The sequence below is a fragment of the Taurulus bubalis genome (genome assembly GCF_910589615.1).
Source record: "Taurulus bubalis genome assembly, chromosome: 18".
NCBI classification, from domain to species: Eukaryota; Metazoa; Chordata; class Actinopteri; order Perciformes; family Cottidae; genus Taurulus; species Taurulus bubalis.
This window is the reverse complement of record NC_136606.1, coordinates 14,446,483-14,517,267: the sequence shown is the minus strand read 5'-3', so window position 1 is coordinate 14,517,267 and position 70,785 is coordinate 14,446,483. Positions and strand designations below refer to the sequence as shown.

Sequence of the window (70,785 nt, the reverse complement as noted above, 5' to 3'; positions counted from 1 at the left end):
AATCTACTATACATAAATGTATTTATACATATATGAAAATATACTATATGTATATATATAGGCCCCTGCTGCCCATGCAAGTTTATAAATAATATAATAAAAACAACAATTTATCAATTATTTGCCACTATATCTGGTCTTTTTATAACGATAAATAGATATATATTTATGATTGTGGTTGTAATTTATTATTCCCAAATTCTTTGATCATATGCAACTACAAAGGAGTTTATTTTATTAATTTAAATAGAGCAATGTAATATAATACACAAGTAGAAATGATTGTAAAAGATAAACATGAAAATGAAATCTAAAAGGTTTGTTCCATGTGTTAGTACATTTATTGAAATTAGTAAATTACATTTCAAACTTCAAATTAGCAGTTAAACTTGAGTTTACTTTCCACCACTAGTTGTCCAATTAACTTTCATAAGATGTGTGACAGTGTTTGTATTCGGTCCCTAATTGGTGATAGTTAATCTAATGGCGTGGCCTAAAAGCTTTTCTAGTTTAAATCCTATGTATATTGGGTTAAAAATTGAGTTTCCAGTTCTCCACTATTCAACATAATCTTAAAAACAAATAATACACAATATCAAGAATGACCTCTGACCTTTAACTCCACAAATCAGCAAAACATATCAGATATTCTGGTGAAATTGATTAATCCTTTCAGATAAACTACATCTTTCCAGTAATAATTGACCTGGTCTGGTCCTGATTCTTATACTCAAACTGCTGAGCGATTTTAAGTATAGATGTGTTGTTTTTGGCTATGTTGCTTTTAGAAATGTTTATTGGCCAAAAAGGAAATTTGTTACAAGAACAACAGCTGAATGATCCCTCAAAGTGAGGTTGGTTCAAGCAAATAGAAAAAAAGGAAACATGAAAGCTAAATGTAGTTTTGTAGAAATGTAGCAAAAAGAGAACAATATTGAATCATTTAGTCTTGTTTCCTAATGAATTACTACAAAGCCTATTTGGGGGGGGGGGGGATCTATTTATTTCTCTACGTATTTATTTAGTCCATATTAGTTGTTGATTTTCTCATTAATAAATCATGTGTGAGGACAGAGAGGGGAGGAAAGACATCAGAATGAAGCACAGATACCCTGATACTCCGTGTTACGTGTGTTTGTGTTTCCGTCTGTTGAGACTCCGAAAAGCGTTTTTGATAAAGACTTGTCGGTTGAGGCGCGCACTCCATGTGTATTTGTATTAACTATAAAGTTGTAGTTGTAAAGGTATATAATACAATGAGTATAAAGGCGTGTCGGTTGAGGCACGCACTCAAGAAAATAAAACTAAAATCTGTTGATACGTCGTTCCCTTTGAGGCCTCAGTAGTTTTTACACACTGCGTATTTATATCAAATAAAAGACGCTGCAGGTTGTGTGTTTTACTTCCTGTCGTCAGCAGCAGGAATGATTGTTATGCGATCTGCAATGTTCTGATCATTAAGGCACAGCAGGACCTTTATTAATGGCCCTGAGCTTTCTAGAGGAAGCAAACCTCCCACTTGTTCTCCTTCAGTGATCAACATCAGCAGATCACTGCAGCAATGCACCGCTTTAATAACCCCATTAAAGTATAGAAGTGGCACCATGAACATGTTATTGTGAGAGCCAGTCAATCTGGAGGACATTTAAATAGTATTTCATTAATATGTCACTGTGTCAAAATCTAATTTGTTTAATGTTTAAAAAAATGGATTGAAATTGGATTTTATTCTGTTTGCTATAATATTGTGTGGTAAAATTTGTCACATCATTTATGCTGGACTCAAACCAAATAAATAATCTAAAATAAGGTTTTCCACTCAAAACCCACTGTGAATATTTATGTTTTTCTGTGTGGAACTGTGCTTTGATGCTATTTTAACTTGTTCATTTGAGCTTTGATGAGTTCAACCAGGTCATCCTGACTAATGTGACTAATGTTTTCCTTTTCTTGACTCTTCCTTCAGCTGCTCTGCCTAAGCCAGATTTACATCCTGGTATTTACCAACCTGAGGAACCGTCCTCTGAGCAGAGACAGCATCGACTCCATGAGGGACTCCATTATGAGTTTGTACCACAACCTCATCACAGGCTGCACAGATTATCCCGTATTCCTTTCAAAGGTCACTTCCACTCTCGGCTAATGGTCAAGGCCTTCGTGGAGCCTGAGCAGAGGGAGAACGCCACACCGTGTCCCCTGATGGAGGCCCCATCAGGTCTTATGGCGCCTCCTGCAGGCTCCAGCTCTACTCCACTTTTTCTATTTGTAGACTTTTAGCTTTAGTCCTCAGGGCCCCAGGTAGTGCCCTGCTCCGGGGCCCTTGTGGACATACTGCACCACATGAACCATACGCTGGTCTGAGGAGTAATTATGTGGATATAGTTCAGTCATCATGGATTCGGCACTCAGGTCAGCGTTTCTGGTGCGTCTTGCACCTTTCTGTATTTCTTGGAGCCGGCCTGTGGGTCCACTTGGTGAAACTAAAGGGAGCTGCGGGGAACTCACTTCCTGAAACAACTCCAAATTGATTTATTGTCGCTGACTCATCATCCGTTGAGATCAGGCTTCACATTTCAGTGAAGAAAGAGAATGACACAGGGGAACAACACAGCTGAGGGACAGAGTGACGCACCGATGAGGCAGGACGAGGAAGACCAGGCTGAGAGAAGACGAGGGAGAGGACAGACCGCTGCATGGAAAGCAGTGGTGTCACAGCTCCATGAGGCCGGTTCCACATGGTAGCAGCTCCGTCATCCTCAAGGAGTTCATTGAATCACCTGAAACCTGAATCAACAATGAAGGAATCCTTCCAGTGCATTTGATCTGTGTACTCACAGACTGAACATCCTTTATATTTGTGTTGAAGCTGCTTTCGTCTTTAATAAACTGGTTTTCACATGAAGTTAAAGTCTGTGTCTGGAGAAAACAGATGACTTCCTGTACATTTGAACCACAGTGTATTTATTGTGGATTAAGTATAAAATGTCAATGATACGACTCGGTGACTCATCTAAAGTTACATCACAGTGGTTAGGCTCAGTAGAATTGTGTTTTTAAAGGTTTCAGTGAGGAAGTTTACTCCATTAAATAAAACATCTCGTCCCCAGATGGACCTTGACCTCTCATTGTCCTGTGGCAGGTGCTTTATATTTGTAAAGGTCTCAGTGAACATAAATAAACACTTAAAGGCCACACAGCTAACCTTTAAAGGTAGTGTGTAAAAGGGTGCCAACCAAGAGTATATGAAAAAGATGGTTATTGTCAAAAAGCATTTATACCCGTTCATCAATACCAGTCAATAGCAATAAGCAAATGTGATATCCCATTAGCCACACTAACTCACTTATATAACACAGTATGGTGTATGGCTTTGCATCCCATCAAACTCCACATTACCAGCTCACATAATTCATACTTCATACAAAAGAATGCCCATGTCTTGTTTATTGAACCGGTTTTATTTTACATTAAATCAGGCTATATAGTTAATCATACTTGTCATTGAACAGCTCATGAGTGTTGCCAGACATAATACTACTCCAGCCAAGTGAATCATAATAACTATCAGTGTACAACTGTTAGGACTTGCTGAGTGCAACATACAGAGTGAAAAAACTACCAAAGGCTGACGGAGGAAGAAGCCGTCAGCAGAAGTGAGTGTCCTACGTCCTCAACGTCCAGAGTCCAAATTAAACACCTCCCGCTTCCTCTTAACATCACGCACCCATGAGAACACTGGATTCTTTTTCAAGCGCTGAAACCACCATGCTTTGGTAATTCTCCATCTTGATTTAACCATATGCCACAATAAAGAAGCCATGAAGAAAAGTCCTTCTTGAGTGCGTGGTTGAGGATTTGGGGGTTAATTTGGAGGGCCCACTTCAGCTCCCATTCAAACCTCAAGGAGCGTCATCACCGGGCCCGTTCTCCAGCATCGATACACATTCAGGCAAAACAACAGACAACCTCTTTCAAAACTTCCACATTTAAGTGCTGACAAAACATCTATATATGTATATGTGCCTGGGTAAACAAGTCACCATGTAAAGTTCTACTGTAGTCTGTTCGTACCCGTCTATTCTCTTACTGAGACTGGTCATCTAGAGGTATTATAATAGTAACGAGAAGCTTCTGAGCAAATACTGAAAGAAAACAAGCCCTTCAAACATGCAGATAGGAATGTTGACAGTTTACAGCTTCACTGTTGGATCAGAGAGTCAGATTCGTCTCAATGTGTCACAATATTTTGCGTAATACTTTAAAATGCGAGGCCTCTGGATAATTTATCGATTATGCTTAACAACAACATAAATAAGACATAAATATTGCTGGCTCCAGGCCAGATTCATTTACTGGATTTACACAGTTTGAACATGGACACCTTACTATTTGATGGCCTTTTTAAAAATGTTTTTAGCTTCCGATCCCAATATTGATATTAATTGATTCACGCTCCTAAAACTGTCTCTTAAGTTTTAAGATTTGGGTCAAATTACCCACCGTCATCTTTAATAAGAATGTTTCAAAGAGCTCTGCACCGCTTTGCCACTGCATTAGCGTACTGCACTGCATTAGCATACTGCACCGCATCAGCGTACTGCACCGCATTAGCGTACTGCACCGCATTAGCGTACTGCACTACATTAACGTACTGCACTACTGCACCGCATTAGCGTACTGCACTACATTAACGTACTGCACTACTGCACCGCATTAGCGTACTGCACTACATTAACGTACTGCACTGCATTAGCGTACTGCCCTACATTAACGTACTGCACTGCATTAGCGTACTGCACCGCATTAGCGTACTGCACTACATTAACGTACTGCACTGCATTAGCATACTGCCCTACATTAACGTACTGCACTGCATTAGCGTACTGCACCGCATTAGCGTACTGCACCGCATTAGCGTACTGCCCTACATTAACGTACTGCACTGCATTAGCGTACTGCCCTACATTAACGTACTGCACTGCATTAGCGTACTGCCCTACATTAACGTACTGCACTGCATTAGCGTACTGCACTACATTAACGTACTGCACTACATTAACGTACTGCACTGCATTAGCGTACTGCACTGCATTAGCGTACTGCACTGCATTAGGGTACTGCACTGCATTAACGTACTGCACTGCATTAGTGTACTGCACTGCATTAACGTACTGCACTACATTAGCGTACTGCACTGCATTAGGGTACTGCACTACATTAACGTACTGCACTGCATTAGTGTACTGCACTGCATTAGGGTACTGCACTGCATTAGGGTACTGCACTGCATTAGCATACTGCACCGTGTTAGCGTACTGCACCGCATTAGCGTACTGCACTACATTAACATACTGCACTGCATTAGGGTACTGCACTGCATTAGGGTACTGCACTGCATTAGCATACTGCACCGTGTTAGCGTACTGCACTGCATTGGCGTACTGCACCGCATTAGCGTACTGCACCGCGTTAGCGTACTGCACAGCATTAGTGTACTGCACAGCATTAGCGTACAGTACGCTAATGCAGTGCAGTATGCTAATGCAGTGCAGTATGCTATTGCGGCGTACTGCACCGCAATAGTATACTGCACTGCATTAGCGTACTGCACAGCATTAGCGTACTGCACTGCACAGTTTCCAGCCACAGGGTCTGCTTTAAAAAAACTCAAGATGGCCCCAGAAGTTAAAGAAACCAACGCTAGAGTATTTACAAGGCACCCGCACTCCGTCGAGTATCATTTGTGTTCGACAATTGGGGTCCATCCCTGTTAGGAGTGCCACATGGGAGACGTTTATCATGAGTCTCACAGAAAAGTACCCAAAACTGACATTGCTTTGATTTTTGCACACCTGTCGTACACAGCAAGCACGACAAAAAAAACCGCTCTATGCATGTTAAGACAAATGCTTGGAATAATCTGTGACTACTCTCAGAGCCACAACTGGTCTGGAGAGTTAGTTGAAAGCGGCAAACATCTCTACGACAGACGCACAGGGGTCAGCAGTATTCTGGTGTGTCACATGATGAGGGTCAGGAGGAGATGACGATGAATCTGTGAGCATCGTGTGTCAGATCTACAAACATCTCAACGGCAGGAAACAGAGAATGGTGGCGAGAAACGGGAGCTCGACCCAACCGCCCGCGTTTGGAATGATTAAAAGATGATTTGTTAAGAAGCTGAGGCTGTCTGATCACGTCCATCGCCGTCCTTCATCACCGTCCTTCGTCTTCGGTGCAGCCCTTTTCTCTGTCGCTCGGCCTTTCTCCTCCTCTGCATGTACGTGATGTATGTGAAGGTTCTGGCTGCAAAGTGGGTGACTTGAGCGGAGTCCATCTCACTCTTTCGGGGGTCTTTTAGGTCTCTGGGTTGGGGGTGGCCAGCAGCGGCACATTGTCCCTCCTCCTCCTGCCCAACGGGGGCCGTCTGTACTGCTCCCCGTCGGCCAGCGACTGGGGCAACGGCTTCCTCTTGCTCTCGGGCAGCAGGAGGATAGATAGCACGGCCAACAGCGCCAGGGAGGAGTAGACCACGTGGTGCAGGAAGTAGCCGTAGTGGTTCCTCAGGTCCATGAGCGGGGAGCTGAGGCGGCCCACGCAGCCCAGGGCCAGCACCGCGCCCACAGCAGTGCCCCTGGAGACACACACAACTTCAGATTTGGCACATACACACACATTTAAACACATATACGGTAGGATTTGATTTTTCATAGCATTCATGAAGTTTATCTCAATGGTTGAATTAAATTTGTATAATAAGTTTAAAAATGTGACTGTTGCCCTGTTATATCCATTTGTGTATTTCTATAAAGGAATAGTTCAACATTCTCGGAAATGCACTTATTTACTTCTTTTTTTGTTCTTATCAAGAGTAAGATGAGAAAAATGACCCCACTTGTTGGTTTGTTGAATATGAAGCCAAAGTCAGCAAGCTTAGCTGTGTGTTAGCTTAGCTTTGAACAAAGTCTGGAGACATTGATAAAACTACTACTTCTACGACTAAACATGTTACATCCAATTTGTTTAGCCAAACAAAACAAAAGCGTAAAAACGTTTTTACCTTTGGAAAATTCTTGGCTAGCTGTTTCCATTTTTCACATCGATGTGTAAAATGTTAAACTATTTAGCAATTGTCTGCATTTCTCATGTCCTAATTCATTTTGCCAACACTAATGGGCTGAGCAGGCTCATTTTGACAGAGACAAATATGAACACAAAACTAAATAAAGTGCGACTTCTACAACTTTTAAATCAGCGTCGCTGTGTTCATGCTACCTGATGATGGTGGGCATGATCTCTGCAGTGAAGAGGATGCAGAGGGAGGCGGTGGCCTGGGAGGAGAAGAGACCCATCACTGAGAAAACTGTGATGGCCGTCTCACTGAGATCTAAAGGGGAGGAGGAAGAACAAGCTTGATGGAGTGCAGCATTCCTGTTATTCATTGTCTAATGATATATATCATGATGCCCTGTGGATGTAAACTGATTTATAATGTAGAACTAGAATTACTAACAGACACACATGCAGTGATTCGCCTCTCAGAGGCCACCTGCAGCCTCAGCACCACCCAGTGCTGCTGCCCCCTCAGCCTTTGTTGCATGATTAAAGCACAGCACCTGACACAGTTTTGACTTTGCTGCCACTGCAGTGTCCTACATTAACTGAGTGTCATACTCATGTTCATCCACAAGGGGGAGACTGACACCAAAGCAACTGTGAGTGTGTTTCTACAGCAAGCTGTGGAAAGACAAAGGCACCTGGAATGTATTTTTCCATTAGCAGAACTGGCCGGTTTGCTTTTAATCTGTTTCATAATGCATGAAGCACGAGTCCAACATGAAGTCAGTGGTGTATAGATGATCTAATACGACCACAAAGCTGAGCTTAACATTGAGTAAACTAACTTTTTACTTTTATTCCAGTCAGGATTTATGGAAGCAAGGCCTTTGGTCCCCATACAAGGCTCACATAATGTCTCTACAACAATAGGGGGGACTTCTGGGAGATGAAGGGTGACTGTGTCCACCTTGTTGCCAAAGACTACGAATAGCTTTCTTCATCTGACACTCGATGACTTGAAGAAAAGGATATACTGCAACGAAAGCCTGCTTACACTCCATGAGTCCCAGGAGGATCAAAGAGGCCAGCCCCGTCATCGTCATGGAGAGGAGCAGGATGCCACGGCGGCCGCACCTGTTTACGGTCGCCCAGAGCAACAGCCAGGCCCCTCCCCCTGCACACACAGACAGCAGGTACGTCCAATAGAAGCTCGGGGCGGTGCCTCTGACGTCACCTCGGAAAGAGCTGTAGCAGTGACTAATGCCGTGAGAGATGAATCTGAAGGAGGAAGGACGGAAAAACAAAGATCAAGCAGTCATGTATTTATAAGAGGGCTGAAATAGAAAAGAGGCAGTCAAAACACGGAGGAGGAAATATGAGACCGGAGCAGCAACCAGTTCAATAGTGAGTCAAGAGACAACTTACGAGGTGAAGCCGAGCACACACATGTTCTTCCAGATGTTCCTGCTGTGGAAGAGCTCAGGGAAGGACAGGTGGGGGCGTGAAGACGGGGCCGGGTCTGAATCCAGCTCTGCAGCGGGCAAACAAGACAAAACAGGCTTTTTAATTTTCAGTTTAACAACACTTAGACCAGTGACATGACCTGGATTCTCTTTTAGACCAATAGCTCACAGTCAATTGAGGACACAAGTTAAATCAATGTTGTTGCAAATACAAATAGGGGTTGTTTAATACAGTAGACGCACCAGGCTGAATGTAAATTGATTCACAATTCAGCATTTATTAACAGTATATAAACAATGAATGCATTATGTATAACTCTATATACAAACTATACCACTATGTTATAGTTGTAGCAGATACATATGTATTTTAGCCATGTAGTTGTTTATTAATGTATACATCTTCAGTATATAACTACAAGTATCCGTAAACGACTTAATTAAATAAACATATTTGAAGAAAAGAATGGTTCATTTTGAAATTATTATCATTATTTTTACACATGCAGAGGACGTAAAGCCAAAGTCATTAAATGTGACTTCAGGTGGCACGATGTCATTAGACATGTTTACATAGAAGCTGTTTGCAGACCCAGTGAATATACAGCCCAGATGGTTTTGTAGGTGCAAGTCATTATACTTTATAATAATGCCGTGTGTATTTAATAAATCATTAACTTTAATTAGGCATCATGACCTACTCTTGTTAGTGGTGTGAGATAGCTACGCGTGTTTTCAAATGTGCTGAGCAACCTATAAATAATGCAGCCTTCATCAGCTAAAAATCCATTCAACCCGACAGTGATGCAGAGAAGCGTGAGGGAGAGAAGAGGGGCGCATTCACACTTGTAGTTGGGTTCATTCAATCAAGGAAAATAAATGATACATTGTGGCATTTTAGTTCTGATTTGGTCCCTGTTCACACTGACATTTTACACAATTACACGGATGTGTACATTTTTGATTATATAAATTAATAGTAGCCAATTATTAGAATGCAAATCGACTGCACGTTATGAAAAATGAGCAACAGGTAGAGACAAGATCCCTTTCACGTGTTTCCAGTCAACTGGTGCGAACGGCGTGGAATGTACGGACGCGTGCATGAGGCGTCTTGTACAGCACTGATTCAGGTTGTACTACTGTGTGACTGCTGTCGCACCTTTTTTATGGATTTAAGTAAATGACAGAGTATATACCAAGTCGGTTGCAAGCACAGTAGTTGTACAGCTTTTGACCTACTAACCGTTTGTCTGTTAATAACCGGAGGATCCGTCACACATCTGCAGTCTGAGTTTGGTGGCTTGGCTCCAGGGTTCAATTGACAGCTTTCACACCAGCGCAAATAAATTGTACTAACCAGGCAAAAAGATCTGTTTTCACTTTAACCGAACTAACGAGGTTTGGTGTGAAAGCACCCTCAGAATCTAAACTCTACACACACACACACACACACACACACACCTGTGAAGCTCTCGTCGTCCCTCAGATCTCTGTTGGAGTTTCTTCTCTCAGTGAAGGAGCTCATGTCTGCTGATCTCTCCGACAGAAGGAGCCAGCGGGGAGACTCTGGAAACAACCCGGGAATGCTGCAGAGGAGACAAAACATAAGTCCGGCTCACTCTTTGATCTCTGCTGACCTTCACTGAGCACCAAAACCCACATTTGGTCCTGCAGCATGGAAAATAACGCATGTGGTTCACAAAGCATTCTTTATTTCTTAATCCAGCTTCGCTTACAAAACCGCAATTCATTGCTAGCAATCAAACTTTAATCTCTGTTAATTTGGTTTTGAACCCAAAGGCTTAACTTCTAACAGAGGTCTTTAGAGGGACTGGGGACCTTAAAGGAAGTCGTCCAAATGCATTCTGACATGAACTCAAAGGCTCAGTGTGACGAGGGGATTGGAATCGATACGATCCAATAAAGCTTTCAGCAAGTCAGTTGGCATCAAGGCATTTACCAAAAGACTATCAGGTTCCTTCACTCTCTTGTCACTGCAGTTTCACAGGTAAATGAACACATGTCCATACTTTGTACAGGTAGACAGATAACACAAATATCTAAATACGAAAAGAAAATGCTGATGAACAAGATAAAGCTGAATATGTAATAAGAAAACAGAATCACGTGAAGCTTAGAAACAAATAACAAACACACACACACACACACACACACTCGTACCCATAACTGAGGAAAAGTGTTAGTGGTGCGGCGCCGGCTCCCAGCAGGCCCCTCCAGGACTGGCAGCCCAGAGCGACGGCCAGCAGAAGAAGTTCTCCGGCGACGGTCATCAGCCCGGCCATCATGGTCACCAGCAGCCTCAGAGAGGGTTCACACAGCTCCAGACCTGCCCCATCAAACACAACGTCAAAACAAATCTGCAGCCATGTTGGCCTGCGAGCGCACCGGACTTAGATGTGAAGCTGCTAAACAAAGCACGTCAGCGTCATCATTGTGGACATGTTGGGTTTTAGCTGAAAGCTTCACGACAGTCTCACACGGCTGCAGACTCTTTATCTTGTTTCGTGGATGTTTCTACTCAAACAAAACGTGGTGCGTGCTTCAAATGTTGTAATACTCACGAGTGATGTACAGGGTGAGGTAGACTCCCGCACTAGCTGCCGCCAGACAGAATCGCATGACGATGAAGATGGAGGGGTACGGAGAGACACACACCAACACCCCAAACACCACCGACAAGGTCAGAGAGGTCAGCAGAGTCTTGGACCTGCCCAGTCTGCAGGGAAACAGAGACATGCAGCGTTACTGAACACGCCCTGAACGACACATTACACCTGGATTATGTACAACAACAGCAATAGATGATGAAGTAAAAGCTCATTATTCAAGAGCAAAAACAAGTTTCACATGTTTAAATATTAACAGCAAGAGGGTTGAGAAGAGAAAATAGGACAACAGTCCACTGCGAATGTAAGAGATGAGATTTTACAGCATCATGAACCATTAATATTGTTAACACATTTCTAGTTTTATGTAATTTACAAATAATTCAGACAAAGCGACAATTAGATTAAATGTTTAACTAATTCATTTAACTTCACACAATTTTACGGACGGATTTTGGTCAAATTGAATTTACATTATAAGATCAATTCCATACGATATCACCTAAATGCATTAAACCTTTCAAAAAATAAATGTTGCAATCGCAAAGATAGAAATAGAAAATGGAAATGCATCTCAAGTATGAAGCATAACAGCTTACTAAATGTGATGACTAGCCAATTCTCAGCTGGATGCCAGCGCAGCACTTTTGTTTCCAACCGGCAGATTATCACTGTTCCCTTTTCTTCTGTGCACGTTCCCTGGAGGCAGCATTAACTCACTCGTCTTAACAAACAGATGCTACGCTCAATTGGTCAGCAAATTAATGAAGGCTGTTAGCTGATTAAACCATCCGCTCCCTCACAATTTCCCCCAAAACTACGGCTTCCCCCCGTGTGATCTTCAATCTGACAACACAGCAGGATGGATCCATTATGTCAATTATGGGATGTGCTTGGGTTGTGCCCAATGCAGACTGCCGAGCATGAGGTCCTAAGCTCCAGCAGAATAAAAACACGCTCATGCAAAGAGGCTGACACTCTGCAACAATGACCGTTATGCCGTTATCGCTGATAGAGCAGGAACAGTTTGGAGAAAAATATGAAATTATGATTATTGTAACTGCGATATGATTTGCGGTAAAAGAGGGAATGATGATTTTCACATCGTTATTCTCATCTTTATTGAAATACATTAGAAATAGAATCGTGTGATTTTTGCAGGCAAAGAAATATGTTTTCTTAAAAAGGAACCGCGTGTGATATTTAGGGTGTTTTATGGTCAGAAATGGAACATAATATTAAGAAATATGTTTTCATTAGTGTATAACCACCTGAAACAGAGAATAGACGTGTTTTCTAAAGCGTACAATGTTTATATCTACAAGTGGAGCAGGTCTTCATTACAGTTGCACCACCATGTTTCTATAGCAACCAGAACAAACACTCATGTGTAGAAAATTGGTTATTGTGATATATTCTTTCACCATCTGCTGTCTGAACTTTGTACTATGTGTGCGTAAGTGTTCATGACTATGTGTATTTTGGTCGCGAGGTAGTGAATCTGCACCGTAAAAAAGGACAAGAGACGGAAGATTGAGGAAGAAGCTTTCCTAATCGACACGGAGTAACCTTTGAACAGAACTTCTTGGCTAGGCTGCAAAAAACACTGGTGTGTGTGTGTGTGTGTGTGTGTGTGTGTGTGTGTGTGTGTGTGTGTGTGTGTGTGTGTGTGTGTGTGTGTGTGTATTACCTGTCTGCGGCAAAGCCCAGGCCGAGACAGCCAGTCAGGACGCCCAGGATGAAACACACCTCCTCCACGGGGACCAGCCAGTACTGACCACACACCAGATCCCACTGGACAGCGCCGAGCCGAGAGCGAGGGAGACAGATCTGTTAGTTATCATTCGTCCAGTCCAGTAGAACAACATACGGTGCATGTTCGGGAACAGGAAGTCACCAGGTAGGCCATCACCAAAGTAGTAACATCCAGATGTGCACACACTGGAATGATGTTTCATTAACATTCCAACAAAACAAAACTTAACACTAATTTTTCAACCCCAGTGCCCACCCAAACAGCACGGCAGATAAAAACTATATTTATTATGAAATATTCGGACAATAATTATTAGTTTAATACATTTTTCAAATAAAGAGGAGAACGGAGTGGCGGGTGATCTGCTTTACGAGGAGAGAGTTGCATTGGTGTATCCGACTATTTTAAAGCCCGAAGTTAAAATGAATAACGCCACAATAATCGTTAGCTTGACTAGCTCATGAAGAAACATGCCTTTGGCCAATTAAATTCCTTACTCAATAATTCATTGAATGATTCAAAAGGCAACCAGTTTTATTTATTCACAGAACAAATTCTTATTCAATTACTTCACAGAGATGGTGCAAGAAAATCCATATCTGGTCCTTCTTGGATGTGATAACATTTGTGCTTTTACTGTTGTGTTTTTTTAATGAAAAAATCAAAAGGAGATTACAGAATGAGAGAATGACGCATTTTAAAGCCTTCGGGATCCATGAAACTCCTCAGGTGATACCAATGTATTACTTTTATTAGCGGCAGCAATACTAGAAATAGTAGTAAATAGTGGTACCAGAAGTGTGACAGTCTAATGCATTTACTGTGGGACTATAATAGTGTAGCCACATGGAAAGTTAGCAAATGTATTTTTTCTGCAATTAGATCTGAGTTTTAATCACTTTAAACCAAAGCACTGATTTGCATTAACCGCTGAGCTCTGCTAACGCCGCTGTCTGCTGGAAGCTAAATTATTTTAATGATCTAGCGAGGGAGAGCAAAAAATAAATAAGGCCTTACATAATTAGAGCACAGAAACATAAAAGCCTGTCACATAATACCAGCTGTCCTATTGCTGAGGCACAGAGCCACGACAATGCACACCAGCCGGGTGAAGGCCAACAAACCATAGCGCTCATACGGGTGGAATGCTTCAGAGGACGGGAGGAGGGTGAGATGCAAACAAAAGACTTTGTAAACTCCCCAGACGGGTTTTTGGAATGAGCTCATGCATCAGTCAGGTATGTGTCTTTGGAATGGAGCGAGACCTGCAACCAGTTCCTCCTTTTTACGTTTCTGTCTGAAACACAGCCTCGCTGGTCCTCTGTGACGGAGGCCACCGACACAAAAGCATATTTTTGTTGTAATTTGCACTCGATTTTTTTCCAGTCAGACCGAGTACAAGAGATGTTACAGATGTTACAGGATCACTTTCCGGCTTTATAGCAACTAAATCTTTATATAATTTTACAAAGTAATGTAAATATGTATATACATATATATTATATATATATTATAGTGATATGGTACATTTAAATTAAAGAAATATTGAGAAACTGTTTAATCTGGTGCTGCACGGTGGTGCAGTTGTTAGCACTGACACCTCACACCCCGATCCCGGGTGATGCTTAATGGAGTTTACACGTTCTCCCCATGGCAGCGTGGGTTCCCTCTGGGTTCTCCGGCTTCCTCCCACAGTCCAAAGACATACAGTGTAGGTAAGTTGGAGACTCTAAACTATCCCGTAGGTGTGAATGTGAGCATCTGTTGTGTGTCTCTATATGTGTCCTGCGATAAACTGCCGACCTGACCAGGGTGAACCCTGCCTTCACCCAATGACAGCTGGGATCGGCTCCAGCGCCCGAGACCCTAAAATAGGGTAAGTGGGTTGGATAATGGAATGTTTCTTCCATCTGCGTGTCATTCCACGTCACTGGGTGTGTAAAATGAAGGGTGTGCAGCATTCTACCTACTTTAAGACTGCATTTGCATTCAAGATTGCATTTGCTCACATGCTCCTGCTGAATGCTTCCCTTGGCAGCGTTTACACATCCTCGGCTCTCTGCAGTGATGTGGGTGGATTACCAGCGAGCTGCCTTAATACTAAAAGCTTGGGTGTGGTTCCCACATCAGTGGACACCAGAAATGAAAGCAGACGCACAGGCCACACAGTGACCAACCCGACTGGGAAACTGTGAGCAGCTGGCGGAGCTCCGTTAAAGACATTAACAAGAACAATGTCATTTTTACTGTCAAATCCAGCTCTGAGAGGAAATGCATGTTTTTCCCCCACATGCAAGTCAAACAAGCAGCGTAGAAACCAACACGGCCTTTATCACATGGACTTCCTGTTATCACAATTCAAATACATGTATAAAACAGATGCCGGTTGCTTTCAAGAATATGAACAACAGATCCAGGAGCCGTTTTCTGCTACAGCTAGAAATACAATAAGGCATATTTCCTATGTTTGTTTATGATTTAACCCATTAAGTATTAATGTTTTAGATTAAGATAATTATATCTTGATGTCCCTTAATGTAAGTGCACTCTCCCACTGTCTATCTCAATGTCAACCTGGTTGTAAACAGGGATTGTTCTTCCTTAGTGACATATTTACAGTGACTTTGGTAAAAAAAAAAGGTCCCTGAGCATTATCCAACGAGGCCTCACGGCCCTCCTGCAATGGTTGAATGGGAGTCTGACGAACAACTTAAAAAAGAACTACAGGAAACTTGTATAATAGGTAATAATCAAAATGTATTCAGCAGACACCGTTATATTGTGTTGTTCCTTGTCAAAACCTGGTGCCTAAAATACCCACATTGCCACTCGACCACAGCAATTAGGCAGATGTGGCTTCGAGCCGCCAGCCTGAAGGTCTGGGACGCTCTTCTTGCTAAAACCACATAAAGACCCAGAGACTGAGTGGCTGAGAGTATCAGAGACACTTTCCCTCAAATGAACAGATCGTTGTTTGTTGTCCTTTCTACTCATGTGCAACGCCGTGGTTTGGAACAACAGCATCAGACTGTCCTGGGATTAATGTCAATGTCATCGGTCTCAGGTGACTTCCCCAAACAAAAAGGGACTACGCACATTCATTACCTGCATCAAAGTGGAGGAAAATGCTATAGGGGCTCTTCCAAATCTCTGACATTGGGAAGTTTCTTGAACGCACCAACAAGACGAGTTCTCACAACAACGCAAGTCCCCACACAACCGAAACAAAATGCAACTTTCAAAGTAAGTCAATCAAATGCCACGATACACCATAAACCTGCGCAACTATGTGCAGCTAAGGTTGAGCAAGGGACTGCAGAAGGGGAGACTGCATGCTCAGCAAGACCCTCCTGTGGATACATGCGGGATTAAAAAATGAAACGACTGTTTCAGCATTTCAAGGCCCTAAATCCAGACATAAACACAAAAAGGTAGCCCTCCCACAGAAAGCCCAAACAAAGAACCAGACTAGAACCATAATTAGAGCGCTAAGGAGGATCCCAGGCCGGAGCTCTACCTCGGTAACGATGTTGCTCCTCAGCCCTTCCGTGACGTTGTAGTCCCAGCCGGCCTCGCAGTCCGCCACAGCTGACTGGCTGCCGTTGACGTACTGCTTACACTGGGACCGGCCCCCGCTGTCCCCGGGCCTGCCGCCCTTCTCCCAGGGCAGGGAGGCGTTCAGCACCTCGGGTGACGGTGGGGGCCCCGGCAGGTGGCAGTGGTGGGGCGACGAGAGGGTGATGAGCGGGTCGGAGGAGAGCAGGAAGGCCAGGAAGAGGTTGGGCAGGATGGAGAGAGCGATCAGGACCCTCTGCTTCTTCCTGCCCAGAGCCAGCACCATCACCTCCCCCGTGGGAGGCAGCAAGGGCGGGGCGGGGAGGGAGGAGGACGAGGGGGCCGGGGAGGAGGGGGCCGGGGAGGAAGGGAGGGACGGAGGGGGAGCAGGACACGGGGAAGGCGAGACCAGAGGGGGGGAGTCCGGGGAGGTCATCGTTAGGGAAGGTTAAAGGGGGAGAGACGGGGGAGAGCTCTGTGGAAGAAACAAAGTACACAGAATTATTTTATAGTTTGAACACCCAAACATGTTGAGATAATGAAAACATAAATAACAAAAAACAACAAAATCAATGAGGGCTGAATCCCATTTAGCTGCTTCAGTGTCCTGGTAGTGTGGACGTCTGGATATAGTCAGATATTAGACGAACATGATGGCATTACGTGGCAAATTTTACTCAGACACTCAGTGTGTGTGTGTGTGTGTGTGTGTGTATGTGTGTGTGTGTGTGTGTGTGTGTGTGTGTGTGTGTGTGTGTGTGTGTGTGTGTGTGTGTGTGTGCGTGAGAGAGATTCGTGTGCCGAACAGGAGAATGCTGTTCCATGCCGGAGCAGATTATTTACATAATCCAATCCTGTCCACCCACAGAGAGTAAAAATCACTGCCAGGATTATGAAGTCATAACCTGTGGAACTAGAAAAATGGGACGCAAATCAAACAAGAGAAAGAGCGCGGAACTAACTATTCAATCACGGTTTTCTGACATTGTACAGGTCAAACAATGAATTCAATGAAGGGGATTATTATTAATTACTGTTTTTAATGCTGTTTATAAGAACACCGGTGGTTGTTATAGGCTTATAATATAACAAAGATGTGTTCATCATGATCCCCAGTTGTTACTCAGAGAATATAGTGACTAGTCAAAAGAGGAGTTGTTGTCAAGTGCTGCCAGTGGCCTTGATGAGGATATAATACCAGTACATGTGTATGTAACGGGGTTGCGGGTTAAACCCTATCAGATGGCAGAACCCCTTGAATGAGCTGTTTTCAGAGGCCTCCCCCCTCCGGACTGCAGGGCAGGAATGTGAACAACCTGTGCTTTTCCTCAGCTGCCTCCTCTGTCGGTGCACATGGTTTCTCCTCTAGCCGTGTTTTCTTTGCACGGGGCCAGGAAGTCTTGCACAACAACAAAAAAAAAAAAGAAGGAATCCCACATTACATAAGAGCTTTTACACGAGTGTGGGAGAGGGAATGAACACACCACCAGGCTGACTGGCCTCTCTGTGGGAGCACCAACACAACACAAGAGAGAGAGCGGCAGTGCGAGGGAATAACATTAGATATCACACCTGCCCGGCGCGCACGGCTGCTGTCGTAACGTCTGGCTTCAGAAACAGGCGCATGCGGTGACTTACCCTTTTTTTCTTTTCTTTTTTAAAACGCCGTCTGTCAAATGGCCGGCAAGAAATGCTACTGGCCGCTGTGTTCTCCAAACATCCACCACATTGCGGGGCTAAAGAGCCGCTTCACCGCGTCTCCTCCGCTGGGTGAAAAGACATGTCTGTCCCGGAGACGCGCTGTCGCCTCTGATCAACACCGGAGCTGCGGCGCAAGGACACTGGGCTCCTGTGCGCCACTTGGAGACGAGGGGGATGCCGGACTCCCCTTTAGCGCGACGGTTCAGTCCTGCTGTGTCGCCCTGCCGACATTACGAGACATAATTAAATGAGGCATCATTTGTGTCTGACATCATCTTAAAAAGGGAAACGCGTCGTCAGTCAGCCGGTCGCGGACAAAGAGCGGGTGGGAGACTGCATCGTTCAGAGAGGCGAGTTGTTCCGCCGCTCGCCGGCACACTTCGGTAATAGTCGGCTAAGATCGTCAAAGCGACGTCCCCTCGGCTCACAGCTGTCAAAGATCGTGTATGATGAGGCGATACGTCACTCTGCAACTCATTGTCTGCGTCCTTTATTCTTTTAATAATTTACTTGTATTGATTGTTTGGCCTGCATTGATCATTTTCATTTATATTATTGTATACAATTATTGTTAATTTGAACTATGACATTAGATAAAAACACTAAAAGGCAACATAACTCCACAAATCATGAAAACAACAAAGACTCCTCTGCTACTATACGACAGACTGAGGCAAAAATGTTGACGTGCATAAATTATTATTGAGAAAGGATAACTGAGAGTACACCAGACTCACATTCTTTAGGTCTTGCTATAACTTGATTTGCACAGAGCTCTTCATTGCTTGCCTTATGATCTGTAATCACGCCTTGTTGATTCTCCACGTGTTGCTTTAGGTTTTAGGCCATTTTTACTTTGGTCGAGCATTTGATTTTTAGATTAAAGACTTCAGTCAAATCTAAATAAGTGTTTGTTCAGAAATCTTCTAAGATCTAAGAATTAATGTGAATCAGGAGCAACAGCTATTTTTATCTCAGTATTTCAGGGAAGAGGTTTCGAAAGAAACATGTTTATTTAGGCATATTTGTGGTCTTGTTGGTATTTGAACAATGTATTTATTATCATGGCATCATCAAGGTACGGTACGGTGTCTTTTTTGTTGTGTATGCCTATTTGCTGCAGACACACAGAAATGTTACAGCAAATAATATACAGCAAACAAAGCGTTTGTTATTTGACTAGCAATTCAGATTCAAGGGTAGAGTGAGACATCTGTGTTTTGTTAAACATCTCTACAGGAGGCCTACGTGTAGTTTTCTGCCGCATGGTGGAGCCATAAATCACAGGTCACCACAAGAGACACAGGGCTAAAACACTACATGGTACAGGCTATAATGTGGCTGCTTGTTCTTTCTCATGAATATGCGATGATTAAAATAACATTATCATAGATAAGACATGTCACAAATTGTCAGCTTGGAAAACAGTGTTCCCTCTTTAATCTTCTGCCATATTTTTGAGTCTTCTACCCTCATATGTACGCTTGCCAGAGCCATCACTTCTAATTATGTCCAACAAACATTTGTTAGTATACTATGGTGTCCTGGGCATAACAAATACTTCCAACTTGTTTTTGGGTGAAACATAATGAGAGATATAATGGACCGAGAATGTACAGTAATAACATTATATATAGTATATATTATTATGTCCAAACACATGACCATTGCTTCCAGCCAACCGCTTGGTAATGACTGCTCAGCTTCACTTGATGGCACTGACAGTTTGTTCCACTGGCGTTGCAGCAGCCAGTACAGTGGAAGTCTGTGTCTGTGTCTGTTAGCCACACAGCATGACAACGCTGGCTGCCACTTCCAAAAATGCCCTCCAAATAACAAGATAACGTCTATTTATTACAGCCTATGAACATTTGTGTTAAATTAGTTATTGTATCAGAAAGTTGGATCCTCAAGATGCCCGCAAACAAAAAAATGAAAATAAAAAGTGATACACTTTTAAGTGATGAATCACTCTCACTTAGTCAAACAAGCGATGGAGACTCTGCAGGATTCATTCTCTCACCAAAAGGTGTTTGAAGGTGTGTTGGGAGCCTGAGGGTCAGAAAAACAGACATCTGACCACAGAGTTTTACTAGTCGTGAACATGTGTAGAGCGAAAGTGCTGAAATAGAAGTAAAAAAGTTTATGTTTCCCGTATTTTAACTACATTTTGTGCTGTTTGTATGTTGATATATTCAACTATTCTCTGCTCTTGAGACCAAAGTCCAAAAAACTCCTCGACTACTGTTGAAACAATGCGTCTAATGAACAGGAGCTAGAAGATGGAAGCGGCTTCACTGGGCTGTGGTGGGTCCATATGGTCTGCTGCTGTTGAGTAACTGGAAGGGATTAGGTGAAATACAGTCTTTCTTCACTCGGTGGAGATGTCGCAGTCCTGGGACCACAGATTGCCCCACACGACGCTGCGGGACATTTCAACAGACACGGTCACACAGGGACTTCTTGTGTGCCGCTTAACATGTTTTATGTTTATTAAGGAGGAGTACATTACCAAAAGTACACAAAACCTCCTAGAAATGGAAAAGGAGCCTTAGTTTGACTACTATTTTATAGTTTTTTCCCTTTATAAGTAACAAACAACTGAGAAAAAAAAGCATCTAAAAGACATAAGATGTACATGCATACATACATAAACATATATATATATATATATATATATATATATATATATATATATATATATAAGTATATATATATACATACATACATATATATGTGTGTGTGTGTGTGTGTGTGTGTGCATATAAATACACATAAATACATACATACACTTCTATAGCTCATATGATCAATTCCATTTATTATCATTGACTTAAATCATTGGTGTCTTTTGATCCGTCAAGTATAAGTGTGCAAAGTCTTAATCAAGATATTTCCCAGTCCCATGCATGTATTTATACAACACACACACTTCCATATACCAACTGCATGTATGTATATATTTGGCTGATTTTGATTGAGGCATCTTTTCATATGCAGCCGCTCTACCAGTCTCAACACATTCTCATGGGATTTAAGGCCAACTTTCTTTTCTTTTCGTACGAGTAGAGTGTGGTGTGTTATTTTAAGCAGTCATATTTGTAGCTTGTAGTATTACGGAAACTGATTGCCTGTGCAAAGCTGCGCCCTGTGTTAAAATCTAATGAAGCACTCAGTGACTGGATGGGATTGGTTTTAGTTCCAGTTAACTGTGCAAACAGCACAGTTAACAGTGTGCATGCGGAACAAAGTAGTGATGTAGTTATTTTGAGTTAAGTGAGTTGAAAAATTGAATACTAACATCATTTTACAACACGTATAGCTCTGAAATGGCATTAATATAATTTTGAATTGCTTTTATCTTTAATGTAAAACCAGGAAGTGTTGAATAGTTGGTCAGAAACTACAATGATGCGTAAAAAGCTATAAAGTTTGTATAAAAGAGGTGAATTGTGTATCCAGAAACTAGACATGGAAAGGGAACTGAGTGTGTGCTTTCTTTATTTTTAATATCACACCAAGACTAATGCTTTGTGTGATGTTTCATCGTGGGAACCAGATGCAAAGGAATCCCATACTGTTCATTGTTATCTAATAGTGTTGAAAATATTTGACCAGATATTAGAAGTATTGTTTTAGACCAAGACTATTTAAATTTTTTTAAAGAAAGAAAGAGACATATCCTCTCTGTCTCCTATCTCTAAATCCCTTCACTACCATCACAGCCACAGGAAGGCCCTGGCAGCCCGAAACACTGATACTATCTCTGCGCTCCTCATCTCCGTCCTCCACTGTGTTGAAATCTTGCCCATCCCACAAAGGGAAACCGCTGGTGCACAACGGTCCACGGCATGGCGTCCGTTTCTGTGGGTAGACTTATGGTAATAATGTGGCAGGTGCATGCCATGTCCTCTGATGCAGGATGGGAGTACTGGGGTTATATCACACCGTTTTCTGTGAGAAATATGTGTTGTTTAAAAGTGCAGTGCACCATAATCCAAGCTTACAATGGCTACTTTCGGAATCACAAATAAGTAAATAAATAAGGGATATTTTGATATGCTTTGTAGATATTTCAAAGTTATATTTATGTGAAATGTTAGGATTTAAACGGACATAAAAGACGTTTCATCAAAGTTCAAATAATTATTTGTTTATTTAAAGAAAACATGTAACAAAGTATACACATTATTATAAAATCATAAAACACATTCAACAACTGGCAAGATTACATGTTATTTAAAACAGCGTCAAACATTATTTCAAGTAATCCCCCACTCATTTAGTGACAAAAGAAGTAATATATACAGAGAGAGACACTTCGATTTCATTGAATCTCGTACTAACCACATGGTTGTGTAACTTTGTTGGGCAACAACACTTACAATCATATCTGACAATGACAAGAAGTGCGATGATTAGGCAATGTTTGTTCAATCAAAAACAAATCTGTTTAATGCACAGAATGGTCTTCTCCTGAGGATTATGCACGTATGTGAGGACGTTGTCTTCAGTGCCTTTGAAGAAAGTTATTTGGGAATTTGTTCAATTGTATGCAGCTTTTGATCTACAGCTTTTTTTGTTTCTGTACACATTTATCTTGTATTCAGGATTTCTAGAGCTGTGGTACAACCTTTCCCATCTCACATAGCTGGTTAAAAGAAATCTTGATATGCACAGACTCGCTTAAGGTTTCTGTGCACTCTCCAGTCTCCTCACTCACAGTTTTGGAAAATACAATTACATCTCCATTCAAACCCACCACACGTCTTTCTGCTTTGTATTCAGGTGCTTAATTCAATTATTCAAAGGTCTAGTGAGCAGGGCTGTAGCCATTATTTCAGAAACACTGAAGTCGTGAGGGACTTCCCACACACTCAGAGAATTCAGGCCAGACACCAAGCATTTTTTTTCACTCTGTTAATTAATACTGTGTATTGTCTGCTTTTTACCACCATGGAATGCTGTTTTAAAGCCTAATCCCCACTGTCAGGAACTGACTATTAGCAGAATAGACTTGCAACCTGTCAAGCGTTTCCACATGTTGAAGGTGTACATATGGGGCTGTAGTGATATATATATCTTTAGGATGGACAAAGAGTCAGCTGGAAACATTGAAAAGTCAGCTGCAGACAGGCGAATAGCTTCCAATGGCAAGTTACAACCGATCAAATGTGCCAGCGACTAAAGACTTTGCTTGTCTTCTACAAATGAGACGCTGCTTTGGACCCATTGCTTTTTTTAATTAGCTACATCTCAATGTAAAATGAATATGAAGCATATCGTAAAACCACTGAGAGCCCAACCGGAAAAGCAACCAACAGCAATTGTTTACAGGGCTTTTATCAAAGTCAAATGTAGAATGTAAATGTGTCTTAAAAACCCAAGAAAAAAAGTCATGATCTCAGTGTCCTCAATGGCAGTTATAGCCAGCGTGTTACGCTTTCTCTCCTCCCAACTGTACAATACAAAACTACAACTGAGCCCTTCCACACCTGGCATTACTCCCCAACTTCTTGGAGGCATTTGGAGGCCGACAGACACTTATAAGGAATCTGACGCCTGAAATGAGGTGCAAATGTGCTTCTAGATACTGGATGCCCCTGCTGCTCCCTCCTCAGCTCCCTGCAGGTGCCGCTGAGACAGAATGTGTTTGACAGAGTCCAGTTCCTGTGTCAGATGCCCTATCCTCATCTGCAGCTTCTGGTTTTCCTCCTGCAGCTGCATGGCCCTCTGCTGGGTCAGCTGGATCCTCCGGCGGGCCTTGTCCCGGCTCTTTCTCACAGCGACGTTGTTCCTCTCGCGCCGCAGGCGGTACTCCGCGCTGTCCTTGCTGATGCTCCTCTTGTTTACCGGGGCCCTCAGAGTTGGCAGGAGGAAGGACGAGAAGTCCTGGGGGTCAGAAACACAAGTTTGTTTTACGTTGTGGAGAAGCAGGATGCAGAGTGGTGTTTGATTGTTTTCACAATGAGGAAACCTGTAGGACATTTATCTATAAGCCACACATGAAAACATCTATCTCGCACATATTAACACACACACACACACCTGCTGAGTGTTGACGTGGCTGTGGTGGTGGTTTGTGCTCCCGGCACTCGAGTTGTTGCCGAGATTGGAAGTCGTGTACGGCAGGTAAGACAGTCCCATCATGTCATCACTGCCCCCTCTCACCAGTCCCTGCGACTGGCCGTAGGGTATCATGTCCATCTGAGCCAGCTGACTGCTGGGTGTGGCGTGGTTCAGGCTGTGGGCCTGACCCGAGTAAGAGCTGGCCCATTCCTGGATGACTGAGGATACTCTGGAATCAGACATCTGGAGGGGGAAGCAGAAAAAGATTAGCTTTATATTTTCTTTTAAGTTTAAATGTGTGTGTGTTTTTATTGGAAGCAATGTACATGCAATGTGCATGTACACAATAGAAACAGAGACGACTCTGACAGCTGCAAAAGTAATAAGATAAATAAACCAAGAACACGAGACATAAAGGCTGAGCTATTAAACAACCCGACAACACATATAATGTGGTTTATTTGCTCCAATTTGACAAACTACAACAATAAATGGCTGCACATGATATTGTCCTGGTAATGATAATCACAAATAATTACATAGTTCAACTCCTGAAAGGCCTTAATGTGCTGCATGTTGCATACTTTTACTTTTGATACTAAAGTTCATTACTCAATGAACAATGCAGGACTTGTAATGGAGTATTGTTAAAGATTATAAACGGCCGATGCAAGATTTCCGCAAATAATAATTTACAAGTAAAGAATACAGTTTCTTTTAAGACAGCTTATTAAAGATGATATAATTAGTGGATTCATTGTTTAGTTGATTGACATAAAGTTAGTCAACAACATTTGTGATGATTAATTCATTATTTGATTAATGTCTTAAGGTACAAAAAAGCAAAAAGCAAAACAACTAAAACTTTGTTCCCAGCTTCACAAATGTGGATTGTTGATGGTTTTATTTCTCTTCTATGAAAGTAAACTTTGGGCCTGGAGGCTTTTGACTGTTGGTGAGACAAAATAAACTCAAACAACTACACCTGGGCTGTGATGTGCATTTTTCATTACTTTCTGGCATTTTACCGACCAAACAGTCGATCAATTAAATGAGAAAATAATCAGCAGATACATTAACTATGAAGGAAATAGATTAATGAAACCCAACATTAACGGAAAACATACCTTGCACAGGACTGGACAAAAATAAACTGCAGGCACACACTAATAAAGTTCTGATGGGACTTACCATGACTTCGCTCTTCACAAACTCTCTGAATATGCTACAGGCTCCTCTGACAGTTTAACTGAAAATGGTCTGAAAGGAGGAGACAGAGAGGAGTTTGATACCTGTCTGATCTCAAATCAGTCCCCCTTCTTCCTCTCTCTCTCTCTCTCTCTCTCTCTCTCTCTCTCTCTCACGCACGCACGCGCACACACACACACACACACACACACACACACACACACACACACACACACACACACACACACACACACACACACAGAAATGACAGGAAAGAGAGCACAGAAAGTGAAGTAGAGGGATTGTCTTGACTCCCATATATATATATATATATATATATATATATATATATATATATATATATATATATATATTTTTTTTTTTTTTTTTTTTTTTTATTAAAACAAATTATGGGACAAGAATATTCCGTAACTTTTAATAGCAGGTCACAATAAATAATGAACTAATTGATGCATAATCTAATTCATTAATAGCTTTCCGTTATACCCCGTTTGGGTTGCCACTCACTCCTAAATTGTGACAGTCACAGTGGGCTACAGTCTGTGCACTCATACTGTATCACTGCATCGTGCAGAAAGCAAACCAAGTCCTGTGTACCTATTGTCCCTCTGCGGCCTCCATAGGGTACAGTGAAACAAAATGGCGGCCCCTGTTGACAACGTGAGTTGAGCTCAGCTAGCTGCGAGCTAATAAAACATGTATTTTAACGTCCTAAACGGCTTAATATTACTATAGATATTTACGAAAATATGACGTGTGCTCTGAAACTATTGGTTGTACTTGAGACTGATAAAAAAGGGTTACAGTTAGTGCTGATGGTTTTGTTTTCAATGACTTCAGCTAGCCACGAGCTAACTTAACTTTTAGTCGCGTTTCTACAACATTATCCGTGTTTTACTGACGGTACATTATGCTGTGGGCAGGTTTGCTTTGTATTTCTGACTTGTTTGCTTTCCGACAGGATTTAATTGAAAGCGATTTGCCTGCAGCTGTACAGCTGCTGAGAAATCTCACAGAGCAGGTAAGAACTGCGTGTCTGTGATATTACTGTAATACTAATGTGTATTAGTAGAGATAAGGTTCTTTTGAAATTACTGTACGAACACATTCATTAGGACCGTTAGATCCCATTGTGGCGTATGAATGCATAATAGTCTGATCATAAATATCCTGTTATTTCATTGTGTTTGTATTGGGGGTCTGTGTCTCTTTCACCATGATGATTTGAATGATTTGTCACTTCTCACAGAAAGCTTGCATAGTTACATCATATCTACAGTTTCACACTGTGTCCTTTCTCTCTAGGTGGTCTCGGTTACAAGTCATGTCCGTGATCTGATTACAAAAGTAAAAGATGGAGCTTTTAAGACATCAGAGGTGAGTGGACACGGTTACTACATGTCCTGGACCTTTTAATAAAGATGGATTAACAACTGGGCCAAAAGCCCCAGGCTCACTGCACGTCTGTCAGTTTTTCAGGCATGTGTTTCCAATGAATAAAAATGTCCACTCTGGTCCAGACGTACAGCCCTTTGTGACTCGTCTTCTGTCTTCTCTCCCTGCAGGGTTTGTCTTTCTTGGACCTTCGGTATCACCTGCTGCTCTTCTACCTTCAAGACCTCACTCACCTGATCAGCGTCAAAACGGAAGGAGGCAAAATAAAAGACAGTGACGCCCTGAACAGACTGGTCACAATCAGAACGGTGAGGTGATTGTTAATACACCTTCTTCTTTATTCTTGCACATCCAGCTAACTCAGCGTCTCATTGCTGTTCCCCTCCTGTTCTAAGGTCCTGGAGAAGATGCGACCGCTAGACCACAAACTTAAGTACCAGATTGATAAACTGGTGCGCACAGCCGTCACCGGCAGTTTAGGTAACCCTGATCTTTTGTTTGTTTGTTGAGGTTTTCAATTGTCTGATTTCCGTCCCTCCATTCTTCACAGGCTTTGTGTTTACAACATCTTTTTTACATTTTTTATATTTCAGCTGAAAATGACCCGTTGCAGCTGCGTCCCAATCCTGAGAATCTCCTCAGCAAAGTAAGAATTTAATATCGTGGTTGTTTTGACACCTATTTGGGCGGTCCAGTTAAATTCACATTATTGATTGCTTCAAGATAATCTGATTGCATCAAGTCAGGCTACCATTGATTTGATTAATTAAGGATAACAAAACAGCTAATTTCAAATTCTTATACAGACGATAAAGTAATGTAACTTTATTTATTTGCTTCATCAACCAGTTGAGTGAATCTGAGGAGTCTGAAGGCGATGCTGAGAATACGACGGAGAAGAAAGCAGCCCACTCTAGTGGCAGGAAATATGTACCGCCAAAGATTGCCCCAGTGCATTATGGTAATGTCATAAAAACACAAATCAGTTCCGCCTTTTTAAGGTTATACTTTTCCTTGTTTAAATACTTCTGTGGAAGTTAACTACACTGTTTGTAATGAAGCAAGCGGCTGCTCTGCTTCTTTTGGTACAGTTCGCCATGTTATTATGCCCTTCTGGCTCATATCCCTCGAAATAAAGATCAAAAATTCTCACCTCAACCCGTCTGCCCACAGACGGTGACATGACAGACGCAGACAAGAAGAAGGCTCAGTCAGAGCGCCAGCGGCGGGCTGCCCTCCGAAGCTCTGTGATCCAGGAGCTGCGACAGCAGTACAGCGACGCTCCAGAGGAGATCAGGGAAAGACGGGACTTCCAGAGCGACCGCGAGAGCCGCGAGGAGCTCCATAGGTGTTTAATTAGTTTGGTCACAATATAAAATACCGGATGAGATGCAGGATGAAACACAGTGGGACTATATCAGTTACTTGAATATTTGATAGGGACGTGAAGAAGTACGTCACACGCAAACATGGGATGAGCTTTACAGATGTCAGTTTCCATCAACAATAACTTTGTTCTTCTTCACAGGAAAAACTACGAGGAGTCGATGATGGTGCGTCTTAACATGCCGGACCGTCAGAAGAGCATCAGAAAGAGAAGCATGATGACCATGTCCGGCCAGCTGAGCGGCATCACACACTTTGGTGACATCTCGGCTCTGACAGGCGGCGAACGCGGGCAGGTGAGCTGGCATTGACATGCTTTACACCAACCCGTCAGAAAAGGGGTGGGGGTCATACCACACTGGAGAATCCATCACAAAATAATTAAGGTTGACAAAAACATCATGTGATGGATTCTTATTATTATTATTATTATTATTATTATTATTTTGTGATGGAACTCCCTATATTGTTCAATTTGGGCTGCCACCAGCACGTAATCAATGTCGGACAGAACTCTTGGTCCGGCGTGTTGTACCTGACCGCTCACACATTAGTATATCTTGGCAACTCAGTCGTCTGGTGCTGCGCCGGCGGCAACCGCTGCACTTAATGCCCACACAGGTTTGGCATGCCATCCCTCTCTGCTTCCTGTCACAATTCACTTTCTGCCATCATAAAAAGCACTAATGAGTTGGGATAATGACTGGCTGACCTCATGCTGCTTGCAGATGTGGAAAAATGTGTTCGGTTAAATGTATTAGGAAAGTCCATGTGCGCTACGTTTAGATTTAGTGCCGGACAACATGTGAAGGCCACAAAACGATGTTGACAGGCTTATCTCCATCCACAATGAATGGGAGCATTGTGGCTGGCTTTTATTTAGATCACATTCTTGATGCGACTGCTGCTTCTTACACTTTTGTCTTCAATGATGCAGGATGGAGAGAACTCTCGGCCCAAGAAAAAGAAGAAACTCATGAAGAAAAAAACCAAAAGAAGAGGTGAGGACATTCAAATACACCAGACGGCACAAATTAACTTAATTGTTCTCAAAAGAAAATGTCAGTAAACTGATTAGGGTCAAGTAACTTGACCTCCTACGTAATGTCCAGAGAAGTTTTCCAACATGGACTTTGTCCTAAATTTGCTTTGTGTCACACCAGAAGTGTGCGATTGGTGTAATTTTGTCAGTTTGCGAAAACCTTCCAATCTTAAAACAATATTTATCATTACATTTCAATTGTGTTTCATGTTAATAATCCTCCATGTCTTTCTCTGCAGCTTTTAAGAAGCACAAATAGACCTGAAACGTGAGATTCAGCGGTTGAAGACCAAATGACACGAAGACTTCTCAACAGCCATCATCACTTTAGTTTGGAGTTTACCATTAAAGTAAATTGTGCCAGTCATTAATTCCCCACTTTAGTGTTTTCAGTTTGTTGAATAAACATTTACTGCTGGATCTGTGTGTCATGTTATTCATCTCCATTAGAGGGCAGTCACATTGCCTCCTCGACAGATGAACAAAACGCTCCTTATGCCATCTAATCGCCCCCAGCTGGAGGGCCATGATAATGTAGGGGAAATATGCAACAGATGACATTTTGGGACACATTTACAAGTATCGGTACAGAAATACAGCCAGGCACCGATTCAAGACCTTATCGCAGCAGGCACACCAGCCTCTGACAACTCAATTTAATTGTGCATTTATATTAAATGTGCACATCACAGTAGGGAAACAAGTGTTGTATTTAGCTAGTAACCCAAGTGAGTGTGCAGTTTGATCATGTCAAATGATGCACCTTCAAGTGACAAACCTTAAAGTGTACCTCTCAGTATGAGGTTGTCTTGGGACTTAACATTAAGATATTTAAGGTTTGGCCTGTGACGTCAGTAATGACCACTTTGCTGATACTTAGGATTCCTTTGGAAATAAAACCCAACCACCTAATATTGCTCATTAGGGAACCAGTAAAGTGTGTGCATGCAATTAAACCATCTCTTAGCAGACCTGTCAAAACAAACTTAGACACAGTCTCATTTTTACACAATGTCTTTATTTTTTTATTTTTTTTTCCCCCTAATACAGACTCATGGGTTAAAAATAAAAATAAAAAAGCAGAACATTTGTTCAAACCCACTCCCCTTTTCAAAAAAGAAAAAAGGGTCTCCACACAAACCCCACCCCTACTGTCCCCACCCTAACATAACAGCTCCGGCCCACTCCATTTATTAACTTAATCAATGCCGCTAGCTCAAACTTCCTCAGACAAGCCGTGACTGCACTGCGCGTAGTCAGAGAAGGGGGCGCATTAAGGTCCGCACTGTACACCCCAAAAAACACCCTCGTCTCTGGTCCTGCCTTCCTCACTCACGCAAACTTGCCGTCCTGCCACTCAGCTATTTCGCCTTCAGCTCTCTGTATATAAATCATGTGTTGGATTGGCTGCCTGTTAAGTTCTGTGTGTGCTGCAGTGTGTTTAACAGGTGTGTGTGTGCATGTTGTCCGTGTGTGTGAGTGTGTGAAAGGGACTAAAAGCATCATCAGCGTTTGCTGTTGTAGTAAATGCCCCCCGCAGCGGGCCTGTGGTCACCCTGCCCCCCTCCCCCCCACACGGACAGGATGGGGTGAGTGTGCATAGCGGGAGCAGAGAGAGAGAGAGACGCTGCGGGGGGGGCCTGCGCCACCTGGGGAGGGGTCGTCAGCCTCCACTGGTCTTGAAACCTGAAACGACAAGAAGTGGTCTAATATACAGAGAGAGGACGGGGGGAGGGGAAGGAGGAGAGACAGGAGACAAGGAACACAGGAGAGGGAGGGGAAAACAGGTGGGGAGGGATGGAAGGGTTGCACGAAATAAAAACATTGATGCCCGTCAAAAGAATAAAACGAAGCTGTTGCCATGCCTGAGTTGGAGGTGACAGGTATGAACGAGCCGCAGGAAGGAGGCAGCAGGAGGACCACCGCTCCCACGAGTGGAAAAAAAAAAAAGATTCTATGCATGTATAATCCCACTGAACACTGACGGGCCATCACTGTCCAGAGAACAACAATCCATGGTGTGATGAGCCAAAGCAGGTGGGAGGGGGGCAAGGGAAAAAAGCATGAGTTATAAAAATGCAGCGAGGGTAGGGGTGAGAGAACGGAGAACACAAAAGGGGTTAAGGGAGGAGGGATGGGGAGGTGATGATATACTCCAAACCACAAACTTAAACACAACAAATACTCTGGCTAGTGGAAGTTTCACATATGTACGGTACATTAAAAACAAAAATAAACAGTATATCTTCTTGTTGCAGTTTCCCCCCCCCCCCCACGTTTTTTTTTTCTTTTCTTTTCTTGTTTTGGTGGTGGTGGAGGGTGAGTGGGCTGTGTTGGTGATGGTGTGAAAGCAGGAAGTCACAGCCAGACCAAAGGAGACACATCTGCAGCCTGAGATACCACCATCTTCTCCTACCTCCCCCTCCTCATTCCCACCCCTCAAAACCAACAAAAAAAAAAAGAAATCAGCCACCTTATTCTTTCCCCAAATGGCCAACTGATACCTTACCAGGGGTGACCGCATCAACCTCCGCACACGCACGCTCACACACAATCGCACACTGCGGCCAGTCAGTCTCTCTGTCCAGGAGAGTTTTTTTTTTTTTTTTTTTTCTTTTGTCTTTTTTTCTCTCTTCTGGATTCTCTTCTTTTATTGTTGGGGATGGGGCAGGGGGGATTTTTTCATTGCGTGTGCATGTATGCGTGTGTGTTTGTTTTCTCTAAATGGAAAAGAGGGGAGAGGGTTGATAGTAAGGGAATGTTGGAGGGAGGGGGGTGTTTAGTAAGGGGAATACCACGATGTTGTTCGCCCTCGGCCCCTGGAAAAGAGAGAGAAAAAGAGGGTGAGTTTTTTTTCTGGTTGGCTTAAGAAGACTGACACCAATTTCCTGGTGTGATAAAATATAGATATAAATATACGTGTGAGATTGTGGCCAGAGAAAGGGTCTGCAAACGGAAGGGGGAAAGAATATATTGATGTATTTCAAAATGAATGACAGAATGTCTTAGGACAGTGTTCACAATCCCTTAATCGTCATTCCATCTTAACGGTATTGGGCCTTGGATCTCATGTGTTGCGTTACAACAAATCAATCTGGAAGAATAGACTACAGTGCTGAAAGAAGCTGAAAGCAGCTTGTCAAGAGAGGAAAAGTGTTTAATTTCCAGATGTTGGAATAAGGATTTGTGTTTGGGTGTGAGGGGACAGCAACGGCACTCTCTCCCTCTTTCTCTCTCTCTCCGTCTCTCTCTGCGAGAGCTGCCATCTGGGGTCACTGTGGGGAAAGACCTTGACAAACAGCACCACACATATACCCCCAGCAAGACAGTGCACATACACACACACTGGGGACAGGACAACTGCACCATTATTAGACACTCAAAACACTGCCACACACACACACACACACACACAGCAGCAAACCTTCCACACATCATCTGCTCTGTCTCTCATACACAAATAATTCAGTGGCAACAAACACAAAAAATGTCACACTGGGACTGAAGCCAGTGGTTGTCCGGCTAGATGCTGAAGTCAGGCTGCAGTAATGAACCCTCGTTTCTGGGCGTGAACGCTGTAAAGGTGAATCTGGGTTGGAGTATGTGTGTATGCGTCTGTGTGTGTGGAGGGGGTGGCGGTCATGTACATGCAAGGATAATACACTCTACATAAAGCACCAACAATGTAATTCCACATCATGAGTACAGTATGCAAGTCCTATGGCTCACATCAAAATCTTGGCTTTTCACCATGCCAACTTGGGAAGATGACAAAATGATGTTAATGGATGCAAAACACGAAAAAAAAACACTTTTGCAGCCAGGCACCAGTTGTTTTTAAGAGCATGTAAACATGAATGACTCTTTGTTCTCAGTCAGGGTGCAAGGATTTGAGGTGCTAGACAAATGCCACTATTTGGCTGCGTTGTCATTTAATACAATTAAATCCTGGCAGCCAACGCTCTGCTTTAGAAAAATAAAATAAACACTTGCCGTGGCCTTGTTGAAGCTTAACTTCTTATAAAACAAAGCCAAGCGTATCTCTTGGACTGCGACTGCACGGCCACAGCCGAGCGCTGTGAAACCTTCCCAAGCACACAATGGGTCAATGCAAAGTTTTTGTGTTTTCTTCACCATGGATGTGTTCCAAACACAAGACACAAGTGAAAAGTGTTACTTAGTTCAAATCTGCGCTTCAATTCTGTTAAACTGCAACACAGACTTAATTAGACTAGTGACGAATCCCTCATGTAGCAACCAGGCGGCCCTTCTGCTCTCCTCTGCAAAAGGTGATCAAGGCCATTTCAAGTGGACTTCACGCTCTGCACGCTGTAGAGTGATGCAGGAATGAGTCCCTAAAGCCACAGCAGAGTTGGCGTTTCTCACTTTCGGTTCCATTGGCTCCAAGGTCAATGGGGTTTTAGTTAGATGCCTAAAATAAGGTATGTGGGCAACACATTCAGTAGATGCCCCTCGTGCATTTTAAAGATTTTTAGTGTCTTAACTTGTCGTCAACAAGTGTCTAAAGGAGATTACCAAGCGACAGACTAGTCCGCCTTCACAGCATAGTTGTGTATCCTCGTTCCACTGCGGCGTAGTTTTGTTCCCATTGGCTTTTTGTCAAGGGAACTAGTGCCACTATTCTGTGGTGATCAGAACATATTAACCAATGCTGGTGCATGATACGGGAAGCTGTGTTTTCTATGATTACGAGTGCAGCCATTACAGTCAAATCACTATTGGCAACAAAAATAATTTCATCTTGAAACTGCTCGGGTCAACCTAGTTTACTGCAAAACACAGACCGTCAACTGTTCATTTTGTTTGCAGTATCTTTTGCACAGCCATTTAAATGATTTATTTCTATTGGATGTCAACCCGTACTTTAATTTTATTCACCCAACTGCAAATTAGTCAGACAGAACGTAAAAGTTCAACAATCACAGCAAGTCTTGGCTATGTTTACAACCCAACAACTTAAAGTCTTTAAAGTAAAAACTCCAATTATGCATCTTGTTTTTAAGCTACCAAATTATACATTACTATCAGTACTTTTAGCTCCTGGAGACTTGATGTAATAGCACCAACCCCATGGCTTTTCCCCTAGTCTTTGTGTGCCTTGTCCTGCAGCTCGACCAAATCCCAGTGAGCAAACTGGCAGGGTTATGGTTTCTTGGTATGTGTGGGAGTGGCTGGGGTAAGTGCACAGAGAGATTAGAGAGATTCTGACCTTGAGGTTCAGACACTTTCTCACACAAAGGAATGAATAGATATGTAACCCTTTCTTGTAGTTATTTAAAAAGGCAACCTTGCTGAAATGGGAAGTCTTTGCACAAACACTTCAGTGTAAAAAGCAAGGGCAAAAATGAAAGGAGAAATACACAAGATAAAATGGAATACGTAGGAGCCTGTCAGAAGAATTTGGCAACCCGTTTAGTCGCTAAAATGAAAGGACTCTGTATGAAGGTTTTGAAGGCTCTTTCCAAAATAACTGCTGCATCATCTTTATTCTGGAAAATGTTCTTTGTTGAACATTAAGTATTAAGCAACAGCCGAGGCCTGAAGGCTCCAGATGCTTGTCAGGGATGATCAGTCAGAATATCTCAGTCTCAAAGCTCAGTGCATGTGGGGAAGTTGGCATGCTGATCAGTAGGTTTGGCACCACACCTTTCGCACTCACAAAACAATACGGCTCCACAAGGCTTTTATGGAGCAACCGGTGAGATACCATAGCCTTGATTTCTCACTACCCATAGGGGTTTAGCCATAATTTATATAAAAAGGGGACAGTTCATTTGTTGTTCAAATCAATGTTTTATACGCATGTTTAATCATGCTCAAAACAATGTGGTTGTTGTAGGTATCTTCTTTATAGGAACTGTGCAGCTCTAGTTAATAGTTAACTGCCAGGTGTTTTTAATCGCATACTGTAAAATTGTTCTAATTAGCATTGGTGTTGCAGTAGAAACTAGACTGCAAAAGACTCACAGGGCGCCACTGCAGAGCTCTGAATTAAAGCCAAATCAAAACACTGCATGTAGAAAGCCACCAGAATCCCAGTGCACAAAAGTCTGATCAACACCAGGCTTATTGGTGTCATTTAATATGGATCACAGTAATGAGGCAGGTTTGAACATAGTATTGATGTACTGGAGCATTAAATGCAACTTCCACAATGGTGCATTAGAGTGAGGCAATGCTACAGGTCACTGTACTGATGGCCACACAGTATTAAATAAGCTATAGTGATGCAAAATGATTTGCACTTTCCCCTGACATATGGTCCAATCACAGACGACATCCTGAGCTTTTGAAAATAAAGTCAATAAAGTGCAATCTTTGACACTCCAGTACTTTCCTGTTATTATAGAACAGGGATTGCATTGGCATTGACCCAAACATGGTTCTAACTAATGCAGAATCCATGTACAGCCTGGGAAGAACAAAATGATGTGCACCGAGTCGTTTGCCTCCGTTAGAATGGTGATATGTGATGTGGCATGCAATGAGTCCCTCAGTCCCACCACTGGCGTGACGTGATGTCTAACCTGACTACACGGCATATATCCCCGCTTCTATCACAATCTCGAATACAATCTATAAATCGCAATTAAAGCAGTTAACATAATGAAATATGATTTAATTGAGCAAATCTTAGACTCTATAATCTATAATCAAATATCAGGGATTGCATGCAGTATTTACACTGCACACACAATATAGAGGTAAAAAGTAATTTTTGAAAATAGTTATTTTTTACCTCAGACAAAAATTGGCAAGGCTCAGATTGCCCCACTGTACTTATCTCGTCAGCAGGGCTATGTTTCCATGGGTGTTTTCCCATCAAAGATACATCATGGAGATGATCAGGGTGTCGTCCAACTAGAAATTAGCTTTGTGGTCCTGTTCTTTGTGTGTTAAAATACGAGGACAGAGTTAACCCTCACTTTATCTGAAGGCCAAAACAAGCCATATTCTAACATGCTGTGGAATAGTTTATCAACAGTCCAATTCTTGTTTCCTCCCTAGCTGAATGCCTCGTCTGTACAACAACCGATAACATTAATCCTAATTGCTGGTCTATTTAAATCGGTAAGAACGGCTGCCAATTCTGGCTGGCCATCATAGTCTGCCTCACTGTCATTTCCTTTCAAAACAAACACCGAGTGAGGTGCAATGCATGCAGGTGCAGGGTTCTCCCATGGTGTCAAAAGTGATGCGTCTCAGAGTCAGCTCACCTGAAGGCCCGTCCTCTGCCTCTGGGTGGCGTGTAGCCACTGTAGTAGCGTGCACGTGACGAAAAGCTTCCTCCTCCTCCACCACCGCCGCCTCCTCCACCCCGTGACCTGAACCGAGCCCGTGGAAAGCCGCGGTCTGTGGTGCTGATGCCGGGTCTGTTTGTTCTCTTAGCGCCCACCTGAGGAGCGAGAATCACGCAAAAGGGACAGTTACATAAATCGTCATATCATTTATTAACTAATTTACGCTACACAGGAACTACAACGGCATGTGTCACTTGACAGTCGACCGGTACTACAGAAGTGTAAACTAGTACGACAAGTGTCAGTGAACAATCGTATGCACCCTATTTTTCTCTGTTAATGCTACATTGTGCAAAACAAAAATCAGCAGGATGAAAGCGTTAACATTAAGTAGCCCGTGGGGCTGCACAGTGCAGCTTGGCTAAATGACGGTTCCATTGATTTACTCAATGCTGCATTCATGCTCTTTTCAGTAAAAGAAAAAAATAAACAGTTTTGGGAGAAGGTAAATCAGAACTTTATTATGTCCTCGAATGTAATATTGTAACATTTTGTTTTGGCAAGAAATCTTTTTTTTTTTCCCCAGAGATAAAATAGATACAAGAGGAAATGTGAGCCATTTCACTTTTTTGGTTTGTTTTTAAAAACACAGTGGTGTCAGAGCGGTCTTCCGTATCAGCCGATACACAAGTTCAGGTATCAGAATCCGTATTGGGAGGAAAAAGATAGACTAAAAAAAACAAAACACAAGGTTTATTCTGCCACCGTTTGTTGCGTAATCACTGATTATTTTGGTTCCACTGAGGTAATTTTGTAAATGCACCAATATTCAACAGTTCGTAATGAAGCCACAATTCACATTTTCCCTCTAAACCCTCTCACAATGGTGTCACTTTTCCTGACCTAAAACATCTCAATGTGAGAACATCCCAGGTGGAAGAATAAAATGTTGATATTTAAAATGATCTTACCTTTATCTGCCTTCCTCTGAAAAGGGACTCATCCAATGCCATGGCTGTCCTAACAGACTCTTTGTCTGCAAACTCAATATAGGCAAACCTGAAGAAGAGGAGAAACAAATTAATTCATGTGAATTGGGAGGGGAACTATGTGTGCAACACTCAAATCAAGACCATTTCATGGGAGTTGGAACATTTCAAACAGACAGTCTTCATCTTATCTTTACCTCTGGACAGCCAGGGCCTCCTCACATTAAACAGGCCATGCACAAAGGAGTCTGGGGCCCCTTAGGTTACTTATCCAGAAGAATGCACAAATCACACATTCCTTCATGTCTAATATATTTCTACCACATAACGACAGATATACTCAAAACGCAACGAAAAAGCAGCAGCATAAAAGCAGCACGGCACCAGTATGTTGAACACTGAGGATCGCAAACATCTAAATGTTAAAGGATATCTATTCCTCTGGGTGGATAACTTAAATTTGTTTAAAGCTAAAAAGCCATTTCTGTTGGGAAATAATTACTTTGAATTAACTTTACAGAAGATTATATGGCAACAGCAATTGATACCAGCTTTTTGTGCTTAATTTTTTTTTTAATTTTTAATTGTCGTCATCATTAAACACAGGAAAAGTGAAACCAGAACTCACAAAATGTTCACAGTTGTTCAATCTGGCCTCACTCAACCATTACGGTTGACCCACCCCAAAAGCAATCATATATACCCATTCAGCTTTAGTGACAGTTAATTTGCATTGATGCTTAATAAAAAATAAGTCCACCCACTGTTGGATTTCTCTCTGCCAACAACATGACTTTGGTGTATTTGCTGATTCATCCACTGCATAGTAAAGAGATACAGTATACTGATAGTCTTACCCTTTGGGATGCCCTGTGTATTTGTCACATAGGATGGTGACTCTGTTTACTGAACCACAGCCATGAAAGTGAGCTTCAAGCTCTTCTGCCGTGGCACCGTAGTCCACCTGAAGAAAGACGGGATAAAATGTTCATCAAGAGAGCTGAACCCACACATTCTGGACCAAGAATCAAAGTCAGATTCATACGTCACTTTTACTTTACTAAATTAGACAGACTGAAATGAAAACATACATACATACATACATACATACAAAAAAAAGAAACAAAAAACAGACCGCAATAGAAACATAATATGTAAAACAAAATAGATGGTATTCACCCTGCTGGAGCTTTTAGGACATTAAATCACAATTGCTGCATTTCAGATACGACACTGAATAGAAATAGTTCTACAAATTGCTCTTAATCAAGCTCAAATAAAAATACAACTATATATACACTATATAAGAATATGGCACAGCTTTAATTCTGTCATAAGCTGACCTAACCAAAAGAGTTAAACGCCCAAACGATGTACGTTGGGACTCATTTTACAGAAATACCACAACCCAATCATAATGGAAAAGGTACAAAGTAATGATATGCATTACGTAAAGCATCTTTAAAGGGTGGGTTGAATACTTAAAAACTACAATCCTGGAGTAACAACGACCTAAATCCAAGCAAGCATTTTTTGTAGACTTGAAATTTGCTTTTCATTCAATGTTAGTTCAGCGCGTGGGTGGTAGAAGAATGGGGGAAACCGCAACGTCCAGACTTAAAACCAGAAGAAAACAGAACATCCACCATAAACTTTATGACCAATAAAACATTGCAAAAAAGACCATGGCGGTGAAATTTGAAGGAACGTTACGATTCTGGGTCGGACCGTTTCTTAAAAATAATATGATGAATTTCTTTGTCACCTCAAAAGATGCAACAAAGAGAGAATATGAGACAATTACTCACGTTTCCAACATAAATAGATCTGCCATCCGCTTCCATTTTTTCCTCGATGGACATGATGACTGGACCGACTGCACCGTGTGGAGAGACAGAAAACGCATTAAATAAGCAACAAAATGAAGGGTGTCCCCAGCTAAATATTTATATTATTTTGCTCATAAACCCCCCTTCTTCAGTCTGTTAATCAAGACCTATAAAACCAATATATGGGACTGTAACCCTATAGAGGCAGAATGGAACTATTCATGAACACCACTACGACAATTTGACAGCGAGATTGGTGGTCAAATCAGGCTCCTTAGATTGATATTATGTTTTAAGAGTATTATGATTTATTAGCCGATCTGACAGGAACAGGAAATGTGGACAGATGGGGAGAAACAAGGGTCTCCCCGCACATAAATTAATACACAAAAACGCACCTGGTGGGGGGCTGAGATTCATCTGTTTCTCCACCTCGTTCTGGAGCTCCTTCAGCTTCTCTGCCTCTTCCTCCATCTCTCTAACCCGGGCTTTGATTGCCTCCAGCTCCTGCAACAGACCAAAAAAAAAATCCACCATGAGCATGATACAACTCACTGAAACATTAATCACAAATGCCATAAATACATGATGTGGATGAAAGCTATGCCACGCTAACAACTATCAAAACTAGACATGAAAATGTAATCATTAACAAATGTGGTCTTAGCACCCCTTTGCAAAAACCAGGAAGATGGCAGGGTAGCAAGGAGATGCTGAAAGTTGACCTTCAAGCAATTTGAGAAATTGACCTCATCAGGGCCTGATATGCTTGAGTGGTATTCAAAATATAATGGGCCAACAAAATGAATGGATTAGTATGGCACGCTCAGTTTTCAAGTTTCCCATCACTTCTCAATGACTATAAAGCAAATGTTCAGAAACAACATTACACAGATACAAAGAAGCCAAATGACGAGTTAACATATTGGTATTCACGGGTGGTAAATACTACCTTCAAGACAGTATTTAAGTTATTTACCATGTAGATACACTCATACCAGGAATGTGAATGTGCTTATTTCTCCGTTATAAAAAAAATTTGGGCAGGCATTACTATGGGCTCCTGCACCTGATGGTGAGCATTTGCTCAAAATATAGTTTGACACTGAATGTCAAATATGTCAATAATGAATTTGTAAATTAACCAATAGGAAAATTGATTTGCTGCAACGCAACTGAAAATGTATAGAGCCTTTTGGGAAACTCAAACTGTAAATGTATTTGGGCGGAGTGACTGATCAGGTCGGACAAACCAAGAATGAAAACCCCAGAAAATGCCCAATGCCTATAGTGAACCGAGATGGCCGTGTCCTCACGTGGGAGCGGACCCTCCTGTCTGACAGTGGTGCACTGCAGCACAGTGGGAGTCATTCCAGCTCCATCCAGGGCTATTGCCTGTGCTGACAGGACTTTTAATGCAAGGGCTCCTTGTACAACTAAGTGCAGTGACACCCATATTAAATGCAGATCCTCGAACCAGAGGAGGGTGACTGCATTTGGTGATAACTGCACCATCATCTCTCAGCCCACCAACCTTTAGCTACACGATCACCTGGTATGTCACATCATAGAAGGAGTAATCCACATTTACAGCTAGATTGTTTTAAAAAACGAAGCCATCCGACAATGACACCTTGTAGGTACTATTTTTTGTTGCATATTCAGTACATGCTCTTTCACTCCCCTCCATTCTCTCATCCTTCTTGCTCTGGTAAAACATTGAAGGATGCAAACCCAGCCCCTCAAATACCGCAACCCCTGCTTCTGCGGTGTATGCAGCGCGCTCTCTCAGGTTAGCACCACCTCAACACTCTGGACTTGCTGCATAGACATCATCGGTGAATATGCATGCGTGTACAGGTATTTGGTCAAATAAAATTAGGCCTATTGTGCATCTTTAACGTTACAGAAAACCCCGTGTCCCACTGATCCCAACCATCGTCCGGCATTCATGACAAAGATGATGAGCTGCACGTCGGTCATCTCCACCCTCCCTAGCTTTGTTAACATCTAACCTAGCTAGTGTGTGAGCGTGCCAGGGTCCCGTTGACCGCCGAGATAATAACCGTTTTAAGGTGCAAATTCCATATGTTATCTCGTTATTCATCGGTCGACTTGTCCTCTGGTCATTTCAACTGCCGCACTTGATGCTGGAGCTCGGGATAAGCTAACGTTAGCCCCCTGACGGTCGGTCATTTTGCATGTGCATACACCGGCTCAACTGCAGCAGACAGCATAGCGGTGGAGGTAAATGGAATAAAAGATGGAATTACCGTCAGCAGGTCGCCTTCTCGAGCAGTAGACTCGCACAGCGGCGGCTAATGGCGGCGGCCTGTCCTACCCTTGCCCCCGACTGTCTCCTGTATCTCAGTCGCGCATATTTTTTTTTTTTGGAGACGAGGATTCCCCCCCCACGACCCCCTCCTCCTCCTCCTCAGCCAAACGGCTCGAGCTGCTCCCTGGCGCAGAGAAACTGGCGCCGCCGTTGCGCCAAGATGGCTGCTGACACCACGCATGTCACCACCCATTTCTACTGCACTGCGTGAACCACAATGGCGGTTATAATATCGACCTAGCCATAGCAGTAACGTAACGTTGCACGGCGTGTGACCAAAGCGTTGTGGATAAGAGAGTTTAACAACAAAAAAAGATGAACACATTGCTAGCATGCTTTCGCTAACTTCTCCGTTTGGGCTATAACGTATCCCGGTGCCATGTGGGCACTCACATCTGAAACAATGCCCTTCACTTACCGGGTCTTCGATTGCGGCCTCTCCGTCTTCTAATCCCGGTTCTTCATCACCGACACCTGGGTCTTCCAACTCGGGATGTCCGGGGTCTGAATCTAGTAGGGATTCCTCCGCCAGTCCGTTGCCGAACTCCGCCATCGCCCTGTTCCAACTGTACCGACGCGCCTCGTGGCCAAACCAACGCACAGGCCCCTACTCACGCACAAGGGGGTAGAGTGAGCGGGGCGGCGAAAAGAAAAAAACGGCTGAAAACGCCGCTTAGAAAAGTTAAAATGGGGAATAAAATGCTAGCTACAGCTCCAGCCACTACTCAAACAGCATACCACGATAGACAAGAACCGCTGTTTCACTCACTACCTTTACGGAGCGGTCCTAATTTACGTCAGATAACCTAGTTTATTTACTTAAATGAGTATATAAAAAAGGCGAGGACTACGCGAGAGCGGCGGCGTCCCTTCAGTTCAGAAATGGAAGCCGGGGGCGGAGTCATGTAGCACTGCGGGCGTAAAACTCCCAATTCTATTGGTTAGCTGAGGATTCTAGACCAACCCCTTCAATGTCTGCCGCGTTCCTATTGGATGAGCGTAAAAGACTTTCCGGTTCCCAAATCACATGTGTGCTTTTAATTGGATTACGTTTCTGTCCATCATGTCCCTCTCAATGGGACGTAAACCGGCAAAGCCAATTGTTTAGTTAATTAAATTTCAGGTAGCACATTTGTGTGTTGTCTCCTCCAGTGTGACCTAAGTGACCTTTATTAAAAATATGACACTCAGGTAAAACCCCAGATGTTTGTATAAAAAATTTAAACCAGTCACATACACACACAAAGCTGTTCTAGGTACACAATATGACATTCAGATATTCCCACAAAAAAGATTGATATAAAAACATTTACCTTGCCAGGTCTGCTTCTTGCACAATTAACTGTCATTGCAATCAGAGAGATATGCTTTGTTGTTCAACTGATTTTATTTGTTTTTCTGTATATCAAAGAAAGCATAATGGAGACCAAACACAAAAAGGCAGGTAGGTACAAGTGAGGAGGAAAAACATAAGCTTAATCAAAAATCTATCAATTCATAACAACACTGCCACTATTATTGTTCAATATTCATAGGAATACCATACTGTATTTGAGCAGAGAGGTGGCATTTAAAACCATTATGGATCAATAATAATCAAAAACAGTGATGGGTAGTAATGATAAATCGTATAAGTAGTAGTACAGATATAACAATAGTGATAATCAAAGTGACAATGAAACATAAGAGAATAAAAAGCAGATCTCCATAAAAACCTATCTAGTTTGGACAGTGCAACACCGTGTCTGTGTGTGTGCATGTGTGTAATCCCAGTCTTGAAGTTAAAGCACTCCAGTCCTTGCTTTACACACAAGATACAGTTTCCAACAGAGTACAAATTATTACTCATGAAAGGACATTGTTACCCTCCTCGTTTCAAAAACACACCAAGTGAGTCTTAATGCCATGTTAATGGCTGTGTTCATTTGAACTGTCTGTAGCTTGTGCAAAAATTGTGGACTAGTGCAAGTGTCAAGCCGTGGGAAGTCCTTTACAGTTTGCATTTACGAACACCTCTCCTGCTCTCTGTCGACCTCAGGATTGCTTTTTGGTTTTTGAATGACAGAAAGCAAAGGGAGGATTACTTTGGAATATCAGTTATTTTTAATATATTTCTTTACAAAAGTTCATGTTTTAGTTTTGCATTTTTGTTAAAACTATCAATAGTAACATTAATATACAACTTAAATTGAAGGAAAACATCTTTAGTATGTTAAGTGTCCTTCAACACAGCACCATCTTATTAGCTCTCAGTCAACACGTTTAATGTTTTATAATTTGCTTTCAAGATTTGAGTATGTATTAGTCCCTTGAGGATACTAGTAATACCCAACTTTCTCCCTTGTCATGGTTTCCAGATATGAGATCTCATTTCACAGCACGTACATTTCCAGAATCAGTAACTCTGTATCAAAACTGAACAAAACGAGGGGGGAGGGTAAGGGAAACTGCCCATTTCAAGCCCTGTTCTCTTAATTTTTCTAGAGGCTTGGCTTTTGACCTAAATAAAAGTCTGTTAAACCAGTTTTTAATTGCTTATATTGGCATTTGTATAAATATTGAAGCAAATAAATTGAGTACTTATCTTTCCGATCTTATGCACAATATTCATGGCAAAGAAAACTGTAAATTAATCAATTTGGTCTGACCCACCGTGCCAGGCGAGGATGAAATTATACAAGGATCACATGGGCTTGAATTCGTATACCTGGTGGCGTGTCTCCTTAAGGCGGTCATATTTCTAAACACACCCACAGTATGTGAAAACAGTTATTTACCTCGACAGGTTTGAAGAGCTGCATTTCAAAATGAGATGTACACCATTTGGAGGGAAAGTGAAATCCACAGGATCAAAGTAATTTGTAATAAAAACAAGACAGTTGGTAATTATAGTCCTTGGCCAAGAGGATGCTGGCAATTTTACAGGCAGGATTTGCTAGGTACAGAATATGACATTCAGATATTTCCCCCAAAGATTGATATAAAACCATTTTGCAACAGAACTCTTCATTTAAATACCCAGTTCTGCTTCTTGCACAATTATGCTCACACCTAAAGCATGTTTTATTGACTAGCAAAAATCAATTTATTTCACGTGATTTATATTAAGGCATCCATCATGCATCAATGTATCTTTCCATAAAAAGACACTTGCATTAGAATGCTTAAAAACATTTCAAACAATGTAAAATGTGTCAAAGTGCGGTATGCCAAGATTCTACGCTCCTCAGCCTCTTTTTGCCCTGTCTATTAGGATTGTCGTGAAAACTATGAACATGTAAATGGGGACAATTCAACAGCCCTATTTCTCTTTAAAGTACCTTTTTTTTTTAATCCCAAATGAGTGGACACAACACTCTTCAGATCACACTCTTGTAGAAAATAAAAAAGGTGACACTCACTACCAGTTCTTCCTCTCCCAATGGTTTAGTCCAGTTATATTATATCCAAGCAACCTTTGCCCTAGAAGTGAAAGTAGGCATGAGAAATACAATTCCACAGGAGAAAACTGGGAGTTATTTCATCTTATTATCCCAGAAAATTTCCAGGCCTTCCGTCAAATGGCCACTTCCAAAGAGGAAACACATTTGCATCAGTCTTTAGGGTAGCACAGTTCAAGCATGGCATGTTGAGTGCCTTTACAAATTATAGGAAGGTCGTTAAAGTAAGGTCATATATATATTTATACATATATATAACCACAGGCTTAGGACCAAAAAATGTTTGGATAAAGTGTGTAAGGATTGAAGGAGACTTGAGAAGTGTTCATCACTTATCAGACAGCAACTGAGTTAGTGTGAAGCAGCGTGGAAATAGTCTGCTGTTGGGTTGGATTTCAGGTGAACTCTATAGATCAACGGATGTCGAGTCAGTGAATGTTGAGCGAGGGAGAGCGGGTGCAGGGGGAGCCAACTTCAAAAACTAAAGAATATTAGCTTTTGAGGATTAGTGCTCAAATTTGTTTATTAAAATCTGAGGAGCCCAAATGGGTCCAAGAATAGTCAGTGTGCAGACCAATCCTGATCCGAGTCTTTAACTGTTGCTGGTGGACGTCGGTGGAGGCAATTCAATAACAAGCTCGCCTCCAGAGCCGGATACCGACGCAGAGTGAGACCCTGGCACGACACTGCCAGGTCCTCCGTTACCGGTTCCGTTCTTGTTGATGAGCGTCGTCGGCTGGCCAAAGTTAGTGGTTCTCAGGGTCGCCAGATGCCGTGGGGAGAAGACGTGGGCCCTCGCTGCAGCCCGGGATTCAAAGGAGACGTTGCAGGCATCACAGCGGCCTGTCAGGGTCTCTTTTGGCACCGGCTGGCCGGCCATTGGGGAAGCTGGAGGTTCAGTAACGGTCAGCTGAACGGGTTTGGGAAGAATGGGACGATTGGCTTTGAGAGCGTTGTACTGCAGGTAGCTTCCTGAGCTCATGTCCACCTTTCCACCTGACAGAGGAGACTGGGAATGGGGAGGTGGGGGGGGGACAGACAGGACCAGCGGGGGAATTAGTTTCAATGTCGTATCATTTAAAGTTCAAACTAAACAATCTATATAATTGATGTGCACAATTAAGCAACATTTTATTGTTTTAATTAGCCTTGTTTCTATATGCAGCAAAATGTGTGTTCTTGAGCAATAGTTTGACTACTCAAAAGGTAAGCAATACTTGTAAATCAATATATGCTATTGTTGGAGCAATACCACAAACGGTGTTAAAAACATTGAATGCCCGCTGTAGTGTACTCCAGCCTCAGACACATTTAGCTTTCAGGACAAAGAATAATCACTTGAATAGAGCACTATAGCAGAAATCAATTTCCTCATATGAATGGAAACACTTTTCCGATTTTTTTTTTTTTAAATCATAAATAATGCATTCAATAATAATTAACTGTGCTCTACTGCTTTGCAGAAGAAAAAAAACTTGTTATTTTAAAATTAGCATGAAATTATTCAATGTCATTAAACTTTAAAAAAAAACAACAATAAGTGCACAACAATTTGATTCCACTGAAAGTTAAGACATGACAAAAGAATTCCAATTGATGCCAACAAATGAAAAATGTTCCTCTCCTCATTGACCTTACTGCTAACCATTAGTATATCCTACTGTATTAACAAGTATGTGATGTTGTACAAACTGCTTAAGAAAAACTTGCTTATTACATCTACTTTCCCAGCTTACCATTTTCTCCTGTTGCAGCCTCCAGCGCTTCTCCTTGGCTCTGGTGTTTTGGAACCAAATCTGCACCACCTTGAGCGGCAGGCTGAGCTCAGTGCCGATGGCCTCACACTCCATGGCATTAGGGTGGGCACAGGTCTCGTAACAGGACTGCAGAATGGACAGCTGTAGGCAGGACAAGTGTGTACGTGGCCTACGGCTGGATGAGTGGGGCAGAAAGCTGCTTTCTGACGGGCTTGACTTCGCCAGGACCGGGGTGGAGGGGCTGGCCACTTTGGCAGAGATGGGGGTATTCGGGCTAACTGGCGCAATGCTGGGGGTTGGAGGAGGTGGGATGGTGCGAGGAGATGTGTGCGTTGGAAGAAACAGTTGTGCTCTCGATAGAGTGTTGATCTTAATTGGGACCTTGGGGGTCCAGTAGTTGAGCCCATTCTGTTTTTGTGGCATCACCGTTGTGGCATGAGGCCTGTTGTTGATGGGCGTTGAGGGCAGCTTGGGCACCATGCGGTTAGTGGTTCCCGGTCCAGAACCCATCTCATTTTCGTTATCTCTCTCCTCATCGGTCTTTTCTTCCTCGCTCTCCTCTTCTAGTTTTCGTTTCTGGGCCGGTCGTGGGGCAATAGAGATTGGATCCTTGGGTGGTGGTAAAATGACAGGGGCGTGGACTTTGGGTGCAACTTTGACCATAGTTACGTTGCTGGTGGTTTCGAGCTTGGTCTTTGGCACTGCAGAAGCACTGCTGCTCACAGGAGAAACTGTACTAGAGGAAACAACCTCTTTGGGCTTGATAGGAACTGGGGCGATTTTTTTCACCATGGCAGGTTTGCCCAGCTCCTTCACAGGGTCTCTCTCCGTCTTAATGAGGGTGCGCACAATTGGAAGAGTTGTGATACACCCAGTATTGTTTGAAGGAGGCTTGTTTGAGAAAATGGGTTTGGAAAGAGGCCAGGTAAATTTGATGAGAGGTTTGCCAACCGCTGCCAGGGTCCCGTCACTGATGAATCTGACCTCGCCCTTTCGTTCCCTCGCCCTCATGTTCTGGAACCAAATCTGAACAACCTTCTTTGGGAGGTGGACCCACTCTGAAATCTGTTCAAACTCATGTTTCCCAGGATTTGGGTCTTTGAAATAGCAGCCATACAGAATGTCAAGTTGTTCAGCTTGAATGATGGTCCTTGAACGTCGCATATCCCGATATCTTTTTCCTTTGGACTTTCTCTGCTGCTGCTGTTGTTGTTGTTGTTGCTGCTGCTGCTCCTTCTCTTTTTCTCTTTCCCTTTCCAATAGTGTGGCATTCATTTTCTCTGCAGCCCTCATGTAAATACTAGACTTTGTCATGTTGTTGCAGTTCATCAGACTCACACTGCTGTTGGAAGAAACCATGGAAGTGACAGGTTCAGGCTTCACCTGGACAACTACAAGACCTTTGGACGTGGGCCTCAAGCCAAGCCCATCCAGCAATTGTCCCTTCTGTGCTGCAATTTTATCAGCCAGAGATGATGAGGAAGAAGCAGATTTGTTGTTTCTCCCCATGCTGAGATCCAGAGCAGACTCACAGTCCACACCATTGGAAAGGTAGTGGGAAGTTTGACTGTTGGCGGAGAGAGACTGCGAGAGAAGAGAGCTGGAGAAGCGTGTGATAGTAGGTGGGTTAGGAAAAATGGGCAATTTGCTCCCATCAACCACGGAAGGAGTAAGAGAGAGGACATAGGGGCTGAGGAACTGAGTAGAAAAAGGAGCAAGGGACAGCGGAAGTGAGTGGAGAGCACTGATTGGAATCTGTGAACTCGGAGGATCCCCTTGGGCATCCAACTCTAGATCCACGTCGGGGTCCTGTCTCTCCTTCTTCACCTCCACCTCGTCGTGGTCAAACTCCCCCTTTCTTTTTTTCCTCTTTGCTCTCTGACCCCCTCCACCCTCCTCATCTTCATACTCATCCTCTGCATCAGAGAGAAACACAGTTGTGGAGCGCAAGACCTTTCCTCCAACTGGCCCCTTATCACCATGGACTTCGCAATGTGCTTCATCTTTAGCCGGGCTCTCAGGACCCTCCCTCAAAGACCCATTCTGACTTTCCTCATCAGACACAATGACAGAGGTGTACACCTCATTTTCAGAGTCAGAAGTGAGACAGGAATCGCCCTGACCCTCCCTCCCCAAATCTCTCTTTCTGCGTTTCCCTCTTGTACTCGACAAATCTATTGCCTGACTACCTGACGCTTCAACATCATCATCACCTTCGGCTATAATCAGTGAGTTTTCCTCGTCGTCATAGTCACAGTCAGAAATTTGGGCATGCCTTGTAAATTCCGCCAAGCGTCGCAGGTGTTCAAACTCTGTTGCCCTCTGCTTCTGTTTTGCATGCCGAGCTTGGCTCAACCACTTGCGTACCTCTGCCTCAGAAAGTCCCACCTCTCTGCCCAGCGCCTCACAGTCCTCATGGGGAGGACTTGCAGCATCAGCCTCACTTCGTGACTCAAAGAATGCCCAGAGAACTTCCGACTGGAACTCCGACAGCACTGGAAGGTCTGGATAAATGGATCCCAATGCATTACAAAGGGGTCGAGTTTGGTTATTAGTTAAGGCATTTGAACTCGGGCTAGCTTTTGGGGTCCCAAGAGAGCCACAGGGGCTAGTGCCCGAATGGGATTTTTGAGGAGTTGAATCAGGGCTAAGCGTAAGGTTTAAATTCAAAGGACTGAGGCTTGAGTTGCTGGGCACAGATGCAGAAGGCGAGAGATTTTTATTGCGGAGGCTCTTCTCTGTGCCCACTGGGGAGAGATTGAGGCTAGCTGCTTTATCACCTTCCAGGTCCAACTGATTAGTCGAGCTGTCTCCATCTGTTATGCTATCTCTATGCGCCTTCCCATTGTCTTCGTTATTCTTAACCTTCACTTTGCCTTCTATATTAGGACACTGTGCAGATTCTTTACTGTCCTCTTCCATAAGTTTCTCCGATTTAATATTCTCTGTAGTCCAGTTATTCCTGACCTGGATCTGATCCGAGACTTTCTCTTGCGTCTCGTCACTGTCGTGTCTTTCTTGTTTTCGCTCACACTGTAGAGTCTGCTCTTCCAGGCAGGGCTGCATGTTTGTTTGAACTCCTGCAGAGGGCCACTGGTTCTGTAAGCTGTTAAGTCTTTGGGTTAGGAGGGCTTGCTGGGCTGTGCTGAGACCTACGAATGGCACACACTGGGTGAGGAGCTGGCCTTGCTGGTTCTCTATGTGCTGCTGGGTTTGGGCTCCAAGCCCATTCAAGATCAAGGGCATGACCATTTGAGAATGAGGCACGAGCTGAGGCACGGCGGCGCCTGAAGCAGCACCAGCCGCGAACAGGGAGGGGAGGAGGGAGTGCGAGAGAGTGTTGGGACTAGATGTGAGGAGGGTGAGAAAGGCCGAGATCGCCTGAGCCGAGGCCACAGGGGAGGTGAGGAGGGACGGAGCCACTTGTGAAGTTTCAATCCGTTTTCCGTCTTTTGTGGTAGTCAACATCAAGGTCCCAGTAGCAGCACAGTTGGTGGTGGTAACTAGCTGACTGATTACACTTCCAGATGTGGTCACTACAGTGTTTAGAGCACTGGTGGTGGTAGCTCCCGAACCAGCAGCTGCACTGTTTGTAGCATGTGCAACAATTCCAGCATTTCTGCTGCGGGTCTGGTGCAAGACCGATTTCATATGGCTCTCAAGGGTGATGGCATGATTGTAAGCGACTCGACATACAGCACACTGGTAGGGTTTGTTTGATATGTATGGCCGAGACAGGACAGGAACTGAGGGATCAATGTCCCCACCTTGTTTTGCAGAGCCCTGTGTGATCCTCTGAGTGTGGGATGCCGACTTGTAATGAACTTTCAAGGCAGTTCTGCCAGGAAAAGTTTCCAGGCAGGCATTGCATTTGAATGACTGGGTGTTATTTTCAGTTGGCGCACCATTTTTACCAACTACCTTTTCACTACTATCTGGGATTTCTGTGTTTTCAGTTGCATTTTGCCGTTTGGGTCCTGTGCCTTGATTTCCCTCCTCTTCTGGCTCTGGCTCAGCTTCACCTCCCTCCTGTTCCATTATTCTCTCTTCCTCCATCACTTTGTCTCCCAGCGTCTGGGTAGCGTCTGAACTCTCACTAGATTGGCAGGGATCTGAACAGACGTCTTCAGCGTGCTTCAGTTGTGAAGATTCAGCATCTGATGAAATTAATATGCAGGTTTAACTTCTATGTTCTAGTAAATGGAGGTCCAGCTGATAGCAGAAGTGCACAAATATCAACCTTTTTACCCACCTGCACCAAGGCAACACACATCAGGGACAATTTTCTATTGCAAATGTCTTTCTTAGTTTTTCTTTTATGTAGCTTTGAAACACCATTTTAATACTACAACAAAAAAACTAAAAATCTACATTATAATAATCCATTTGTGAACTAAATCAGGTTTGGCTGGATAATAAAACATCAGCAGTATTTTTCACACTCACCTGATGATTTTAGAGCACTTTTTTCCTCTTCTCCTCCACTGCCACCCTGTTTTAGAACAGCCTGTTAAAAGAAAATGAAAGGAGAGTCTCAGCAAAATTCCCATAGAAAACTTAACTCTGCAAAATGAATGCTATGTAGCTTCTGAGCTGCACAACATTTGGGTGTGACCTAATGATGTGTGTTTATAATACACATCGCTTGGCTAGCCTTTAATTTACAAACTACCCTGAAGGCATAAATTAAGTCTTTGATCAATTCATCCACCAATAAAATTCCTTCTATTTCTTAACACTCAACACACTCAATTGTCATGCACCATTACAAAGTGTGTTCATTGAGATGCCGTTTTCCTAATTTGGGCTCAACTACTAAAATACTTTCACACTGACATTTTTGGTAACTGGTTAATCCAAACAAGGAAATATTCAAACGATCAAAATAATGAACACGAACACTGACAAAACTCAACCTGCACCAACAAGTCATGGACAGAACCCCCCCTCAAAAGTCACAATTCACACTACCAATTACTAATGTAGTAAAAAAACTATGCAGAGATCTGTGTATTTTTGCCGGGATTGTGGGTAAACCAGCGTATCCAACAAATATCACTTTGTTACGGTGAGGTTCTTTGGATTAGAATATTAAGAAATGTGTTTGATCATTAATATTTAGATTGATATAGTAATTAGGTTAAAAAAAAAAAACAGTGTAATTATATACGAGTCCAAGATAAACTGTTTTGTTTCCTAACATTTCCAAATGCATACATGGAACTCATCTTACTTGTTTCTCTTTGTGTGTGTGTTTTTGTTGCATGAAAAGCAGGGTATTAATAGAGTTCTCTATCCATCTAAGGGATCCTTTCCCATATCATAACATGTGTGACGGAAGGTAGGCAATGTAACAAAATGTGAATTATAATACAGTAGCCTAGCAGTGAATGCTGATTTGGCGAGACTCATATGCATTCAAGTAAATTTAAATGTTAAACCTTGGTGAAAGCTGTGATGCATCTACTGCTCCTCTTTGCTTTTGCAGATGTCCTCTCCACATCACATAATTTGTATTTACTGCAGAGCTACTGCATTACAAGGCGTTTTGATAGTTTGTCCAACCCTTGTATATCAGCCAGCAACAAGTGGGCTCATTAAACATTACGCACATAATTGATGTACTACCCAAAGTACTACAGTTCAACAACCGTTCAAGGAGTACAGCGCGGCCATACAGCCTAGCCATACTTACAATGTCCAGCAGTTTGTCGACACAAGATGGAAGTACGCTGTGTTGCCCAGTGAGATGTAGAGACATGGAGGATCTGTCTGTTTGCCTTTTTTGGCACAGGGGGCACAGCCACTCTGCCACTCCATTGCTTTCACAACTCACTGTCTCTCCAGACTCCTCCTAACAAAACAAATAGGTGTTAGAGAATCCTACTCTTTCTAGGGGCTGTTATTATTCATCACAAATGCAGAATCGAAAATATCTCCAAGGAGGGAGCTACACCCAACAAGATAGAAGTATACGTGATGATTACACACCTTAGCTAGGTGACCAACACTCACCATACATTGCCATGTTTAACTATTTGAACCCACAATCGGAGGCCAGTTACCATACCCTTCAATGGGCATGCCGTGTCCCTTTTAACAGGACTGCTAGATCAGTATCCCGTTCTTACAGGTCTTTGAAGTGCCATGCAACCATTAACTATGTTTGGTTGGGAGGTTCCCAGCATTTCTTCTGCAAAGACCGTATCAAATTACATAATAATGCAATTGTTTAAATTGCACCTTTTGAAAGGTAAAGGAGTAGTCATACAATGCTTTTAAAATCTAGATAAAAGATTCATTGTTTAAATCCGCTTCGCAAACCATCTCAATTTTCCACAAACTCATCTGGTACAACATGTGCACATGAACTGTATTAAAAGGCAGAATATAGTGGAGTCCCACTCAATCATCATAACATGCACAGTTCCACAATTAACAAAGAGTATAAAGAGTATACAGAATATAAAGAGTATACAGAGTCTCCTACCACTAATCTCTACCCTGCCACAGTTTTGACCAAGGACAAGGAACGTGGCCAATATACTAAATATGATCTGAAATCATACTGCATAGGCTCGACCTGCATGATCAAATGACTGTTACTCCCACGTAGTAGGAAGTCGAAATAGACCACCAGTCTGGATTTTAACAACACAGCTTTGACGTATTTCTCTGCAAGCATTTGTGATCCCAAAACAAATTACAGCCGACACAAGCAAACCATGCCCATGAGGAGAAATACCAACACATCCATAATCCTCACTTCCTCGTCATGCCAATTAGCAAGCTAGCAGAGCTATACGACCAGATAATGTTTCGACAAGTCCACACAGAGCAACGCGCTAAAGTGAACCTCCGCATTTCGAGTTGCACAATTAAAAAAGCAGAGACATAACCGGATTGGCGTCTTCTCCGCTCGTAGCTGGCTAATTAACGAGCAGTCTAATTAGCTGTGCCTACCAGAGACGAATCAATTAGCTAGCAAGCTAGGCTGAGGAGCCCCCCTCTGTAACGTCGCATTACGGTCGTCTTTCTGGAAACGCTGTTCCGCTGCTTAGTTTGCTGAAAATGAGCCCACGGTGGCGGCCGGACACGTCTCCGTGAACCCGCAGACGACGGGGCAGGCGTGTGCACGGTCCCGTTTGCAAAAGGCTATCGGCGACGGCTGGACGGTCGTTAAAGTGATAAACAAAAAAAACAAAAACAAAAAAGGAGGTTCAGCTAATAACAGTCGTGTCACTTCGCTAGCTAGCCTGTTAGCAAGGCAAGATAATTAACCGCTCCTCAAACTGTCTCCCAACTGGCGGAGCTCGCGACGAACTCTGCCCCGGTCCAGGTGGGAACTGCAGCTTCGGTACACCGAGCGAGTTCACCCTCGGAGTGGAAAATACTCTCACGAAGCGGAACATCAAAAACGTCGGCCTCGAGTTATTTCCTTACCCCTCTGATTGTGGACTGCCAGTCGGGCATCTAGTGTTGCGCCGCCCGCCGCCTGCTGCTCAACAGCGCAAATTGAGGCCTAGCCGGACCAAAGCCATTTAATTAATGAACGTGGGCTCCGTGTACAGATGTGTTAGAAAACACTCCGACCCCTCCTCCCCTCGCCGCCCGGGCAGCAGACCCCCTTTGGACGCGTCCTAGCGCTCCGATCCGTCCCTTAAAACACTCACGGTGCAACACATGGCCATTTAAACTACCATTTTAACAGCTTCGAGCCGTAATTGGCGAAAGAATTAAACGGCACCAAAAAAAAAAGAAAGAGGCTACTTGAAGCTTAGTACGTGCGCCGCGGTCGCCTCGACGATGGGGGTGGTGTCGGCAGAGCAGGCGAGAGAGAGACGAGAGAGGCAGAAAAAGTTTGGATTTAATGTTGGATTTCTATTCGGGATCGGATTAGTAGGGGGCACAATCTGTCGTTTGCTCAACCCCTCTCCCGGTCGCGAGGCCACTCTCCCCCGCTCAAATCTGCACAATTAACCGATCGCGAATGACGTTTAATTAAGTTCGGAGCAATTAGCTAATGCGTCTTTACCTGCATGGTCGCCGCTCCAGCACGCACACACACACACGCTTCCTCCGTGGCTCCTCAGAAGTGAAAAGTTTTCTTGCCTGCCCTCCCTCCCTCTCTCTATCTCGCTCTATCTCGCTCTCTCTTCTCTCTCTCTCTCTCTCCCCCTCCCTTCATTCGCCCTATCCCTCTCTCCTTCCCCTCTTTCCTCTAGTAAACAGACCACAGCTCCCCCCAAGGCTGATTGCTGACATTCAGAGGGGACAGACTATCAAATCCCTTATGTAACCCCGCAGATATTAGATTATTAGCGCGTGTGTGTTGGTTGAAATGGCGATTACCATTTGAGCTATCAAGAAACAGTCATGATAGATTATTTCTCTCCCCCAAAAAAAGTATGCCGATGCGTTGATTGCATTAAATCCCTCTAATGTGAGAGCCGTACTCGTATTTACATGAAAAGGTGAATACATGATGAGTCCCCGTTCTGACACAAAGAGTGTGACGAGTTAATTAAGGCTGAATAATAGAGAAGTAACGGCAACAGGCTCTGCTCCGCCTTATACACACGATTTATAACGTGTTTTTAATCAAACGATAGGTGTGGCGCACATCAACAGTGGAGTATGTGTAATAAATATTTATGAAGCAGAGGGGATTAAAACTGCACCATCCGTATGCCACTGCGTTACTGGGACAGGAAGTGATGCTCCTGAACACCGCGATAGGTGTCTCTAATTGCGCCTGTGCACAAATAAACTTCGCTGACGTGTAGGGGTTGTTCGGATTGATTTGTCGCTCACTTTTTGATGCCGAAATATTGGGATTAAAGGACTCGATTTGAGAAAGGTGTGTGAAAGAGCAGTCCGCTCCGTGGACGGTGGTATTTACAACTTTTGACACGTTCGTGTGTGAGTCTGCAACAGCAGCTCGGGCTAAATGATTGGAAACTGATTCATAATGGCACAGGTGCGGCTGCAGGAGCTACTGCTGTGCTGCTGTAGTGCTATATAGTACTATAGTTGGTAATAGCAGTTCAGTTTTGAGCATTTACTGGCATTGGGGCATGGCAATAATATAATATATAAAGTCAACAGAATACCTTATTAAATACCACATTAAATGAATATGCAAAATCAACCAAGCAAAGACATTGAGAACCCTGAGTAAATCATGGTTGAATGCAATGGTGAGAGTAGTAACACAATGTAATTATACTTTATTTTAAAAAAACTGTAGTAAGTCTTATGCTGCATAAGTTACTTTATAAAAGTCATGCATATATATATATATATATATATATATATATATATATATATATATATATACACACACATACATATACACACACAGTTATATTATATCATTATTATTAATTGTGCATTACTGTGTAAGATGCATTTTAATGCTGTAGATTGAAGTGAAAGTAGTTTAAAATAATTTATATAAATAATGTATAATATCTTATTAGTATATCTTAATCTATGAGATATTACATACAAAATTTAAAAAATCTGTTTGAATAAAAAGTCAAGTACCTCAAAACTGTACTGCTACTGAACTTACTGCACATTACCTGAATATATGTACTTTGTTTCCACCATTGGTTAGTGTAAAATACATGTAAAAAGTCGAAGAATTAAAAAAATCTTTACTGACTAACTTACTTTTGTGAGCATATGGTATTATTAGTGTTGATCTTATTGTGTCATTTCAGATGAGCGTGGAAGTGGAAAGAAAATTTGTGTTCAACGCTGACACTCTAAAAAGACTGGAGGAGATCGGGGGTATGTGCTCAATGTGTTTACCACACGTTTATTCATGAGTAAATTTAGAACTAAGACATTTAACTGATGCTGTGATCCACATCCGCTTCCAAATGGTCACTGAAGGACCTCATTTAATGGCACTAATTGCTGTGGTTTTCACTGTAACTGTACTGACACGGACCATCTGTCTCTCGTTAATAGTGAAGTTTAATTATCTGTATCAGCCTCGTTAGCGTCTTAATATTTAGACATCCATTTTTTTTTAAACCGGCTGTCTTTCTCCTCCCACTTCTTTGTGCGCAGCAGTGTGTGTTGGTCAGCGCCAGTTTCGTGACCAGTACTTTGACACCCCCAAGTTTGACCTGACTCTGAGAGACATGTGGCTGCGTAAACGTAAAGATTGCTGGGAGTTGAAGTGCCCAACAACGGCCACCGGGACAGAAGAGTCATCTGAAGAACAATCTAAAGCGGCAGCACTGTGTTCTCGATACAAGGAGATAACCGACCTGCCTGAAATTCAACGGAGAGTGAAAGAGGTCATAAAAGACATTTGTGGGGACAGAGAGACCGAGGCAAGACTGCCACAGGAGGACGAGTCTTGGCTGAGCGAAATGAATCTTGTGTGCTTTGCGGATTTTACAACAGTGCGAAAGTCCTTCACTTTAGAGGAGAAGGGGGTGCAGATAGATCTGGACCAAGCTGACTTTGGCTACCACGTGGGAGAGATGGAGGTCCTGGTTCCAGAGGGAGGAGATGTGCAGTCGGCCTTGGAGAAGATTAAAAGAACGGCTGGAAAACTGGGTGAGCTCAAAGCATTCAAACTATCCAAACCTTTATTTATATTCAAGTATCAGTATCATGTATTATATTCATCAAGTATATCAATTTGCCATTCTATAAATATGTATTTTCTTCCTCTCAGGTCTGACTGGAGATCAGCGAGTTGACGGAAAAATGCATGTTTACCTTGAAAGAAATCACCCAGAGCACTATGCAAAACTACTGAGCGCACATGTTTTGTAACATGTTATAAGTTTCACATTTTACATTTGTGAAATTTATAGCTACATGTTTTTCTCCATTTGTATCTCAAACACTCATGATGTAAAACTGAGGTATTTGTTTTTTTGAAAAGCTAATTCCATTCATTAAGTCTTTATCTAAAGCCTCACTCCATTCAATCACTGTACCGACCTGAATTAGAAGCCTTAGAAAAACAGCAATAGGCCCTTGAAATGTACCCTTGTGCTCAACGGCTGTGTCCTATACAGCACATGCAACAGTTATATTTCTGTCTGGCTATGAAGCGTATGAGAGGATGTGTGAATACTGGAAATAAATAGGGTGCCATACTGTCGATTCCATATTAATGATGCTTGTTCTGTACTGTGTTGTATTAAAAAAGGCAGGCGATTAGACATATTTATTAGACACAGACATGTTGATGTTTCAAAATGTTGCACAACAAAATCAGTTAAAAGGGCTAAAATGTCATCTTTGGGTTATAAACATTAAATAACTTCTCTTTTGCTGTTTGAATTATTGGTATGAAATCAAATAAAGGTCAGCAAACCGTTCAATGCTCAAATGATAAAATAATGGTATGTGCTGAAGGGAAACTTCTTTTGCAGCAAAAAAAGTAACATTAGCGCAGCATATTTTTCTGATACCAATTCAAAATGTTTAAGCCAATCATTATGCTACAAATGTTTGCTCGTGTGTACTTTATATGTAGGATGGGTTTCACTCATTCAGCGTGTCTGCATGATTATGGCAGCGACTATGCATATTACTCGTCAATTTTACAGTAATAGTGGATGTTTTCTCATTATATTGAGAACAGTTAAAAATGGTGTTGCCACTGGTTTGTGCTGCAGAAATAAATGAGTGCAAGTACTCAAACCATTTTCATTATTGCAGCATGCTCTTGCAAAGCAAGATAGATTCACATGTAATTAGGATGCAGACACTGCAGGATTCAGTTTACTGCCGTGTTTTGATCTATCACTCGTTCATTTCTGTGTGTATACTGTGACGACTACATCATCTCATTCCCCCCAGAGAGGGAGACTTGTGACAAAAGACGAGTTGTACTGTCACGCATTCATCTTCAATTTCAGGCTGTGACCAAGCGGAGGAGGAGCTTTAAATAGGCCCTCCGACTGATCGCTCTGCTGGGCTCGTTTCTACTGTACCAACACCAGCACCTGTTGTAGGCAGCTTTGTCTGGACACCTGTGATGCGCGCACACACACACTAACATTGTATACAGTTTTGAGTAACGTGATACACGGGTAAGCTTTTTCAGACAGAGCAATCAGTCTTTTGAGAGACACACACCTTCTTCTGAATGTCAGTCTGCGTTCTGACAGCCGAGTCCCTACAGTACTCGTTCTTTTACACAGGAGGTCAACTTCATGCACGACCACTGAGTTCCAGTGACGGGCCACATCTGCTCTTTTTGACAGATGCAGCTGCCCCAGTCAAGACACAAACAAAACAATATTGGCGTATAAGTGTTGCATGGAATGCACAGTACCATGTAAAATATAAAGCATGAATGATAAGATACCAAAAAAATATTTTAACCACCTCACGTTTAACTTCACCTTCAGTTCATTTAAAGTGCACATTGCCCTGAGAGTCTCTTAACAAGTCGTAAAAGAAACAGAAAATAAAAACATGCAATATTACATATACAAATAAACACAAACACAGGTAATGATGTTAATCATTGTGACATTCAATATGCATCATTGCTGTTTTTGAAACAATTTATTTGGCCAATTAAGCCAACGAGCTGGCCAGGGGTAAACAAGACAAATAATAAACAGGGCATATACATGTCAAATATGTACATTGGAAATTAAATAAAGACCAAGTTACGTATTTAAGGTTGAGGAATAATCAAATAGAAAAATAGACACATATTTCTGTGTTGTTTTATGTGGATACTGTCAAGTAGGACATAAGGGGAGCATTTCATTTTACAATGCCAAAAGTACTAAAGAACGAGAAACATTAAAGCAGGAAATCAGAAAGCTTGGAGTGGAACAAAGTGAGTCTGGAAATTAATTTGACCTCAGGTTAGGTTCAGAGAATTGAGAGTTCAGTGACTCTTTGTTGTCGTGTTCCCAACATAGTGGATGGCGGTAATGCAGCTAAACGCTGGTCAACACCCGCCATAACACCAAAGAAGAAGGTTTTGCAGAACCAGAAGCGTGTTAATCCGTATGGAACGTGCAGACCAACACTCGCAGCATACATAAAACCACAGCCCCTTCACTGGACCTGCAGATCACTATAACAACACTAATTCCACAAAAGAGAAATGCAACAGAAGTATTCACATTTAAAATCACACGTTGGGTGCCTTTTTTTGTATCGCTGAGCTACACACCAGAACTACCCAGCAGCCAGCTGGATTATGAGATTATGGATTGCTGGGACCAGATGCCTCAGACAACAACTGTACCACCAAATGCAACCATTGACAACGTATTATGTCCTATATTAGGTGGGGCATCTTCATAGCAAATGTGTTCTTCAGGAGCACAGGGCTTCATTGTGTGAGCCAAATTATATTAACACAATGATCTCCTAATATTTTATAGCGGTGATCAAGGCAGACAATTGGTTTAACGAAAATGCATTACTTTATGGGATGAGGCATATTTCAACAACTCGTGAATTTAGTTTGACATTTTATGTTAGGGCTGTGCATCCTAGATTGTTACCTTATGTCCGTTTAACTGGTTTCTTCCTTGCTTTTGTAGCTGGAAGAGTTTCTTTTACATCTCAAAATGAACAAACGCAAGAGATAAGGCTTGGGGGAACACTCGGGTCAGACCAAAAAAAAAAGAACAATGGGGACTTCTGTTGCAGGGTGTTTGTGGTGATATAAACACACATTATGATAGATAGATATACATACATGTCATGTGTGTATTACACATACACTAACCAATGTAACAAAACAAATAAGGCAGAAAAGAAACAAGACAGAAACCAGTTAAACCCACATAAAATACAAATCTAGGATGTACAGCCTTAACATTTTATTTATATATTATTATTATTACACATATACACACACGCCTGTTTTGAGTTGCCATTGAATTCCTGTCAAACAGCACGACGGATCACGTGACGGGGAGAGGGCAGGGGCACGCGCAGGGTTTTTTCACACTTTTGTAAACAACATGGCGATTCCCGACTGGCCCTGCTAGCCAACCGCTCAGACCTCACTGGGCTGTCAGACTTCAGCTGCGGCGCGTTGCAGACTTTGCGCGTCGGACCGTGTGCAGGTCACGCCTCCGGGGCCAAATATTTAAGTTTGCACCGAGACGACACAAAGGAGCTGGACCGACGAGCTGTCAGGAAGACAGTCAAACGGTAACGTTACCGTGGAGTCGTTAGCATTCTTAGCTAGCTCAACATAAATGACCCTCTTAAAGATGACGAGCTGACGTTCAGTAACTTTACACTTCAGCTACTTGCAGATCCAGTAGTTCGATCTTTGGAAGAAGTGGAAGTACGGTGGCTCGAGCCAATCGCTTTGAATTTATATATATATATATATTTAGCTAAGGTTAATGCAACCGTTATTACCCAACTTGTGTTTTCCCATTTCCGGTCTTGCTCACTGTCAATAGTCCTGCGCTCACCGCACTTGTGTTCGCCTGGCTCCCTTCCAGTGAAGACAGTAAATCTAAAACGGTCTCTTATTTCAAACTGTTGTCCCCGCTAGGCCCTCTTCAGTCTATGGGCTCTCAGTCCAGTTCTGGGATGTCTGGTGGAAGGGACTCTTCCAGTGGCAACCCAGCTGAGCAGCCCGACGCATCGGAACCAAACCAGAGCAGCAGCAGCAGCCGGGGCCGCAGGACGGCGGACAGGCAGCAAGGAGACAGACAGCCCGCATCAGAGGAGGACGTTGACTTAGCTGAAGTGCTGGCTTACCTACTGAGGAGGTGAACTGGGATGTTTGTCTTTTAAGATCCTGACAATGATCATAACACAGCAAAGCACTTTTGTACCTCACGCTCCTGGGTCCAGTTTGTATCCATGTGAATAATGTCAACAGTCTCGGACAGCAAAGATAAACATGTTTTAAAGCTACTTAAGAGGTGGTTGACAATTCCCCAGCCTTATTCAGTTTGAATGCCGTTAACTTTTTGAATAAATCCTTTTAATTAACTAAAGTTTAATTAAAGTATTAGTAAATCAAGGTTTCCCATTCTTCGCCAGAGAGGGATTGACTAATTTGATCGCGTATCACCATTTCTTATTCACTGGCTGTTGAACTAATGTGGTGTTTGTGTGCAGGGGCCAGGTCCGTCTGGTCCACGGGAGTGGCGCCACGGGGCTGCAGCTGGTCCAGTCGTACTCTGACTCTGATGAGGACAGCGACGGAGCCTGGGATGGTCGGCTGGGGGACCGCTACAATCCACCAGGTAACCTCCTCCTGTCCACAGGCATGAAGGTGGAAAGATAAAGTGTGTAAACGTACCGTTTCAGCAGCCATACCTACTACAAGGCTTATGATGGACTGATACAAAAACATTCACTTTGCTGTATTAAGTAACTGTTTAGAATTTGCGTGTTCGGCTGTTTGTATTTTGGTCAGGGTGAATCCATGAAAGTCATACGGGGTGTTCTACTAGTGCATGCAATGTCAAGCTGGGTGAAAAATAAATTAGGAACTTCATATTAATTTCCTGCATTCTGGTGAATTTTGCTGCACCAATTTATGGTGGAAATATATATATTCACACATATTTATGTAAATCAGGCTCCGGGTGACAATTCCAAAATATAACATCCTGTCAGATGCTCTTTTTTCTTTTGAGTGACACAGACTTCTCAGTCATGACAACAGAATTAAGTTGTTGATTCATGCAGTGAGGGTTAAAGCAGCAGACACATTATAATTGGGTTTCATATATCGGGCAATATAAACATTTTTAGTTTGTATATCATATGAGAAATTGTTAAAATGTGTCCTTTTTGGGCACTACAAGCACCCGTATAGTAAAATTACAAATAAACAGGCATCAAAATCCAAGTAGCAGGGTTTTAGTAAATGGTGGCCCACTTAGAACAATAGTTCCGCTCGCCGCCGCCACCAGTAATCCCACCAGAAACAGTTCAGAACAGACACAGGCCAAAGCTATTAGAAACTACTACACACTACTGACCAAGATAGTGTGCAGTACATACTGCACGCTGCGTTCATCAGTAGTGTGCAGTATGAAACAGTTGGGCCATACTTTAGCCTTCAAACAACTGTTAAAGCACTATTGCAAAATAATACAACTACTATTTATTAAACTTTGAATCTTCTTTTTGTGTGCTTTTAACCAGTGTTTGATGTGTAACAGGATTGCACAGAAGGCCCAGATATAAATGGCAGCGCAGCAGTCATAGGCCTAGTCAGTTCCAGGTTTTTAACAATACTTAATTAACCACTTTAATAAACAAAAGAGCAGAAAATCCAGTTCCTTCAGAGGGCTCTGTAACTAAACTAAAACTTACATTTTCGTAATCTAGCCGGCCTACTAGCAGACTTACCGGCACCACATTCTTCATTCTGGCGATCCGAGGGAGCGCCCACACTGCTCCACTCGCAACATGTCTCTCCTCGCACGTCTTCCCTGCTTGGTCTTTTGTTCCTCTCCTTGACGAGGAGATGAGGTCCAGGTGTGTCTCCTGCCACACCTGATCCCACTCTCCTGGAGAAGTGGGTGGAGCCTTCTGGCTGGAAGAAAGACACCAGCAACTACCCTTCACCCCTCAGCCCCTTACAGTTTGTTTTATAAGATACTGCTTGGTTTAGCTCCTCCAACCCTGAAACAATGTATTCTAACAGCTCACGATGAAACAAAACATCAACAAGGTTAGACTGTAAATATAAAACATTACTTGACAAAATGAGCTCAAACTGCTTTTTTATTTCCACAAAAAAAATCATGTTCAAGTATCTTCTCTGTCAGAGGCTCCTCCTCCCTCGTCTCCGCCTGCTTCTCAGTAGCCGGTCTGTGTGTGCGTGACTTGACTGGCGACCTCCAAAAAAGCAGGAAAGTTAGGTTTGGGAAAACATCTCCTCATGTGACAGACGAGCACGTTCTGCTTAATTGGCACCTTACATCAATGGGACGAGAAGCAACTCGCTATAAAAATAATCTGTGAATGTTTTAATATCCAGCTGACAGCCGGCGCTTATCCAAACCCCTGGTCATGTGTCAATGTCTCTCAATTAAAGATGCAAATCGTGGTAGAGTAATGCTATTTTCCAGTATTAACTACAAAATATATTTGTGTTGGAGAAGTTTAGTATAGAAATTAGTATAAAATAAAGACGTTAAGTAAGCATTACTTAACGTCAAATCATCTTTTAAAGTTTTTAAAGCTCAATTAAGAACACATACTTTGACTTTGCTAGTGGGTCGTGAGTCCCATGTTTCTGCAATTCTTTGTCAATTACCCCAAAATCTTTCCCTCAAATGGTCATTCAGGTTCAATTACAATGTGTCAGAAGGTTGATGTCATGTGGTAATTAATACCAAGACTGGTTTTGTTTTGTGTTTTCTTCCCAGTGGACACCCAACCCGACACACATGAAGTGGACCAAAGTGAGATCCGAACTCAGATCCTGCTGGCCACCGGCTCCTTGACCGCGAAGGGCCGCCACAGTTTCACCCACATGCTAACAGAGGTCTCAGAGAAGATACCAACTGCACATTTAGAGGACATTATTAGTCACGTGTTGGTGTCAGCTGGTTTAATTCCAAATAAATGTTGACCAGTTTGATGTTTTTTGCTTTTCAGAGGAGGCAAGGCAGATGTAGAGGCTCCAGTTTTTCTCATGGAGAGTGCAGTCGTATCCGCACACAGTAAGTGTTGTTTAAATTATGTCATATTTTGACACAGAGAAAGAATAAGAATGAGTGGGTTAAGAAAAGTGGCATATTAAATGAAAAAAACAACAGTCTCGATGAAGCATGGACTCTTGATGTATTGATATATTTGATTGTGATATATTTTTGGGTGAAAATGTACAATAAACTAGACGCCATGCTTCCAAAAGGACTCATCCTGTTGTCTGTCATGATATTGACCCTTTTTTCTCTCGCAGTTTTCTGCCAAACTATGTATCCCACAAGGATACGTACCAGCAGAAAGCCTTCTGTGGAGTGTACAGCGAGGATGGCGGCATGTTCCTCTCCGCCTGCCAAGGTAAATAACATGAGAACCCAGAGGAACTGAACCAGATCTGATAGTGATTCCTAGTGTTTGTTTAAAACTGTGTAAACTACCAAATCGGCAGGGCCATTCGTGGAGTGTTGCATACAGAATGTGGTCATTGACACACAAATATTACTGATTTATTTATTTTGTATTCCTTTTTTATAATCTTTTGATGCAACAACAACGATCAGGCATCAGATTTGTTTGAAAGTATTATTAGAAAATACCAAAACTTGTTGCACCTTGTCACATTTGTTCGTTCTGTTTTGTAAGCGAACGATACATGCGATGGACAACAGGTGCGTCATGTGAACAGCCACCCAGCGTCTGATTACAATACTTTTTGTTCTCCCGATGCTCGCTGCAGACCAGAACATCCGCTTGTACGACACCACCAGGGGGCGCTTTCACTTACGGCAGACGGTGAAGGCTCGCGATGTGGGCTGGAGCGTTCTGGACGTCTGCTTCACCCCCGACGGACAAAATGTGCTCTACTCCAGCTGGTCCGACTACAGTAAGGCCACCGACCTGAGAGACACAATGATGCTAGTTAGTGTTTTTTTTCTTTTTTCGGGAACTTTCCATGTTATCCGTATTCCGATTTTGACTGTTGCTGCAGTGGCATCAAGAGAAATCCGACTCTTGTCCCTGTAGCTTTACTTTAGCATTTGCATCACAGTTACAAGGTGAGCCGGGCTCCTTAAACGGTGTTCTACATGTAGAATGAACATCTGACCAAGGATCATTTTGAAAATTCCCGCCTGCAAATTGGATAATTGTCCTAAATACTAATGCGTAACTCCTTTATGCTGTTGTATTCACATGTTCTCTGTCTCTGCGTCTTCCCCGCAGTTCATTTGTGCAGTATAGACGGAGACAGTGAAACCCACACTGCCCTGGACCTCAGGTTAGTGTTTCCCTCATAGTAACTTATAACATTACAGAGCAGGTAATCTATCATTTCCTACCAGCCGGCCCTTCTCTCCCTTCATTACCATCTGGATGAATGATGCTGTCATCTCAACGTGTGTGTGTGTGTGTGTGTGTGTGTGTGTGTGTGTGTGTGTGTGTGTGTGTGTGTGTGTTTGCTAGAGAGATCATTATTTCAAATAAAGCACCACCATTCAACTCACAGCACCCCCAACAATAGCATTGTTTAAGAGGTGCCTTCATCAAGCTGTTTGGTGTGGCAAGGCATACAGTAGACGACGTAGTTGTGATTTAATAATGGTGCTACTGCTGAAGTGACAACCTGCTCATGTGTGTGTGCTGTTGTGCTTTGTAGTCCAGATGAGAGGAGGTTCTGTGTGTTCTCACTGGCTGCGTCCACAGATGGCAACGAGATCCTGGGAGGGTAAGTGCAATTTGCTTTTATGTTTCAAGGCGGTGATTGACAGCGTTGAAACCAGGTCTGAAATCTCTATCAGAAATGTTAATTTAGTCAGCCCCCCCCCCAGGTTGTGAATACTTGAATTATTTAGAGAAAAACACCTTTATTTAATATAAAGCACCACTCAGACCAGCGAGATCAGTCGCATTCAGCCGCTTTATTAGAGCGTGCTCACGCTCACTCTTTCTCTCTCCTTTCAGAGCGAATGACGGCTGCCTTTACGTTTTTGATCTCGAGCAGAATAAGCGAACGTTGAAGGTAAGTGTGTCTTCAGTACGTTTGCCGTTTGTGTTTTTAGCTCGTTCCAAGTCGCGGACACCTCGGCCTGTTTGTGCCTCATCCTGTGATCAAGGTGAGCCAGACCTGCAAGTGTGCCGGCTCACGTAAAGTTTCCCATTGCCCCGTATTGTAGCAGCAGAGTCCAGCTCCACCCTGCTGTTGGACGGGGGGGGGGTTGAACCCACAACCCCCCTCTGCGTAGAAGTCAGTAGCTGGCCTCGACCATCTGCTTCAGCACTGTATATGCTCTTTCTCTTATTACCTCTGCTTAATCTCTGAATTTGTAAATTTCACTCAATTTTCACCAAAAGGAAAAGTCTGGTGTTGGTCTATATTTCTCTTAGTGGTAACAAATCTTGTGAAAAGACTGAAACCAACAATAAACTGATCTTATCTACATGAATTGTCTGATATATGTCTTTCTCCTGTGCCATAGAGAACTTAACTAAAACAAAAACACCAATGAGCCACACCGGTAGACTTGGTGACATGCTCCTTTTATAACAATAGAAGCTGTAGTTTATCGGGATTCAATTCCACGTACACCTTGCTGCTGATCGCCACTAGATCACCAAATTAGTGGGTGAAAAAATATTCCTCAACAAATGCTCTATAAAAAAGGTTCTCTGAGCATCTTAGAGCAGCTGAATCAGTCCTGGGACACACAACTTGTTTGTCGCACTCCTCTGCTGCAGAGAGCTGCTGTAATAATTACATTTTTTTGAGTCTCACTTTCCTTCATTCTTTCCCTTTTTCCTATTTCCTCTTTGATTTAATTGCAGACATATTTGTCTGCAATTAAATCAAAAAGGAAATATACTGGATCAGTTCTGGAAACATTTGTGTCTGTCACGACTCTGACGTTCACACAGACAAAAGCCCTTTCACACGAGCATGTATGCTACACACCGTCTCTCACAGAGGAAATTGCACGCGCTCACACACGCCACACGAACGACTCTCTCTTCCTTTTGCGTCTCCGCTCGTCAGATTGATGCCCACGAGGACGACGTGAATGCGGTGGCGTTTGCCGACAGCTCGTCCCAGCTGCTCTTCTCTGGCAGCGACGACGCGCTGTGCAAGGTGTGGGACAGACGGACGCTGCGGGAGGACAGACCGCAGCCTGTCGGACAGCTGGCCGGCCACCGAGACGGCATCACCTTCATCCACAGCAAGGTGGGTGGGGCAGAGAGAGGAATGCTGCTGGTATTTTATCAATCTGTCAATGACAAGTTCCCCCAAACGTCTCATGGGAAGTGATTGGCTGGAAGTTGATTAATTGAATGCTAATATTAGCCCAGTGTAATGTGTCTTTAGTCTGCTGTACTAGTCTAACCCTGAGGTTATTTTTCTTGTCATGGCTGCTTCAGGGTGACGCACGCTATCTGATCAGCAACTCCAAGGACCAGTCCATCAAGCTCTGGGACATCAGGAAGTTCTCTCCCAAAGAGGGATTGGCAGCTTCCCGCCTGGCTGTCACCCAACAAAACTGGGATTATCGCTGGCAGCAGGTTCCCCAGAGAGGTGAAAGATTGGGAGGAGGAGGCGGAGGAGAGAGGGAGCCACTGGTGGGGAGGAGTAGGAAAGTTAGAGGACAAGGGGAGGAGAGGTCTCGTGTGGGAAGAAAAGAGAAGGGTATAAGATTAAATGACGGTGTGAAGAAGGGAGAGAGGTGAAACGTGGGTGTGTATATGTGGTGAAGGAAAGGGGACACGAGAGCATTCAAACCACACATAGAGAAATGACTGATTACCATTACAAGTCAAAGAGGAGGGAAGGCGTAGAGGACAGGTGACGGGTAGCAGCGCGCTTTAGTAAACTGCACCAAACTAATGTGAGGCAAATTATGACTTCTGAAAGGGATTCTGGGGGATTTCTGAACCTGTTGCGTGTCCCTTTCAGCCCTGAAGAGACACAAGCTGACAGGCGACACCTCGGTGATGACCTACCGCGGCCACGGCGTTCTGCACACCCTCATCCGCAGCCGCTTCTCTCCAGAGTTCACCACTGGACAGAGGTTCATCTACTCCGGCTGCTCCACCGGCAAAATCATCAGTGAGTCTCACCGCGTGTCTGCGGCGTAGATGGGACTGATTCAAGGGCCAAGGTAGACAGTACGTGATTACAAGTCGCTAAATATTTTTGCATTGTTTGTGTGTCCGTCTAGTTTATGACGTCCTGACGGGCGCCGTGGTCTCCAGACTGTCGGGCCATGACGCGTGTGTGAGGGACGTCAGCTGGCACCCGTACGAGGACAACATCATCAGCAGCTCTGTGAGTGCCGCTCATGCAAACCGTTCAACTGGAGTCGATGTGTAAAAGCGTGTGATCGTAAATATTACATGTAAATGTACAAAAAAAGAAAAGTAAAAAGGTTCAAATGGGATTAAACCAGACAGTGTTTTCTCCAGCAGTGGAGTACCACGGAATTCACTTAAAATGTCTTGTCAATCACTTACATTACATTTTATTTAGCTGACGCTTTTATCCAAAGCGACTTACAATAAGTGTATTTAACCATGAGTACAAACTCAGAAAAAACTTACAGAAACACATGAGCATGAATATTACACATAGCTGGGGAAAAACTAACAATAAAGCTGGAATTATAAAGCTTCCTAATGTCGTCGTCGTCTACAGCGGCGGGAAATAAGTTGTTGTCGAAACTGCAAAGTTGGCAGTGTACTGAGATGCTCTCGTGACATCGCCTCCGGGACTATTTTTAGTAAATTCACATTCAGCAAAGTTCATCCACTGCTTAAGAAATATGAGAACGATTTTTCAGTCGGAAGGTTTACGAGGTTCAACCCTGTTTTAGTAATACAGAAGAAATGTCTATTTTAAGTAAATGTGGGAGAATAAAATGAAACATCCAGGCTCTGATCGCTCTGCCCCTCTTCCTGTTCCTCCACAGTGGGACGGAGCGGTGCGGATGTGGGAGCACAGACAGACCCATCCGCTAGAGGAGGAGAGAGAGCGGGACAGAAACTGACAACGGGAGAAAGAGAGCTGTGGACAGCCAGAGACGAGGAGAGACAAAGGAAAAGGTGTCGGAGGAAGTGACATCGCCACAGAAGGACGTCTAACGCTCTGAAGGACTGGGAGAGACTTCAATATTTTTTTTATTCAATGCTGGATATTAATGATTGCAGTTATAGCGTGGTTGTGAAGTGTTCATTTGGAAAGGCATTATAGCCTTACGTTGTCAAGAGCAGATATGGGCACGGTGGGACGTTCTGTTTTTTTGCCTCACTGTTTCGCAAAAGAAAAGTCAGCGACAGGCCAAAGCTTTTGAATTTGGCCTGAAACATTTCATGAAAATGTGCTGAAGCTGGAAACGCTCGGCACTGCACTTTCTTAATGATCTCTTAAAATTTCATGATAAGTTAGTTTTCTGAAAGTCAATGTTGGATATTGCAGCGAGCGACTGGCGATGATAATTCTGTATAAATGTATAGTATTTTAATGGTATGTGCATTCAGGGAGTGTATTGAGATAGTTGTCAGTGTGTGGATTGGGACTCTTGACCTTGCTGGTGTGAACATCCTGAGCTGGGGCCGTCGGGTTCAAGGTCCACATTTAAAGACTGATTATTTTCTAACAATCCAGTACATTATATACCAGTTGCCCGAGTCGCGACTCATGTCGCTGTCCGGAGTTTACCGTCGGTCCACGTCTTGGTCAGCTGTTCACGGGGAAACGTCCCGCGTTGGAAACGTACAGCGTACCGAGATGACCAAGACACCCGAACAAACTCGGCTTACTGAGCATCTTCGTTTTGCCGCCGAGCTCACGATGATTTTATGTTTTAACGTCTTTTGGTCACCTCAAGTCTGCTGTCTTAGTCTGAGGTCTTCTTATGGATGCTGGGTCAGCACCCGGCTCTGTAAACACAAGCCTGAAGGAAGGAAAAAAAGAAAAGAGTGATTGGTTGGCCACCACTACAAACTTGCAACCATCTTAAAAGATTTGGATGTGTGTGATAACATGTTGAGGCCGATACTCGGTGAAGGGACTGTGGATCAAAACGTACACACTGATCTGTTTATGCAATTTTCAGGTGTTTATATCAAAGCCCATGTTTCACTTTTAGACCGTTGTTTTACAGTAACAATAAAAACCTTTCAATGTGTCGCCACAACCCAAAGGCTCTACGCTGAGTTTGTGCTGCTGAACTAAATGGAGATAAGTGTTCATTTGCGCTAATGTGTA

The 70,785-nt window shown here is 42.9% G+C and overlaps 5 protein-coding genes across 7 annotated transcripts in view; 3 read left to right on the top strand and 2 right to left on the bottom strand.

The window, feature by feature from the left end:
• Window positions 1-5,636: 5,636 nt before the first annotated feature.
• Window positions 5,637-18,419, bottom strand: slc22a17 (solute carrier family 22 member 17). The gene is made up of 10 exons (XM_079234457.1): window positions 18,102-18,419; window positions 16,426-16,938; window positions 12,843-12,946; window positions 11,108-11,262; window positions 10,707-10,872; window positions 9,987-10,111; window positions 8,485-8,590; window positions 8,114-8,337; window positions 7,276-7,387; window positions 5,637-6,634 (listed from the first exon to the last, which is right to left on the bottom strand). Exons 2-10 carry the CDS (start codon window positions 16,897-16,899, stop codon window positions 6,358-6,360), a joined length of 1,743 nt encoding a protein of 580 aa, XP_079090583.1. The 5' UTR covers window positions 16,900-16,938; window positions 18,102-18,419; the 3' UTR covers window positions 5,637-6,357.
• Window positions 18,420-26,081: 7,662 nt separating this feature from the next.
• ngdn (neuroguidin, EIF4E binding protein) lies at window positions 26,082-29,685 on the top strand (the record flags this gene model as incomplete). The annotated part of the gene is made up of 11 exons (XM_079234019.1): window positions 26,082-26,102; window positions 26,404-26,463; window positions 26,748-26,819; window positions 27,008-27,145; window positions 27,233-27,317; window positions 27,431-27,483; window positions 27,687-27,798; window positions 28,011-28,185; window positions 28,366-28,519; window positions 29,161-29,224; window positions 29,505-29,685. The coding sequence occupies 11 exons, from the start codon at window positions 26,082-26,084 to the stop codon at window positions 29,522-29,524; spliced, it is 954 nt and encodes a 317-aa protein (XP_079090145.1). The 3' UTR covers window positions 29,525-29,685.
• Window positions 29,686-30,433: 748 nt separating this feature from the next.
• Window positions 30,434-42,537, bottom strand: pabpn1 (poly(A) binding protein, nuclear 1). 2 transcript variants are annotated; one of them, XM_079233935.1, is made up of 7 exons: window positions 42,099-42,537; window positions 39,744-39,852; window positions 39,325-39,392; window positions 38,374-38,480; window positions 37,499-37,586; window positions 36,504-36,682; window positions 30,434-30,951 (listed from the first exon to the last, which is right to left on the bottom strand). In XM_079233935.1, exons 1-7 carry the CDS (start codon window positions 42,231-42,233, stop codon window positions 30,771-30,773), a joined length of 867 nt encoding a protein of 288 aa, XP_079090061.1. In that variant the 5' UTR covers window positions 42,234-42,537; the 3' UTR covers window positions 30,434-30,770. The 2 variants fall into 2 exon arrangements, with proteins under 2 accessions (XP_079090061.1, XP_079090062.1); XM_079233936.1 differs by lacking the exon at window positions 30,434-30,951 and adding an exon at window positions 31,840-32,084.
• A 13,127-nt stretch (window positions 42,538-55,664) lies between these two features.
• On the top strand, window positions 55,665-58,373 carry thtpa (thiamine triphosphatase). 2 transcript variants are annotated; one of them, XM_079234324.1, is made up of 4 exons: window positions 55,665-55,737; window positions 56,606-56,675; window positions 56,964-57,458; window positions 57,580-58,373. In XM_079234324.1, the coding sequence occupies exons 2-4, from the start codon at window positions 56,606-56,608 to the stop codon at window positions 57,678-57,680; spliced, it is 666 nt and encodes a 221-aa protein (XP_079090450.1). In that variant the 5' UTR covers window positions 55,665-55,737; the 3' UTR covers window positions 57,681-58,373. The 2 variants fall into 2 exon arrangements, with proteins under 2 accessions (XP_079090450.1, XP_079090449.1); XM_079234323.1 differs by having other exon boundaries at window positions 56,961-57,458.
• Window positions 58,374-61,002: 2,629 nt separating this feature from the next.
• The window catches only part of dcaf11 (ddb1 and cul4 associated factor 11), a 9,796-nt gene continuing 13 nt past the window's right edge, over window positions 61,003-70,785 (top strand). Inside the window, exons 1-15 of the mRNA XM_079233896.1 lie at window positions 61,003-61,052; window positions 61,408-61,627; window positions 61,983-62,110; window positions 64,253-64,371; window positions 64,485-64,549; window positions 64,792-64,892; window positions 65,272-65,418; window positions 65,757-65,811; window positions 66,190-66,258; window positions 66,495-66,552; window positions 67,564-67,749; window positions 67,944-68,097; window positions 68,476-68,628; window positions 68,741-68,847; window positions 69,488-70,785. The exon at window positions 69,488-70,785 is cut by the window's right edge and continues 13 nt beyond it. Of these exons, the coding sequence (XP_079090022.1) occupies window positions 61,422-61,627; window positions 61,983-62,110; window positions 64,253-64,371; window positions 64,485-64,549; window positions 64,792-64,892; window positions 65,272-65,418; window positions 65,757-65,811; window positions 66,190-66,258; window positions 66,495-66,552; window positions 67,564-67,749; window positions 67,944-68,097; window positions 68,476-68,628; window positions 68,741-68,847; window positions 69,488-69,565 (1,626 nt within the window). The 5' untranslated portion in view covers window positions 61,003-61,052; window positions 61,408-61,421 and the 3' untranslated portion in view covers window positions 69,566-70,785. The remainder of the gene's footprint in view (window positions 61,053-61,407; window positions 61,628-61,982; window positions 62,111-64,252; window positions 64,372-64,484; window positions 64,550-64,791; window positions 64,893-65,271; window positions 65,419-65,756; window positions 65,812-66,189; window positions 66,259-66,494; window positions 66,553-67,563; window positions 67,750-67,943; window positions 68,098-68,475; window positions 68,629-68,740; window positions 68,848-69,487) is intronic.

Bases quoted from the DNA above. Each gene is read 5' to 3' on its own strand.
- slc22a17 (XM_079234457.1), bottom strand. From the start codon at position 16,899: ATGACCTCCCCGGACTCCCCCCCTCTGGTCTCGCCTTCCCCGTGTCCT. The intron at 10,873-11,107 runs GTGAGTATTACA...TTGATGGGGCAG, and splicing joins CCTCACCCTGTACATCACTC to GTCTGGAGCTGTGTGAACCC. The intron at 8,338-8,484 runs GTAAGTTGTCTC...TTCCTCCTTCAG, and splicing joins TGTGTGCTCGGCTTCACCTC to ATTCATCTCTCACGGCATTA.
- pabpn1 (XM_079233935.1), bottom strand. From the start codon at position 42,233: ATGGCGGAGTTCGGCAACGGACTGGCGGAGGAATCCCTACTAGATTCA. The intron at 39,853-42,098 runs GTAAGTGAAGGG...GGTCTGTTGCAG, and splicing joins AGGCCGCAATCGAAGACCCG to GAGCTGGAGGCAATCAAAGC. The intron at 30,952-36,503 runs GTGAGCTGACTC...TTGTCGTTTCAG, and splicing joins GGCAGAGGACGGGCCTTCAG to GTTTCAAGACCAGTGGAGGC.
- thtpa (XM_079234323.1), top strand. From the start codon at position 56,606: ATGAGCGTGGAAGTGGAAAGAAAATTTGTGTTCAACGCTGACACTCTA. The intron at 56,676-56,960 runs GTATGTGCTCAA...CTTTGTGCGCAG, and splicing joins AAGACTGGAGGAGATCGGGG to CAGTGTGTGTTGGTCAGCGC. The intron at 57,459-57,579 runs GTGAGCTCAAAG...TCTTCCTCTCAG, and splicing joins AAGAACGGCTGGAAAACTGG to GTCTGACTGGAGATCAGCGA.